Here is a 72,089-nt window from a genome sequence, read left to right on the forward strand (position 1 = left end):
ACTTTTAATTCGATTACTATATGCCATCTGTGGCATTTCACGTCAATTCATTATAAATAAATTCAATTCGTTATAAATAAAAAAATTTTCGGAAAAATCGAAATATCTCTACGTCAGTACCTGCTCAACCCTGCTTTTTTTATGAAGAACTGTGCAAATTTTCAAAAGGATCGGTTGAAAACTTTTTGAGTGACGTTCCTCACCGATTTGAAAAATCTTGACGTATAATGTTGTATCTTTGAACTGCGATTCCTCGAAATGACATTTGTCAAATCGGTGAGGAACGTCACTCAAAAAGTATTCAACCGATCCTTTTAAAAATTTGCACAGTTTTTTATAAACCCTTTGAGCAGGTACTGACGTCGAGATATTACGATTTTTCCGGAAATTTTTTTGTTTATAACAACTTTTCCGAAAAAAAAAATCGATTTTTCATGTCTGGACGCAATTTTAACGTTTTTTTCAACTTCAAAATTACGTCAAAATTCGAAAAATCACTTTAATTGAAAAAACTCTACGTCAGTACCTGATAAAACTCATAAACTAATGAGGTAATTTTGCATTTTTCGTTTCAGATGATTCTGTGAAAAGTTACGTTCCTCACCATAATTTTCACGACTTTTCCGTAGATTTGCTCTCAAAGGTCCAAAAATGAAAATTTTTTAATGAAATTTTTACAAAATACTCTCGAAGTCAGAAATAAATTTTTTTTTTTACTAGTAAAAAAAAATTGGAAAAATTAAAAAAAAATCGATAAATCAGCACCATACTCCCCCTTAAGTAATTATATATTTATATTTATAGTATTAAGCTGAAAAAGTGAAAAAAAATTTTTTTTCAGAAGACATAAGAACAGGCATAAGAGCCTTTTTCAAGACCCCATTTGAAAGTACTTTGTCCAGTTAAATACTTACAAACACTTAAATTAACGTGTATCAGCCTATGAGCCTTCAGCGATGAGCATTGAGGATATCTAAGCTGTTTGCCGAAAGATTCTAAGTGNCCACAGATGCTATCGCCTTCAATTAAAAAATTTGAAAAAATTCAAGGGAATGTATTTTGACCTGAAAAACGAGAAAAAAATTTTTCCAGATTTTTTAAAGCTTCATATCGCCTTAAAAAAATTATTTTCGTAAAAAAAGGGCGTTTTTAGGCTAAAAACCGCCAGCGCTCTGTCTGAAAAAATCTGAAAAAATTTAAGGTTATGTATTTTGATGTCAAAAATAAGTGGAAAAAAAGATCGGGCTTTGTATTGCATCGTAGCGCCGTATATGAATTTTCAAAATTTTCAATAATTTTTTCTGAAGGCCTGAAGCACTCAAAAAATCAGAAAAAATTCAAGATTGTTTGGATTGTTGAAAAGTATTTTTGTGAATTTTTTCAGATTCTTTAATTGCTTCAGGCCTTCAGAATAGATAGAAAATGGACGTTTATACCGGAAGTGGGGGGTAGGAGGGGGGAAGGGGTCTAAAATTTTGGTTTTGGGTCTTATTTACCATGTACTATAACATACCAAAAGCGCGTCAAGATCGGTGACATACGAGCGCAGGTTTATTTAAAAAATTCTAAGCCTTACCCATATACATATAGAAATTTACACAATATTTCCTCACACAGCTTCTGAATATTCATTGACGTTGGAAGATTTATCTGATCGGCTAAAGTCAATGAATAAAACGATGGATAAACTGACGAAATATTATGATCTCACTAACATGAACCTTGATCGAGTCTGGGACAAGCAACACCACCTGCAACAGGACCAGGAATACATTGTGGAGACCATTGCACCAATCGAAGATAATTGACATACCTTAACCGACTCTATCGAGAACATCGAAGCATCCAATAACCAGTCGCAATCGAGTTTGAGTAAAAGATCAAATTTGGAATCAACTATTAGCGAGATTAAAAATAGAACGCGTATAACAAGAAATTATTGCCTAGACAATAAAATGATTTTTTCCGACTGGCTAGAATTTCTGAAAGCCGAACTCGAGTATATAAGCGACTTACTACAATATATCGGAACCAAAAATTCAGAAATAGAGTCAGCTGAACGACTCAACAGCATAATAAAAGATGTATACAATAACGTCATACGAAACCCTATAGAACCAGGACGCAGATTTAGCCGAATCGCCGTTTCAACCGGCTAGACTGCGAGATGTTTCAATCGTCCGTGTGCTGCTGCATAATGACTGAAAGTGTACAAGGTTTCGAATTTTATGAATTCTCGATGCTTATTCAACAATTATGGGGGTCCCCTGGATTCGATAAATGCAATATAGTCGTACGACACCCTACAGCACCGGGACGCAGATTTAGCCGAATTAACGTCAAGTCTGTCTAGACTACGAGATGTTTGAAATGGCCTAGTGCCATCGATAAAAACTGGAAATCGACTTGACTTTCCATTTCATCAATTCTCGATAATTGATCAATAATTTGAAGGGCCCACCAGGTTCGATAAATACAATATCGTCGTACGCCACCCTACAGCACCAGGACGCAGATTTAGCCGAATTGACGTCCCGTCTGTCTAGACTATAAGATGCTCCAAATGGCCTAGTGCCATTGAAAAAAACTGAAAATCAACTTGATTTTCCATTTTATTAATTCTTGATGATTGATCAACAATTCTAAAGGCCCACCAGGTTCGATAAGTACAATATCGTCGTACGACACCTTACAGCACCGGGACGCAGATTTAGCGGAATTAACGTCCTGTCTGTCTAGACTACGAGATGCTCCAAATGGCCTAAAGCCGTTGAAAAAAACTGAAAATCAACTTGATTTTCCATTTTATCAATTCTCGATAATTGATCAATAATTTTAAGGGCCCACCTGGTTCGATAAATACAATATAGTCGTACGACACCCTACAGCACCGGGACGCAGATTTAGCCGAATTGACGTCCCGTCTGTCTTGACTACGAGATGTTCCAAATGGCCGAGTGCCGCTGAAAAAAACTGAAAATCAACTTGATTTTCCATTTTATTAATTCTTGATGATTGATCAACAATTCTAAAGGCCCACCAGGTTCGATAAGTACAATATCGTAGTACGACACCCTACAGCACCGGGACGCAGATTTAGCGGAATTAACGTCCCGTCTGTCTAGACTACGAGATGCTCCAAATGGCCTAAAGCCGTTGAAAAAAACTGAAAATCAACTTGATTTTTCATTTTATCAATTTTCGATGATTGATCAACAATTCTGAAGGCCCACCAGGTTCGATAAATGCAATATCGTCGCACGACACCCTACAGAAGCGGGACGCAGATTTAGCCGGATCGCCGTCCCGTCCGGCTAGATTGCGAGTTGTATCACTATATTTATATTTTTTTTTTCTCAGCCTTCTGGCTAAGATGAAAATGTAAAGTGTAAAGTTGTTCATTTTCGATTTATACGCAGACACGTACATACAAATTGTTGAACGGCCTTTGTCTGCTTTTGTGAACATAATGTCTGGGTTTGCCTTGATGTACTTTTGCGACTGATGCATTTTTGTTAAAAAAGAAGAACGGCAGCTCTGCTGTAACTACTGTACCTTATTGACTGTTTGATGTCACTATATATCTGATGTCATTCTTCACATTGTTGTCAAGAGGCATACTGCATATCTGAGATTCAACATTTTTTATGGTTATTTCTATGTTGTTCTTGTTCCACTCCCCAGGAGCATTAAATTTCGGGCCCAATGATAATACGTCACGTACGTCCTATGGAACGACTTTGACTATTAAATTTATGAACCAATCGTCCTTATCACCTGAAGGTTATTTCCATACTATTGACAAAATCATTGTCGTCACAGCACACTCGCAACGCGGCGAGTTTTCTGTCAAGATGGCTACAAGAGTCAAGGTAAATGCGCTCACACTTCTTATTTATTTCGTCATAATAAATATGTATCATGTCATAGTCTAAAAGAGATCGGTTCAAGGATCTCCTCAACAAATTCATTTATTTGAGGAGTTTCAGGATTTGCATGTAGGTATCCGAGATCCACAGTTTTAAAATCCCTTTCCAATACCTCAGCGAGAGCCGCTGAAACAAGTCACCGCAAACACGACTATGACACTGGTAAGTTTTTACTACACTATCTTGTTGAAGTTGTAACTTTCTAAAATTTGTTTTCTGCAAATATAAAAAACTTGTATTTGATGTCAGATTTGTCCCAATAAAATTTTAGAAAAATTGCGGCCTTCTATGACACTTTTTTAGAGGCCCAAAGTTGGTCATTTTAGCGTTTTTTCTAAATTCATGAAAAATCACAAATATTTAAATAATTCCTAGATTAAAGTAGAATGATTCAAAAGTAAAAGTGACCATGAGCTTTTTTGTTGTAAATTGTCCAAATTTTCAGAATACTACGCAATAACAACTACACGCTACTAGACTTAATTTACGACTATTTCACACACACACATCGACATACCATATGCACGCTCTTCACACACACGACCGACCAAGGATGATTATTAATTGCAAAGAAACTAAACGCATTAGAAGTCTTCGACGCGATCTTGCTATGATATGCCGCTGTCGACTCGTTGATGCAGACGCGAGGTTATGTCCGAGTCGATGAGGATCGGATCTCGCCACTTCTCACTTATCGGTGCAGCCTCACCGATGGATCGTGGATCGGCGCCGTTTCGCGATGGCGACCTAACCTCGCTCACTGTCTGGCGGGTCGGCGTCGCTTCTCGCTCAGCGACGGGCTTCATGTGGCACTCGCACTGTCTTTCCTCTCGCACGATGCCACCTCGTCACCGTGACGGTGTTGTTCGTGCACGACATGGCACACACAGCACTTCGTAATGCGCGACTCGCACCGGTTGTCATCGAGCTTGACACGCTCTTAGCCTCTCGTCACTGCTCACTATCTCCGCGTACCTCGCCTCGGACACGCTTGTTACGCACAAGTGCACTCGGTCGCTTCGCTTCTCTACGGCTTGCATATCGCCTCGGACTCACTAGCTGTTTTCTCACGTCTCACAAACTCTGCCACGTTGCGGTGCGTACTCGTTCGAGCTGTGTCACGTAATATTAGCCGCTTCACGTGTCGTCTTCTTCGCCTTCGTCTTCCTCCTCGTTGCTCGTTGCGCTGCTGCTGCTGCTACTGTTGCGACTTGCCGCCGCGCCGCTCGCTCGGCCGGTAACAGGCACGTGCCTACACTGCCGCGGCGCGTGGAGGTTAGAAGCGCTTAGCTCCTCCTTCACCCTATACAGTCGGTCGCAACTCACACGTGCATACACGCTGCATTTACTCTACACTACGCGCGATTATCGCCAGTGACATCGTCACAAGTTTTGTAATGGGTCTTACAGTGTAACGTAATGTAGACAACAATATGTGTCGAAAAACGTGCAAAAAAAGTCAAAAATAGGCCCAAAATGCCTAAAATCTCCAAAAACACCCATTTTCAGACCAAGTCGATCTTTTTCGAGTACTTGCACACCCCTATAAGCTAGTGTTTATGTTGCACCTTGGTTCGATTGGCGACGGGCTGCTTCTAAAATCATACCCTGACCGAAATATTTCCCATTAAAAATGTTTTATAAAGTCGCAAAAAGTCTTACAAATGTTCAGATTTCGTACACCTGATTAATGATTTTAAGGGGGGGGGGGTATGTGATGACTAGTTTGACCATCTATTTATTATTAACAAAATATGCCAGCTGACTGAAAGCTAATGACTCGACTCTATGTCTCTTGGGTGGGGCGTGGTGGAGAAATGAATAACACAGGGACTTGGATTCACACACACAAGACTGTTTATTTAACCTTAATCCTAGTTACATAAATGTTGCTTACTATGTACCGGTGTTCTTATCTTCGGCGGCGACGTTCGGTGCGGCGACTGAAGGCGTCGGTGTGGTGGCTGTTGTAGGGCGGGCCCGTGACAGTCTGGCCTCGGCTGGTGCGGCGTCGGTGAGGGTGATCGGCGTCGGCGAGATCGGCGTCGAGGAGATCGGCGTCGACGAGGTCGGCACAGCGTCGGTGGATGTAGCTGAACAAGCTCGCGCACTGCTCGAGTAACTAAGTCGGTGCTCGTTACTTTGTATTAACCGGATTCGAATTACTCGCGAATTCGTCTAAGTGCTTGATACGGAATCGTGTAAAAATCGACTAAGTCCCGATTAGACCAAGGTGTAGCGCGATTGAACGTAGCTCCGCCCTGGTTCGCGTTCGATCACGGAGTGCGTGGTGAGGCCGTGCTGTGGCCCGGTATTTATATCGGACTCCGTGTCCGGTCTGGTCCTGTGAACGACTTGCACATGTTTGTTGAGGGGGTGTTTAGTTCCTGCTACCGTTTTTTCCTCGTCCGGTCCTTCTTGGTGATCTACATTCTGTCGCAAAAAATGTAAAGTTTATAAGTTGCCTCTTGGAATTAGGCCGGTTCGGGTCTCTCATTGACGAATCGACGAGATGCGAAGCTCGCTCGGGCCGTCGATCATAAACTACATCTTTTAACGGCCCCTGCCTCCGGTCTTGTTCGCCGATTCGGCCTGTCACCATCTTCACGCCGGCTTCGACCACATGTGCTGCGCTGCGCGATCTTTATTGCTGCACGTGTGAACCCTTGCTGTCGTCGAATTATTCTCGTGAATTCGCGGCTCTATATCCGCTCGTGTACATCCGCAGGTGCTAGTTTAACTCGCAATCGTGCGTGTGATTTCGCCGCTCTTTCGGCCTTGGCGCTCGCGTGCGTATTCCGTCGTTGGCGTGTGCCTCGCGCTATGATGTGCCGACATTGCTGTGTCCGTGTAAGCAGCATTTCTATGTGTGTGTGGGCGGCCGCTCGCGCCTCCACGCGTGTTCTGCTTTTGTATAAGCGTTGCGGCGCGTATGGGCCGCTCGTGTCTTCACGCACACACTGCGGGCGCGTCGGTGAGTTGTGTGCACGCACTTGCTGCTTGTATGCTTGTATGCGCGGGTCGTTCGGTTATTATTATCTTATTCCTGGACATACCTCCGTCCAGCCATTACAGGTATAGTATTTTTCGCAAAAATTTTCGATACTTTTTTTATTGTCGTATTCGATTCTATATACATTCAAGAGTATTCAGTTAAAATTTTAAGCCAATCGGAGCAAAATTACCCAAGATATTGCCATTTTAACGCACGTGCAAAAAGGAAGAAGGACTGGACCTCTAAATCTTTAAACGCGTTTCCTGAACAATAGCATTTTCAAAGACGGTGTACATCATATCTCAAAAACTTATTGACCGATCTTTTTGAAATTTTACACCGTTATTTATTAACTATTTTACTAGGTAGTGACGTCGAGATATTTTCATTTTTGCGAAAATTTTCATTTTTTTCAACAATTTTCCAAAAAAAAAAGTGCACTTTTTCGATTTTTTCCCATTTTTTCAACTTCAAAATCACGCCAAATTTTCAAAAATGAAAATATTTTTAAAAACTTGACGTCAGTACCTTCAGAATCCTCTAAACTAATAAAAAAATGTCATTAGGCTTGTTTCTGATGATTCTGCGAGGAGTTATCGTGTACACCGCATTTTTCGACGTGTTTTCTTCAAACCGATGCCCCAGGCTCATTTTTCAATATTTTTCAACAAAAATTTAGCTGAGCACTCTTGAAGTGATGCTTTTTAGTGTACAAATCGATATTGCTACATTTTCATTACTAGATTTCAAAAAATAAATCTTAAAAATGAGCAAAAATAACTAAAAATTAACTATACCCCCCCCCTTAAAGAGTTAATGAGGTTTCTAAAAATTCATTAAACTTTTAAAGAATTGTAAGAGTTTTTAAGAATTAGAACGGCGATGAATTTCCGTAAGGGTAATTTTTCAAAAGTCGAATTCATAATGTACGTGACGTCTGCTTGCTTCATCCTTACCCTCCTTAAGGGCTCAAAGTGGGCTTAAGGGGGGGGGGGTATGGTCCTGCAGACCTCGAAAAATTTTGATTTTTTTTATTGTTTTATTTAATTGTTTATACTGTCAAGAGTATTCTGTGAAAATTTCAGCCCAATCTGAGCAAAATTGACGAAAATATTGAACTTTTAATTCGATTACTATATGCCATCTGTGGCATTTCACGTCAATTCATTATAAATAAATTCAATTCGTTATAAATAAAAAAATTTTCGGAAAAATCGAAATATCTCTACGTCAGTACCTGCTCAACCCTGCTTTTTTTATGAAGAACTGTGCAAATTTTCAAAAGGATCGGTTGAAAACTTTTTGAGTGACGTTCCTCACCGATTTGAAAAATCTTGACGTATAATGTTGTATCTTTGAACTGCGATTCCTCGAAATGACATTTGTCAAATCGGTGAGGAACGTCACTCAAAAAGTATTCAACCGATCCTTTTAAAAATTTGCACAGTTTTTTATAAACCCTTTGAGCAGGTACTGACGTCGAGATATTACGATTTTTCCGGAAATTTTTTTGTTTATAACAACTTTTCCGAAAAAAAAAATCGATTTTTCATGTCTGGACGCAATTTTAACGTTTTTTTCAACTTCAAAATTACGTCAAAATTCGAAAAATCACTTTAATTGAAAAAACTCTACGTCAGTACCTGATAAAACTCATAAACTAATGAGGTAATTTTGCATTTTTCGTTTCAGATGATTCTGTGAAAAGTTACGTTCCTCACCATAATTTTCACGACTTTTCCGTAGATTTGCTCTCAAAGGTCCAAAAATGAAAATTTTTTAATGAAATTTTTACAAAATACTCTCGAAGTCAGAAATAAATTTTTTTTTTTACTAGTAAAAAAAAATTGGAAAAATTAAAAAAAAATCGATAAATCAGCACCATACTCCCCCTTAAGTAATTATATATTTATATTTATAGTATTAAGCTGAAAAAGTGAAAAAAAATTTTTTTTCAGAAGACATAAGAACAGGCATAAGAGCCTTTTTCAAGACCCCATTTGAAAGTACTTTGTCCAGTTAAATACTTACAAACACTTAAATTAACGTGTATCAGCCTATGAGCCTTCAGCGATGAGCATTGAGGATATCTAAGCTGTTTGCCGAAAGATTCTAAGTGATTGCATGACACGACTAAGTTGTATGTCATTTCATTTTCTTTGATGGATCATTATTCATCAACGCAACCTCAAGCTAAGCATAAGTTCAATTTTGACTACTTCCACATACAATTTAATAAAATATTTTATTCATTAATGATTATTTTTGATAAATTTTAATAAAATATTTTATTAAATTGTATGTGGAAGTAGTCAAAATTGAACTTATGCTTAGCTTGAGGTTGCGTTGATGAATAATGATCCATCAAAGAAAATGAAATGACATACAACTTAGTCGTGTCATGCAATCACTTAGAATCTTTCGGCAAACAGCTTAGATATCCTCAATGCTCATCGCTGAAGGGTCATAGGCTGATACAAGTTAATTTAAGTGTGTGACGGAGCACAAGCCGTCAGTAAGCGAGTCGAGCACTCGCAGAAAATGCGTCGCGCCGAGACTGCCGCACGCGCGTATGTGTGAGTGAGTGCGTGTGTGTCTCCCTTCTCTCGCGCGTTTTCAGGTAGGTGATAAGCAGTGGCCCATCGGACTGATGATGTGAAGCCAGGAGCGTGGCCCAGTATCAACACGTGCGAGAAGGACAGAAAAGAGCCGAGCAGACACCGGGCGAATTCCTTTCGCTACGAGAGAGGCAGATTAGAATACGCTGGCGAGTGAGAAGGCCACACGAAAAGCCGAGTGATAGAAAGACGCAGGAAAACGCGAGCCAGTGCGTGAAGCTGAAATTGCTGAAGTGATTGCGGAAGTTGTCGTTGTGACGCGGGTGAGCAGGTGCCCGTTAGTACCCGTGTGGAATTGGATACACGAGTCAGATAGGAGCCCAGGTGGGCAGGGCGCCTTGGAGCAGACTCGGCCGATCGGGCAGCCAGAATCGCAAGAGTGAGGTGCGCAGAGCCCGAAAGAGGACGGGAAGGCTGAGCGAAGACAACACACGTTGAGGTACGACGAAGCCCGGACGCGGGGAGCAGTAGTAGTTGGGCCAAGAAGACTACACCCAGAGCATCGACGAGAGGTCATCAGGGCAGCAGCGAGGCGCCGAAGAACTTGGGGTAATTGTAAGGTATTTCTAAGCCGTTGGTCGGCGCGGCTGCCGGGCCGCCCGTGCGTGTGTGTGAGCAAGTGTGTTAGTGTAAGTGAGGCCACGCGAGTGTCGTAGCGACGACACTGGGCCGATAGTAACGTGCGAGCAAGTCTCGGCCCTCGTGGGCGATCGGAAAGTGCCCAACGCGTGCGTAAGCGGCTACGGGGCCGTATCGTAAGCCAAAGATTGTAATTCGCGTATTATTTGTTATCGTTTGCCCTCGTGGGCCTTAAATAAAGATAAATCAATTAATCGTAAAGGAACGCGTGTCAATTCATTTCGCTTGACCTATTCGAGAATTTCAGGTATCAGAAGCCTAAGCGAAGGAAGGTGAGTGAACGGGCTCACGGCTCGCCCGTGCTGGTGACGGGCCCAATATCCCCTCTGGGACTCGAGTCAGGTAAAGCGGGCCCCCATTAATAAAGTGCACGGCAGTCGAGCTGAATTACCCACCCGGGGTAGGCTGTCCGTCGCAAGTGTTTGTAAATATTCAACTGGACAAAGTACTTTCAAATGGGGTCTTGAAAAAGGCTCTTATATGCCTGTTTTCTCAAAAATTTTTTTTTCACTTTTTCAGCTTAATACAATAAATAGAAATTAATTACTTAAGCCCCCTTTGAGCCCTTAATCATCGATAACATTACATCGTTACAAAATTTAAAAGTGTGGTTATTACTAGAATCAACACTTTTAAACACTCTAAACTACATTTTTTGCTTCATTTAAAAGTCAAAATCAGTAATTTTAGTCTAGATTTTAGAAGAAGCAACACAATACCTGATCAAGAGGATTTTTATAGTTTTTTATTACATTCATCGGAAGAAAGTATTTTTCAGAAGTCAATGCAAAGTCTAAGTAAAAATTTGAATATAATGTTAATTTAGGAAGTTTTTATTAACTCGGTAATTTGCAAAGATTACACTTATTATAAGGAACCTAAATAGAAAATGCATTGACATTTAAAGTACAATTATATTAAAATCAAATTTTTATTTTTATTTCAAAATATTTTTTGAAATAAATAATACAACTACAAACTTCATATTGATTAATTTTTACATTTTTTATATTCAACTTTTAATTAACCAACAAAATTAAATTTTTTTCAATTCTATGTCTATATAAGCACATAAAGTACGTTGATATATTCATTATTTTATTAACATATAATTAAAAAGCGATAATTTTTTAAAACAATCGATTTTTACAACATAATAATATTAATCTTAACATGATATGTTTTTTCTTTTTTGTGACTTTTTATGATATCATTATTTAACCCTCCCATCACCATTCGTAATTATGCTCATGAAATGGGTTTGTACACTGCTGTTGACCTTCCAATTGTATAACCATGGATGGAACTCTTTTTATGTCCATTTCCATGTTAACAACTTCATTGAATGTCTGCAAAACATAATATATAGTTTTTTTAATGAATGTTTGACAAAATAATCGAAAATTTTATGAATGATCATATAATTCGAAACTCATAAAATAATTCAATCAAGTGGGGCTCATTACAAGAAAATCGAAAGGCTTTGTAGATGGCAGCTATATATATTCTGACTCAAACTATCCTTGACCAATCCTTTGAAATTTTTTTCTGCTCATTGCTTATACAGGGTGCGGCAAAAGTATGGATACACCTGGAAATTTCGCAAAATGAGCGTAGGAAAAAATCAAAAATCCAGTCCGAAGTATTTTTTGACGAGGAATCCAATGGTGACCTTGAATTTGACCTTGAATATAACGTTCAAGCTCCAGCTACCCAAAAATCGATTTTTCAAACGGAAACCCCCATTTTTTATTGCAGATACTTAAGCTTAATATTAGGTTAAATCGGGGTTTTATTTCAAGGGTCAGGAGTCCAAAATTTGCTCTGGCTATTCCCAATTACGATTGCTATACCAAATTTTCAAAAATTGGTATTTTTCACTTCACCCTGTTACACATACAGTGTGCGGTAAAAGTGTGGATACACCTGGAAATTTCGCGGAATAAGCGTAGGAAAAAAATCAAAAACCCAGTCCAACGTATTTTTTGACGAGGAATCCAATGATGACCTTGAATTTGACCTTGAACGTAACGTTCAAGCTCCAGCGACCCAAAAATCGGTTTTTCAAATTTTTTTACTTTTAAAAAGATTCTATTTTTAAATTCCCAAAGTAGATACCTCAAACTATTTTTCACAAAAAGCTAAAAAAGAAGTTGTGGGTAAATACAATTTTTTGAGGGATAAAATGGTGTTCAAAAGATGATATTTAAAAATGGGTATATAAATCTAAATCGCAGACGTTGACAAATGATTTTTTCTTCTGCAACCTGAACGTTAAAGCCCGCCTTTTTATCTGTTTTCGTTTTTCTTAATTCAAAATCGAACTTTGAGCCAAATAAATTAATCATACCGTTTGTAAGATACATAAATAATCAGTTTTGATTGTTGTAATTACTCAGTAAGCTCTCGTATTACTGATGTAACGACGATTTTTGAACATCTTTTTGATACTTTGTCATTAAGAACACTTTGAAGATACAGAATCTTATTTTAATCGAAAAATAAAGAAATAAACGTCCTAAGCTAAAATTTCAGTAGTTTTTTGAGCAATTCTTAAAAAAAATGCATTTTTAGTGGTACAATTACGACAACACTTATTTTCACTTGACGCGGTTAACGACGATTGGGAATGTTTGTGGCAGGTCCCACAATGAAAGACCTTTTAGGGCAACACGCTGTAAAGTGCTGACTTCTGACCACTAAACCGTATGATGACACACAGAACCTAAAAATTACTTTCACGCGTTGAAATCTGTTAGGGCTGTATGCCTCAACAAGATAAGTCGATAGAATCGATCGAGAGCCAAACACGATCATCAAATCGCGCTACGCTAATTTATAATTTGCCGTCTCTTGTGAACTAAAAGTCCGATCTACATAAAAATTTTCTACAGTGTTCTTGAAAGTGCTTACAAAATAATAGTATATTTATAAAAATTATTAACATTTATTAGACAACAGAAAAAAATTATTAAAAATTAGACGTTTTAATTAATGTTCAAATTTGTTCCATTCAATAGAGGAAAGTCTGTTATGAATTTTCAAAAATACAAATTTTTATACCGTGACATTATTCAAAAAGGTCTTAGAAAGGTGTGTGTAAATTTTTTAATAGATCCGTGTATTTAAACGAATTTAACAAAAGAGAAACGAAGGCCGCTTGACATTTGGATTGAGTACATAAAATTACTTGCTTACATGCAACTCAATGGCTTTGCCATTAACTTTTGTTTAAAAAAACGGATTGATTTAAATATTTTCACACACCTTCTTATAGTACTTTACGATACAAGTCCCAGAAGTAACACTTTTTGGCATGAGTATCGTACTAGTACTTTACGATACAAGTGCCATAAGTAACACTTTCTGCCCGGTGTAATTTAGGACCCGAGCGTAGCGAGGGTCCTAATAGCTGGGTCGAAAAGTGTCCCCATGGCACGAGTATCGTACAACATTTTATAGCATTGCGTGGCATAAGTTCACATTTATGACACGCTTTTCTGTGGCATAAGTTCACATTTATGACACGCTTTTCTGTGGCATAAGTTCACATTTATGACACGCTTTTCTGTGGCATAAGTCGCCGATTCTGGCACCGCTGTGTTCGCATCACACTCGCATACGCTTGTGCTCTAAACCTCACTTTGCGGTACCAGAAAGTGTGACTCATGGCTCGGAAAAGGGGGCATAAAAGATGAGTTCAGCAATTGTGCTGCACAGTACTACCTGAGCGCATTTCAGGTCAGAGATAATTAAATATTATGTCAATAGATTAAGGGCTCAAAGGGGTCTTAAAATTGAAAAAATTTTCAAGTAGAATTTTTTGTCACCTTTCCATTAAATTTTTTAAAACCTCAACATTTTGACCATCCACTGAGATACAGCTGTTTCCGTGAGTTTTTTTCGTATACTTTACGTTTTAAATGTTTTCTTATTTTGCGTTTTCTGGCATTTTACGTTTTTACAAATTGCCGATTGAGTTACAACAACAGGATCGCGCACACTTCTTCAAAACATGAATGGTTACGGTTGCACCTCGGGTGAGGTGATCGAACTCATAGGTCACTTTCAATCAGTAGATTCATGATGGAGGTCACAAAATAAAGCGTAAACTGAAAAAAAAATTGTGCTTAAGTGTTTTTACTGGGTGACTTAAGGGTCGGATCGGCTCGCCCGAGGTTGCGACCGTGAATATTGATATTCTGAAGAAGTAGTAGAATTATTCTCAGTGTATGATGAGAAAGTTGGTTCTGTGTGAGGAGGTCGACAGGGACACCTAGGGTAGGCTTTACGAACCGTGATGTTGTGACTAACGGGCCTGAGAGCGAAACCACCTTGCTTCCCGTCATTGGTGTGACGTGCGATAACCGCCCTCTTTCCGGCGGTAACCGATGAGCCCATCCCACCACCAGTAGTCCTGGACGGAGAAATAACACCTACAGTCTCCCGTGCAGAAAAATCAAGGAGCACACAGCACTGAAGATCGCTATCGCTACTCACGTGGACATCTTTCTTCGGGTGTTCACGGCGTGCATGAGGAGCGGCGTTTTCCCGAGGTGCTGGAAGCGACAGAGGCTCGTCTTGTTGCTGCAGTCGCGAAACCGCTCGACGAGCTGAGATCATTTCGGCCAATCTGCATTCTGGACGCGGTGGGCAAGATACTGGAGAAGATCATCTGTGATCGCCTGCAGGTCTTCACGAAGAGCCCGTTCGGCCTCTCGGATAGACAGTTTGGCTTTCGGATATACATGACGTATGACACAATCCTGCTCCTCAACTTACAGCTCAGTGCAAACATCGTAGGCTTTGCGGTCGACATCGCACTGGTTGCGGTGGCTTAATGCCTATAGCAGATCGAAAATCACCTGAACGCTGCTGTTGTACAGATTCGGGAGGCGCTCCTGCAGCTTGGCTTGACCACCGCCGAGCCTGCCTGCGCATCATCAGTGGATGCACGCATCTATCACGACGTCACCTACGTCTTAGCCAGCATACCACCGCTGGCACTACTCGCGGACGAGCGAGCCAGGCTTTACCATCGCTGCCACGAAGATGTGGGTCAAGACGACGAGCGCCAGGAGCCGCTCCGAAGATTGCAGATCCAATGGGACCAGTCAACAAAGGGGAGATGGACGCACTGACTTATCCTGGATATCAAGGGATGGGAGGAGCGGCGACACGATGAGACTACATACTATCTCACGCAGTTATTGATCGGGCACAGCTACTTCAGACATCGTAGCCAGTGCTACGACAACAACGCCAGCACACGGTGCTCGGTTTGCCCCGACGTAATCCTAAACGTGAAGGATGTGTTTTTTTACTGCTCGCGTTTCGAGTGTGAAAGAGAAGAGCTGCAGATAAAACTGAGCAAACGGATCGAGCCGGATAATATCGTCCAGCTCATGTTGGAAGATCAGACACATTGGAAATTAGTCTTCACTTTTACGAAGAGAGTGGTAATAAGACTGAAACAACAGGCAGGTGAACAACAAGACGATGATAAAAATCAAATGAAAAAAAGGCAGTAGAAATGCGACTGGGGTTCACAACAAAGTAATGTTTCCTGTGTCAACTCTCAGTTGATACGTTGACCCCTGGTCCTCTAACGATGTTGTATTTTATTTACGATTTGTAAAATATATATAAAAATCATTATGCAAAATAAAAGACTTGATTATAAATCACCAGTCACAAATTCTGTCTAGTTTACATATGTGTAATCAAAATTTACGAGACACAAAAATTGACAAAAGTCGATTTTGAACCCATCATTGAGCTCCCTCGATGAGGAAGCAATTTTAATTAAAAAAATTGAAAAAACATTAAAATTTTTCTTTTACTATTTATGGTCCTACAAAGTATGATTAACTTTTATATACTTAAAAATCAAATTACCTGGAAACTTTTTTGTATGAATCCATCCAACTCATTTGAAATGTCCATATTTTTGTAACTCAATCCATCTTTACTCAAAAATGGATTGTTTGGATTTGGCAAACCTGAAAATAAAATATCGAATAAGACGCTTAAATTTAAGGCATCATAAATTAGTTATTTATGTATCCTATTATTGTTTACCATTGTTTACCTATCATTTATATTGAGTGACTGAGACTTCTTAAGGGCTAACAGGGAGTTTAATTATTTTTCATTTTTCAATTACAGTACTAGGCTGTAAAAGTAAAAAAAAATTGTTTTTTCAAGAACACACATGATAACCCTCTTCAATGCCCTATTTGAAAGTATTTCGTCCAGTTAGATACTTAGAAACACTTAAGTACAATAATAATGAGTGTATTGACACACAACACAAGCTTTAAACACATCTAAGCTGTTTGCTGTAAGATTCCAAGTATTTGCATGACACGACTAAAATGTATGTAGTTTCATTTTGTTCGATAGCTAATTTTAGTCCAGTGAAACCTTACATGAAATTGCATTTTGTTGGGGAGAGATGAAACCTAGTCTACTTTATGTTTTTGGGTGCGCTGAATTTATTGCCGATGTTATTTTGTACCTAAAACATCAGCGTCAGGGTGAAAATCGAGGGTGAAAGAGTTTTTCGCTGATATCTCGCGAACGAAGCAAGATACAGAAAAACTGTTTGCACCAATCGAGTCCTCGTAAAATTTTACATCGAAATACACTTTTAACTTTTCAAATGTCAGTGCAAAAATGTTTACAATATCAAAAAATTAGTTTACAGCGGTCAGCGGTAGTGGGGGCCGGCGGCGCCGCGCGAGTATATCATCTATATATGTCGCTTCCCCTTCGGCGGCCGCTGTAAACTAATTTTTCAATTGTAAACATTTTTGCACTGACATTTGAAAAGTTAAAAGTGTATTTAGATGTAAAATTTCACGAGGAATCGATTGGTGCAAACAGTTTTTCTGTATCTTGCTTCGTTCGCGAGATATCAGCGAAAAACTCTTTCACCCTCGATTTTCACCCTGACGCTGATGTTTTAGGTACAAAATAACATCGGCAATGAATTCAGCGCACCCAAGAACATAAAGTAGACTAGGTTTCATCTCTCCCCAACAAAATGCAATTTCATGTAAGTTTTCACTGGACTAATTGGCCATGGTCGCAACCAAAAGCTAGACATAAGATGAACTGTAGCTACTTGTTCACATAGCAAAGGGAAATTAATTTATGCAAAATGTTGAAAAATGATAACTAACGTATGCACGAATGAATAATTTCGCGTATTTTTCCTCGTAGCCTAGGTTTCAGGCCAAGAAGAAGATGGGCGGAGCAGACCGAGAACGCAACACCGACGCCAAGACAACAAACCGCACCTCGAGATTCTACAAGCCTAGGCCGAGAAGAAGCACGCAGGCCGCACAAAAGCAGTAGCGGAGTCACGTGACTACTGCGCAATCTACTGCGCCGTAGACAATGCCACGCGAGGCAGATTACCACGAGCCGAGCAAGAGTGTGCACGTGCGGAAAACAAACCAGTGAAAAGTAATTGTTCTTTTTGTTTAACAACGCAGAGTAGTTCGCGGTTGTGCCAGTTCGGTGCAGAGAATTCGCCGACGAGGAAAAAGTCCGCTGGAGTGCGGTCGTCGTGCGAGAAGCACAGTGTGTGTACACCAAAGACGACCACAAGAAAGTGAGGCTAGTTTCTGCCTCGAGAAACGCGGCGCCGATCCGAACGACTCTCTCGCTTTCAGCACTATCTTCTTGTGAGTCTGATGAGACTATTTCACCTTCTGTTGCCATCATGTGAGTATTGTTTTCGCTTCTGGTGCTAATCTCAGGGTTTTGTCCTGAGATCAAGATGTTAGGGCCATCTTGTGAGTGTCGTTCTCGCTTCCGGCTACGCTTTGTGAGTGTGGTACTCGCTGCCTATCGCCATCTTGCGAGTGTGGTTTGTTCACCGTCCGACTCCGTCTTATGAGTTCTGACTTTGGGTCCGTCTGGCGGGCACGCCCTCCGTGGCCCAGGTCTTTTATTTACAGTGGAATCCGAACCACTTCAGGCCCGAGATCGACCCCACTAGGCGAAAAAGTCACAAGAGACAGTTCCGTGTGATGGGGATCGAACCCGAGCCCTAGACGACACTCTCAGATTCAGCAGGCAAGAGGCCTGGGCCCCTTATCAACTGAGCCATCGAGGCGTCATTTGTGTGTGTGTGTGTATTTTTTTTTTTTTTTTTTTGGATGTATAAATATATTTTATTTAGTAAAAAGAGAAAAGAGTAGTTTACATTAAGTAGCAATGTAACATATTGGTGTAGGCTGTACATAGGTTATGTAGATACATCCACATCAATTTCCCTTTGTTCCATCCCCGCGGAAACCGCCGTTAGGAATTACTTCACGGGGGTGGAGGGATTGGCATTACGTGCTTCATGAGGGCTTGGATGGGGTGGCGTCTTTTTCCAGCCGCATCGTCCGGTCATCCTCTTCTGTGCATTTCTTCGTCACTCAGTCTTATTACGACTGAGTGGGCGAAGGAAGCAACCGCGAGCATGAGCCTGGTGGTGTTATCCGGCGTCATGACCTCATAGAGCAAAGCCTGTAGACTCTCTCTTTCTTCGCTGAACCTCGGGCAGTGATGCTCCGCGTTCTCGATGGATGAGGGGAAAACTGTGCATTGCGCGCTTTGATTATGATCGTAGCTTCGGCTATGGTGTTTAAAGAAGCCATGCTAGGTCAAGAGTTGCGTGAGGTGGTATTTTAACTCTCCGTGCCTCCTCTCGATCCACACTCTGATATTTAGGATCAGTCGGTGCGTCCATCGGGCCTTCGTTGACCGGTCCCATGCTTCCTGCCACTTGCTTAGCGTTGCTGAACTTCCTCGTCCTTTGCGTCCTCTCGGCGGCGGCCGTAGAGCCGCGCTCGCTCGTCCGCGAGAAGGGCCAATGGTGGTATGCCGGTAAGGACATATGTCGCTTCAGGCGCCATCATGCACTCCAGCAGAGCCTTGGCTCTCGCATCCGGCGCCCTCTTGTGAGTGTGGTTCTCGCTTCCGACTTCATCATGGGAGTGTTGTGCTCCATCTATTGCCAGCCCTTTGAGTCCTTGCCTCGGGCTCCTACTTATGGTTATCCTATCGCTTCCAGCTCGCACAGTGATCGGGGTTTTTTTACCGCTTCGGAGGCTGATGACTTAGCCCGGGTCTTCTTTTTGAGTGGTACCCGCTCCACCTCGGGCACGGGCTCGACCACACCAGGCGAAAAAACGAACCTCGCAAATTCGCCAAGTGGGGATCGAACCCACGCCCTACGGCACACCTTGTATCAGCAGGCAAGAACTATACCCACTGAGCCAAGGAGGCCGATATGATGTGTGTGTGTGCGAGTGCAAGAGTGGTAGCGTGAGTGAGGCCACGCGAGTGTGGCAGCAGCGACACTGGGTCGATAGTAACGTAAGAGCAAGTCTCGGCCCCCGTGGGCTATCGGAAATTGCCCAACGCGTGCTTAAGTCTCTATGGGACCGTATCGTAAGCTAAAGATTGTAACTCGCGTCACCGTGAGTATTTGCTATAGTTTGGCCTCGTGGGCTTTACATAAAGATAATTCGAGTAATACTAAATAAACACGTGTTAATTCATTCCATCCGACCCATTCGAGAATTTCAGGTATCAGAAGCCCAAGCGACAGAAGGTGAGTGAACGGGCCTATGGCTCACCCGTACTGGTGACGGGCTCAATATCCCCTCTGGGACTCGAGTCAGGTAAAGCGGGCCCCCATAAATATAAGTGGACGGCAGTTGAGCTGAATTACACACCCGGGGTAGGCTGTCCGTCGCAATATGCTACATGGCTTCTCATAAAAGATGTCAAACTTTTAGTGAAGCAATACATCGATTAAGTTTTCATCTACTTTGAAACGATAGATTGTTCTAAATCTGATTAAATAGGAAAATATGATGAATCTACCAAACGTTATCGAAACATCACTAAGTAAACATAAATAAAGTTAAAATCTCTTTGTACAGAAGAATAATTCAAGTTTTTATAAAATAAAAATGGTTTACATTGAAATTAAAAATTGAAACGATCAAAAAAATGTCTAGGAAAAGTGAAGATGTAGGGGTTGATTTTCACAAGATTGTGCTTTTTAAATAAAAATTTGTATGTTAACTTCTCTCTGCTTTGTCTGAATAAATCAACTAATTATTTGAAATAAAGCGTTTGATCCCATTGTGATAACGATAAGCGGTTTTTACTGCAGTCATTTTAACTAATTTATTTTACCTTCTGATTTTCCGGGAACATCCAATGCATGACCTAATGAAGCTTGATATGTAGCTCCATAACTTCCATCCTGATTTGATAATTCATGTAATCTACTTGAACTGAGTGCTCTAGGAATAGCATTACTTGGGACACCATGGGGAGCTAAGTGAGTGACTTCAGCTACTTGATGGGGGTCTTCCGTTTGGGGTAAATTAGCTATGAACCCAGCGTCTTGACGATAAAAATTAATGAAGATAAAAACTGCCAATACCACCATGCATAATAATCCATAAGCCCGAAACGTCGCTGTAGTTCCTGAAATAAAAATGTTACATTACTCTTTCTTTTTAATTGAAATATTTTTAAATATTTTAAGAGATTTATGTTGTACAATAGCATAACAGATTGTTATTATTTTACGAATTTGTTTTACAAATCTTATGCATAAACTTAAGAAGATTGGTACTAAAAGGATTTGTAAATTTTCAAAAGTAAAGGAAGAAAAATAAATGAATAGGCTAGATCAAGATTGCAACGAAAAAAATTCATCTTGAGATTGCGCTTTTTGATAGAAGCTTTAGAAACTCACTCGAAAAAACTTTTAATTCGCCTGAAAAAATAAATAAATTTATAATTTTGATAGGAAATTTTCTCAGTTTTGTCATGGTACAGTGAGACTTTTTTGATCAATTTTATTTTCACAAGAAAAAATCAAAAGTAAACTATTAAGTTCATTTTGTCCATTTTACTTTTTTTGAGATATTTAGCTCTGGATTTTTGATGAAAATTTTTTCATAATAATTGATTGTTTCAAAAATTCCGATATTACCGGCGAAAAGCTGAAAAAAATGATCGAAATTATTGGTTATTTTTTTAGTTGGATTTTAATACTTCCCGCGAGTTAGATATGAAGTCAGTAGCTGTATTTACGAGTTAAATTGATTATTTATCATCTAAATCACAAAAGAAGCAAAAAAATATCTATCTTCAAATTTCATGCGTTTTTCTCGTCTCTAGCAAAAACAAAGTTTCACCTTTTTTGTCGACGAAACTGCATTTTATTTGTAGATTCGACTATCCACTTCGAGCTGATAGTAGCGATTAGAGCGGCAATTTTACGAACTTCATGAACGAACGATTAGACTGAAATCAGTCTAATTACAAAGTTTGTTCACGGACTTGGTAAAATTGACACATCGATCGCTCATATCGGCTGGAGGTGGATATAAAGTCCCCAAAAATGGTCTATCCCCTCATGGGTGTTCATGAATATTCAATTTTTGTACTCACTACATATTTGCGGGTTAACTATAAACTAAACTCGCATACTAAACACGTCTAAAGAAGTCTTACTCTAACAATATGTCAACGATGTTTCTATAAGTGAGATAAACTTAAAATAAACTACATACCATAGACAGCAACGAAAATTCCTCCTATCACTGCTCCACAACCTCTTCCAAGCCCGTGATGAAGTCCTTGTAATACACCTTGTGCACTTGATCTTAGAGGAGGAGGAGTATTATGGGCGATGTAACTACAACAAGCTGCCCATACAGCTGCATGAGTTATGCCTTGAACAAACTCAAATGGTAAAACCCACCAAGGATTTTTTAACCAAGAAATGTACAAAAACCGGAAAATATTACCACACAATCCTAAACAAAGAACCTATAAATAAAAATGATAAAAACTATTATGATGCTATACTTTATGAATATATTATAAATAAAAAATGTATAATTATTAACACATACTTTAACATGACCTAGTTGACGTATAAGCTTAAAACTGAAGAAATAAGCAAAAATTTCAGATACATGATTTATTACTGAAGCAACGCCAAAGAGAGTTGGAGTTCCACCATAATCTTGTAGATGCCAAAATAAAAATGTGAATATAAGACCGATTCCAAATCCCATGAACCAGGCAACAAACAGAAAAGATGCGCATTTCAAATTTTTAAACTGCTTCAAAATTGTTAACCATTCTGGTATCTCGCGAGTTGTTTGTGCAAAGATCTTGGTCTGAAAAAATAAGTTTATCATTAGTAATCATTTGACTCGTGTTTATTCAGCAGTACATTCTTTATAGATTGGAATATTTTAATAACATTTCTTCTCCTAATTTTTCACTTTTCACCTAAATTTCTTTCTATGTTCAATTAAACATATTTTTTCATGGGTAAATCTAGCTATTTTTTCTGAAAGGCTGTATATAAGACTGTCCGCTATTTTTCGAATTGCTGAAATGTTTGCTTGTACTCCTTGAAAGCTCATCTTTTAAGTTATAATAAAAGAAAAATACTATCTGATCTCGATAGGTGTACTCAAAATAGTGTCACATCAAATGAACATAGAAAAATTTAAAAAAAGATGCATTTGAGTTAAATACTTTATTTACTTATTAAATACATCGCTACTCCTTGAGTCAAACGATCATCTATCATGAGATACCAATACTTACAACAGTCGCGTGCTGGCGCTCGCTGAGTACACACGCATGTACGAGGAGACCTAACCTCGGCATAATCTTTCCGCCTTGCGCTGATAAATACGAAGCATTATCGAAGCCCTTAGTTCACGTATAACTGCACAGTGTTAAAGTGCCTATAATTACATAATTTTAAGTGCATTTAATACGCAGCATAATTATGTGCCAAATAGATGTTCAACGCAAAATACTTCAAAATAGTTCTGACCAAGCGTAACGTAACTATGTCTAATAAAAGAAAAGTGTCGCCGGATGGAACACCGGGCACACAGATACCTACAATCAAGAAACCTAACATAGTTAAATCAACATCCTTCAAGCCTAACTTGAGCAATATAACCCCGAGATATAGAACCATCACCAAAAAGGAAATCAATGAAATAATTGGCAACGTGGCTGCAGGAGCTCCAACAATACCAAATAGTAATAGTGTGTCTAACATCATATCTTCACAAAAAGAAAGCGAGGCCAATATAAACAGTGCAAAAAACAGTGTAAAAATGGGTCATAATCAGGTAATTAACAAAAATAAGCTTAAAAATAAAAAAGATGCATCGGAACAGAAAATGGTGGACATCAAGCCAAGCAACGGAGCAAATCCTTTGTCGCCAAAAGTCGTTAATGGCGTCAACTCACAAAAACCAGAAATTAGTACAAATAAATCCCCTACACAGCAGAGCCATCTAGCCAATAAAGTACAAAGTAATTTCGTTACCGACACAGATCAAACTGCTCTTATAGACCAAGAGATGGAGTCACTTGGCGATGAAGGTGGCAGCATAAGCGATTATTCGTTTTGCAGCAGTGCAGACAGTAAATCGGCCGGTGCGGCAGCACAAAAGCAACCACCAATTTACGTGAAGAAATGCTCAGCTCTACAACTAATCAAACTTTATAAAGATAATAATCTTGTAATCAATTTTAACATCAAAAACACTGCTAAGGATAGCTGTAAATTAACAACAGCAAAAATTGAAATATACCAAAGTACAATTAATACTTTAAAACATCTAAACGTAGAGTTCATCACGTTCACACACAAGAGCCAAAAACCCAGATCAATATTATTAAAAGGTCTACACGAAGAAACTTCCTGTGATCAAGTACACAATGAGCTAAGCAAACTCCAACCTGCAGAGGTGACAATTAGCAAAATATCAGTATTCTCGGGTAAGCCCAACAGTGGAATAACATTCTTAGTGCAGACTACTCCAGATAGCGACATCAAATCACTAACCAATATAAAAAGCTTGAATTACCAAGTCATCAGATGAAACCGACTAAGAAAAAGAGAACCACCGCAATGCAGAAGATGCCAAGTTCCAGGCCATGTAGCCATCAATTGTAACATGGCATACAGGTGCGTTAAATGTACCGAAACGCATGAACCAGGTCAATGCACAGTAAATAAAGAAAACAACGAGTCTGTTAGCTGTGTTTTATGTGGCAAAACAGGTCACCCTGCTTCTTACAGAGGCTGCGAAGTAAGATCAGGAGAAATGAAAAAAATCATGAACAGAAATAAAACAAGGTTTAAACCACTAATTAAAAACACATCCAAGGCAACCTATGCAGAAGCTCTTACGCAATTTCCCACTCAGAATCAACAAGTTCAACAACATGTCAGAACAGCAACAACAAAACAACAATGGAATAGACCAGGTGAATCCAACCAACCAACGGCCATATGCAACCAAGACAGCGTTGCACCCAATACAAACAACACAACTGGTAACAATCATGTTAATTATATCTTAAGTAACCCTCCAATTGATACGCTAATCAACAATGATAATTTGACATCCATTAGCATAAACAGACTAAATGTACTAGAGAAAAACTTTGATTTAATGTTTAATAAAGTGGATGAAGTACTATCCAATATGAAAAAAGAAATTTGCTCTACAATTAAAAGTGAGGTTAATGAATTAAATATCACTGTGCACAATAACGTCCAGAAAATTGATGCCATTGCAAAGTACCTAAAAATAAAATGGGATTAAAACCAATCTACTATGACAATAATAGCGCAGCTAGTCTTTTAGTAAATAACCTTAGTATAATTTCTGTAAATGTTAACTCAATACTTTCACTGTACAGAAGAAATAATCTGGACTTATTTCTAAAAAAACATAAGCCTGATATTATGGCGCTATCTGAGACTAAACTAAGTAACAAATACAAAGTCAATTTCTCTAATTATAATATGTTTAGAAACGATCGAAATTGTAAAGGAGGTGGTACTGCTATTTTATTAAATAAGAACTTCAAATGTACACACATTGCATTCAACCACAAATTCAAAGTACTAGAATGTACCGTGGTTAAAATTGAATTAAATGATAACTCCAATCTATTTATAATTGCAGCATATGTATCTCCTTCAAACAAAGATAATCTGAATGAGGATTTGATATACTTGTGCACTAATCTGAAGTTCATGGACAAGAAAAATAAATTTATTTTATTGGGGGACTTGAACGCCAAACATCAAAATTGGAAAAACCCAGATTCAAATATAAGAGGTCGACAGTTGAACAGTTGGGTTAATGATAACAATAATGTATTTAATTTCGAGTTATTACATTCGGCCATACCCACGTTATACAAAGCGAATAGCTACATAGATATAGCGTTAATCAGCTCACTAATTGTCCCTAGTGATAAAATATTATCTACCCTTGACTATGAAAGCGATCATAGAGCTATCTCCTTAAAACTAAAATTGAATTATCATATTATTCTTCAACCAGAGGCTACTCCTAGTTTGCTATATAAAAAAACAAATCTGAGAAAATTTCAAAATTATTTGGAAGAGAAAATCATTTCTATATATTCCCAATAACAGAAATCTTTCAAATGCAGAGTTAGATACATTCATTAGTTTACTTCAACAAATCATACATTCTGCAATTATGAAATCAACCCCTACATACACCTTAAACGATAGATTTGCTACCACTGCAAACGAAACTCCATAAACTGGCCCACAACAGCAACCCTGATAAAAAAGCAGAATACAACAACCTAAAGCTGGAAATGAAAAGAGTAAAGAACAAACTTTTTCTAATGTTCAGCAACGAATCAAAACACCAGGAGTCAGCCAGCTTCTTCCCTAAAATTAACCTCATATGGAGGAAAAAAAACTGCAATGAAATTAAAAACTTAATTATAAGAGAAGAAAATAAAAACCTAGTCACTAAATGCGGTATAGACCCCAACTCACTAGTCTCAAACGAAAAAAATGAGTATCTAATTTCAGACAATAATCAAATTGCACATATAATTGGGGAATTCTTCCATTTAATGAACACCAAAGTAAAAGATGACGGCTCCCCATTAGAAAAAATTATAAATGAAAGAATGGTGCCTATAATGTCAGAGTTAAACTCACTCCCTACGGTAACAACATTTAGTAACAACAACACAGCAGATATACCAAACCCCGACCCTAGTAATAATTCAAATATAATTTTTACTAATACTAAACTAATATCAAAGTTAATTAGCACTCTCAAAAAGAAGTCTTCATTCTAATGGGATAATTTTCCAAATATAATGATAAAAAAATTAGATAAAAAATATATAAGACTTTACACCATCATTTTTAATAATTGCATAAACAATGGATACTATCCCAAAGACTGGAAGATAGCTAAACTAATTGTGCTGATGAAGAAACACGATAAACCGTTGGATCTGGATAATCTCAGGCCCATTAGTTTATTGTCGGTTATCAGCAAGGTGTTTGAGAGAACTATCAAAACAAATTTAAACAAATTCTGCGAAAACAACAATATAATACCTGACCATCAGTTTGGGTTTCGTAACCAGCACTCAACAGTACATGCAATTCATAAGCTTATAGGGGATATAAATTGGAATTTTATGAGTAATTAAATGACAGGTGCCATTTTAGTAGACTTAAAGAAAGCATTTGACTCAGTATAGCATAGTGGGCTGATATACAAATTAAAAAAAAGTAACATGGACCCTCACTTACTGAAACTAACTTACAACATGATCAATGAAAAAAAGTTTAAACTAGCTAATAATAACAGTCAAGTTACAGGTAACAAAGAATATGTTATCACACGGGGGTTACAATAGGGTACCGTTAACTCACCCCTCTTATTTAATATACAGGGTGCGGCAAAAGTATGGAGACACCTGAAAATTTCGCATAATAAGCGTAGAAAAAAAATCTAAAACCTTATATCCGACGTATTTTTTGATGAGAAATCCAATGGTGACCTTGAATTTGACCTTGAACATAACCTTCAAGCTCCAGCGACCCAAAAATCGATTTTTCAAATGTAACCCCCATTTTTTATTGCAGATTTGAAAAGAGCACAAAATTTCACGTCAAAATGTATGTTTTGTTTTTTTGTTCAAGGTCATTTTAAGGGCGTTACAGATGCAAATAAAACCCCAATTTAACCTAAAATGAAGTTCAAGTAAGGGCTTTCTTTCTCATTGTACCGACTCATAAATGACCTAAAAAAAACAAAATACATATTTTCACGTAAAATTTTCCGCTCTTTTCAATGGTGACCTTTAATTTGACCTTGAACATAACCTATACGTTACGGTGAACCAAAAATCGATTATTTGCACGGTGACCCCCATTTTTTATGACAGATTTGAAAAGAGCGAAAAATTTCACGTTCGATTATGTATTTTGTTTTTTTTTTAAAGGTCATTTAGGAGGCGGTACAATGAGAAAAAAAGCCCTTACTGGAACTTCATTTTAGGTTAAATTGGGGTTTTATTTGCATCTGTAACGCTCTTAAAATGACCTTGAACAAAAAAACAAAACATACATTTTGACGTGAAATTTTGTGCTCTTTTCAAATCTGCAATAAAAAATGGGGGTTACATTTGTAAAATCGATTTTTGGGTCGCTGGAGCTTGAAGGTTATGTTCAAGGTCAAATTCAAGGTCACCATTAGATTCCTCGTCGAAAAATACGTCGGTTATGGGGTTTTTGATTTTTTTTCTACGCTTATTATGTAAAGTTTTCAGGTGTCTCCATACTTTTGCCGCACCCTGTATACACAGCAAACGTGCTGAAACTCTAGGATCTAAATGCAAGTGAAATATATGGTCTGGCCTTTGCAGATGACTTAATTTTATATACATCCAATAGCGACTTAAGATCAATTCAACTCAGGTTACAAGACATATTCAGAAAAATTGTCTTGTTTTACAAACAATGGAAGCTGGAGGTCAGCACACCCAAATGTGAAACAATATTATTTAGAAAACCACTTATTAACGAATCTTACCACACTAGAAAACATTGGAAAGAATTTAAAATCCTAAATCCAGTTAATAACATAGTAGTGCCCCACAAGAGAAAAGTCAAATATCTTGGCATTTTGCTAGACGACCTCTTGAAATTCAATTACCACCGTAAAACCCAAATTGACAAAGCTTGAGCGGTCTTTAAAAAATTGCATGGGCTTTTTTATTCCCCTCACCTTGACCAAAGAGCGAAAGTAATATCCTACCTATGTTTAATAAGACCTATCTTAACTTATGGATGCCCAATATGGTTCAACTTGTCGGCCTCTGCTATGGAGAATCTCCGTTTTCTAGAAAGAAAAATTATCCGTGCTTGTCTGAACAAGTATAGATCAGCTGAGAGCAATTACAAAAAAAGAATCTGTAACACTAAATTACTTGAAATGGCGAGTATACCCAGAATCGATACCTTCACTGCGTTACTACTACAGCTGCTATTAATAAAAGATCTACTGGGAATGCTAAAGAAAAATAAGAAAACTTGATGAAGTGGTCAAATGATTATGATCGACCGACTCTTGTGTTGCCTGCTCCTGCAAGCACCTTGACTGCCCGGTGAGAGGAGGTCGCACAAACTGTACTACTAAGATGACATAATTTTTCATCTGTGTGAGATTTCGGACGTACAATCGCCACCTAAAACACTTCTATCAAAAGAAGTTTTACTTGTACCGAACTAAGCTACCGTGCCACTGCCAAGGTTGCAAAACTTGATAAGGCTATTGCTACTCTGAACACGTAGTGTGTCAGTGTATCAGTACTGTTCCCTGTTGAAAATAAAGACGTATTTTAAAGAGGTCTTTCAAAGACATATTTTAAAGACGTATTTTAAAGACTTCTTTGACTGTGTCTTGAATTAGAACAAAATAGACGTCATTTTAATCAATAATGACAGCATTTTGAAAAATTCATTGACCACGTAGTGAATGCAATGGCGTTTATATTATCATCTAACATTCTTTTCTCGAATAAAAACAACGTTTTAGATTGCCATGATACCTTTTTAGTATCCAATGATTTCCAAAAAAACGTCATTTTCAAAAGGTTAAATAATTGAAAAAAATTAAAAAACAAACGAAATTCTTCGTAATTTTGTTCGAACAATTCCGAGGACGTTCAATGACAATTTATGACGTGATTAAAAGTCGTACTTATATCACTGAGATGGGGGCTCGAACCGGTGATCAGTCGGTTACAAGTCCAGCTCCTTACCACTTGAGCTAAGCATCAATATTACCCCGATCAGAAAAAGCCTGACTGAAGCCTGATCTGATCATCCGGCCCGTATCAAGTTAGCGATCCGGCCCGTAGAGCGGGGGTAATCATGTTCTCATCCGGCCCGGATCTTGCCCGGAGGATAGTGTGAACATAACCTCCACTATGCGATTGAATCCTATGAATGTAGCTAGCATGATTATATTATTTTTTAACACCGTGCACATGTTGACAGTGTCAGTTGGCAATGAACCACGAGCACAACTTAATTTGATTTATATATTTCGTCTAATTTGATTAATATAGTCCGTCTGTAATTTCTGTAATAGTAAGAATAGACGAAAAGTTGAATATACATCGTTTGAAAAATGATTAAAAGCGATAGTCTTGACGAAAGTTTCAATGATGTTTTGATGAAAATGATGTCGTTGAAGTCTGTGTAGATAAAATACGCGCATCTGTGATTGCTAATGCTTTGAAAGAATTATTCATCATACAACATTCAATATATTGTTGAAAGTTACTCATAATATTCATACTATATTATAAGTATGAATTAAAAAACAATTCGATTGCGAGTATATACTTGCATCCGATCGCTCAAAACATGCAGACTTTTGAGCAACTAATGGCGCTACAATCATGTCGCGAAGGGTTATGTTTACACTATACTCCGGGCAAGGTCCGGGCCGGATAAGATAGTGATTACACCCGTAAAATTCCCCTGATTTTACCCTGATCCGGGCGCTTATTTGAAGATCCGGGCCGGATCTTGGCCTGAGAGGCTGTTTCTGTTCGGGACATCCATACGTAACAATAAGGTACTAATGAAATATGTGTTATGTGTGTTTTTTTTTTAATTTAGTTATCTTATTATACGTAAAGTAACACGAAATATAATAACTAGTTGAAAATCTTACTTTCGTAAGTCAACGTTAAATGGTTTTTTCAAACTCATGTATACACTGATGCTTGTACAAAATACACATGCTATATAAATTGACAGTCAACTGAGATTATCTAGAATTGGCAAATGAAAATAAATACGTATTTATTTTCAATGGGGTTGAGAATCGCCAATGAGAGATACTTTGTTGTATTAAAAAGATGAAGTCCTGCTCAGATTCGAAGATAATTGACATCCCTTACACTTTGGTTTGCACCTGTGATACCAAAGTCCATAATCTGTGTTCTAGGGCGGAGCGAAAAAAACTCTTTTGTCGCCGATCGCTTTCTAATAGCAATAGAACGTTAGTATAACTCAAAAAAAGAGAAAAGCCGTGAGGTAGGCGTATACAAATAATATCTTCAGTTAAAAACAATATAATCATGCTTCAGTAATAAATCACAGCAAAATCTCTCAGCGTCGGGTTGACCGATTGGACTGAAAGTTTCAGGGCTTGTTTAACATGTTAACAGGAGTTTCTCTGTAAAATTTTAGCCCTCTAGGTGCCTTAGAAAAAAAGATATAGTCATAGGAAGGTTGAAAAACGACGTTACATTAATTTTTTTTTGTGCTATTTCTATCTTTGTACACCTGTACGTTGCGTTATTTTGCTACTATTGAGACGAACGAGTAACCAATTTTTTCGTCTTTTAAAGACGTTTTCAACCATATAAGTTTGTATAGGGTTTTTTAAATGTTTATTGAAGTTACAATATAAAACGTCTAAACTTTTGTGTCGCGATCAAAACTACATTTGTTATTACTTTTTCGGTTTGTTAAAAGTTACACATTCTAGACAAACTTGAACCCCAATGATAGTTATATGGTCTTAAAGAGCATAAAATTACCTTTAATTTGGTGTATGTAAAAAGTTTCCAAGTCCTCTAGAACTGAAGATACAGCTGTTTGAAGTTTTACTGAAAATTCAAGATTCAATTCTGTGATGATCTTACCATATCCGGTCTATGATAAATTCACAGATTTAGTACTTGAATTTTTAGTAAAACTTCAAACAGCTGTATCTTCAGTTCTAGAGGACTTGGAAACTTTTTACATACACCAAATTAAAGGTAATTTTATGCTCTTTAAGACCATATAACTATCATTGGGGTTCAAGTTTGTCTAGCATGTGTAACTTTTAACAAACCGAAAAAATAATAACAAATGTAGTTTTGATCGCGACACAAAAGTTTAGACGTTTTATATTGTAACTTCCTGGCCAGAGCACTGCCAACAATAAATAAAAAAAGAACACGGCTAAAAAGATTCCGATTGATCGAGACAAACAATGTATAACATATAAAACTACCAAGAATGTAATATCTGTTCTTTTTATGGAATTTAATTTTCAACTTTTATAGACTTCGCGTGAAATCATTGGATTTTCACGGAAGAGGATATTTGTAATTTCACAATGATATAAACAACTAAATTGCATAGCAAATGAACTCACTGTCCTATAAGGACAGATTGTATCATAATCTCTTGAAAAAAAAAAAAATATTGTAACTTCAATAAACATTTAAAAAACCCTATACAAACTTATATGGTTGAAAAAGTCTTAAAAAGACGAAAAAATTGGTTACTCGTTCGTCTCAATAGCAGCAAAATTACGCAACGTACAGGTGTACAAAGATAGAAATAGCACAAAAAAAAATTAATGTAGCGTCGTTTTTCAACCTTCCTATGACTATATCTTTGTTTTTAAGGCACCTAGAGGGCTAAAATTTTACAGAGAAACTCCTGTTAACATGTTAAACAAGCCCTGAAACTTTCAGCCCAATCGGTCAACCCGACGCCCGCGCTGAAGCATGATTATATTGTTTTTACAAAATTCAAACTTCAAGCTTCATGCGTTAACTGAAGATATCATTTGTATGCGCCGACCTCGCGGCTTTTCACTTTTTTTGAGTTATACTAACGTTCTATTGCTATTAGAAAGCGATCGGCGACAAAAAGGTTTTTTCGCTCCGCCCTACTGTGTACTACTGTGGTGAGATTGTTTGGAGCCAAAGATACCATCAATCTGGTGGACATTTCGCTTCGCTGGCATAACTCGCCTGCTGCTTGTCATGCCGTGGGTGGAAGGCCCGTTACCGCAGCGGCCTTGACCCCCAACTACACACACCCTTGTTGTGCGCTACATGGAGACCGTCGCGTTGGTAGTAGCTAAATAAAATTGTTCTGCAGGAAAAGTGACATCTCTGGGTATGCAGCAATAAACCGTCAGCACCTAAATAAAATCACGGAGGCGTACAACAACTACTCTGGTCATACAACGAGTTGATGGCAGCTGAATAAAATTTTTGTCGAGGGCAAAGCGACTATTCTTTGCATATGGTATCAATTTGCAATCGGGGGTATCTATGATATCGGGTTGAATAGATCGTTGAAAGGAAGACGTAGATGAGGTAAAACAATAAAGTACTTTTGTCAATAAAGTATGATTGTCCGTTTATTAAACAATTCATAATGGGTTTCGTTGGTAAAGGAATAGGTATTGGAACAACGTCATAAAAGTCCGAATTGGACGAGAGTAGCTAGCTCTACTCAGGAGCGATATTAACGAGATGTGACCTCTTCAGAGTTGAAAAGAGAACTTGACCAAAGGCTGAGTAGAGGTCTTAGATTGCTCGTAGCCCGGTCTAGAGAGAAAGTGAGCAAGTGCTGGTTTTGCTCTTCAGGGCCTCTGTATTTTGTAAGGAAGTAGACGGCCAGTACAGGTTCCGGCGGTACTTCTTCCTTTTATCCATATCCTAAACCCTTGCCGAGAGAGAGAGATCCGAGTATCGCGAGCCCGATATGAAACTTGGATCGGCGCCGTTCACAAGAGCGCCGAATTCGCAGCGAGAGAGTCGCGAGAGACGCGACTCGTGTGTATGATCCGCGCGCCTGCTGAGGACAAGCAGACGAAAAGCTGTCATAGAAGGGAGCCCTAATTAGTTGACGGGCCAACGACTGCGAGGCTGTGCGAGCACTCTGTGCTGGTCCGCGCTCAGCGACGCTACTGCTGTAGTCCTTTGTCAAGTTCGGTTGTGTTGTGTGCGTGCGAGCTACCTGCTGCGAATCCATCAATGCCTGGCTTTCCTCTCGTCTGCCCTCGCTTATTTGCAGCTCGATTTGGCCTGTATCACCTGCCCAAGAATCTTCGTCATCAAATGTAAGTCGCCTACACCTATCTCGCGTGCATGCGCCATATCTTCTGTTATTGTATAAGCTCGATCTCTCTCGAACGTCGTCCTCGTCTAGCCCAAACTCATCTCGTATCGTCGTAGCCCAATCTCGTATCTGCCGTGTCTAGCCGCGGTGGCCTGATTTCGTGTACCTATTGTATCGGGAGAATATCCTATGTCTAACGCGTGTCCAAAAGCATTATTTATAATCCGTCGATTCATTTTAATGTATGATATATTCAAGCGTCACATTCGTGACTGGCGCCCTTTCTTACAATAAATCAAGCCTAATTATTATTGTTATTTCTACATGATCGAGTGGATTCTTTCGACACCCCGACTTTTCTCCTTTTACAGCACATGAGGATCTCGCTGGACTCTTTACCCGCATCCCGAGGGTAAACGGTTACAATTTATATCCAAAAATACCGTCGGCGGCTTTGCTAAAGTGTGATGGAGAAAGTAAGAGAGACTGAAGAATTTGAATGTTTAAATGAAAGAGGCTGGAAAACAGCGCTGGCGCAACGATGATGTAAAAATTAGTAACTATATAGTTCAATATAATTTATGATGTTGCGAATAGCTGTGATTTAATTTCAATAATGATGAGAAACTCCTTCGAATGGCGACGGAGACATTGCTAATAATGTTCTAGTTACTTATAGTAACTCATTATTTCCATGGAAAATTGCTTCAGCTTTCCGATGGCGAGTTCAGATTTCCCAAAATTTTCCGTTTTACCCAGAAAAATCGCTGGACAAATTTTAAAATCGATTATCTAGAAAACTTCATTTTACGATTTTTCTAAACAGTCTACATCGAAAGATCAGGAAGTTTTCCATCGATATTGACAATTTTTAGCAAGGCGTTTTTTGATTTTAGCGAGATATAGCAAGAGAAAGAAGAAAAAACGTGGTTTCAACGCGCGCTGCGTCGGCCGGGCATGCAAAAACCGCAAAAAGTCACGTTTTTTCTCCTTTTTCTCGATATATCTTGCTAAAATCAAAAAACTTCTCTCTGAAAATTTCCTAATCTTACGATCTAGACTATTTAGAAAAATCTTAAAAATTCTTCGCCTCGAGTGCCAACTTCCACGCATTGGCACGCGAAAGTACGCGGTTTCACCACCATTTTCGATGTCAAAAGTTGTACTTTTAGCCACTGCGAAAACTCTTCCTACTGCTCCTGACTTTCGTTCGTTGATAATTCGTGACTAAGCAACCATCGTTTAATTTATTTTCGAGCTGCAAAATGAACGTGGAATAGCATGGAGAGAACAACGATGTTTGCGCAGGGTTAGGGTTCTTACTATATTTCCAGCGAACGCACCCAACTTTTCCGTGGTCCAGATGCGATTGGTCCGAGATTCGTTTTATCTGATTTTTTTTGATGGCACATGAAAAAATCTGATATGTCACTGTGATTATTGTAGAATGATGTAATAATTGAAGTGTAGTTCGGAAACTTGTGTAGGAAATTAAAATTGTATTAAATTTTCACTTAGCGAGTTACAATAATATAATAAATACACTTTTGATTTTTGTAAATGTGTATAAATGAAATGTGTCAAAATTACATGTCGCTAAATCGGTTAATTTTTTCATTAGACTCATTCGATACTTTCTTAAAAATGAAAGAAATATTTAAAAACCCGTAAATATGTACAAAATACATAACCAAATATAACAAAAATTTATATAATATACGATTGTTTCAATGCCTCGTGTCGCAAATGTCGGGGTGGGAATTGCCAGCACCGCTAATCAATAAATAATCGTTCGCAATGTACGCCAAATAACGTGCTTTCAACCAGGGTCTAAGAAATTATATTATATCAATAGAATATGATCAAATCTTGTAAATAATGTCTCAGACGTATTATTTCATCAGATTGTTTTTTTTTTTTTTAATAATAATTTTATATTCAGACTGTGATTCAAACGATTTCGTACAAAGGACAATTAATCTTAATAAAAAAAATTGAATTTATTGACTTCTATGATATAGATGAAGCTCGCCTTCTACTCGTGCTATAATCCCTCGTTTTGTTAAAAAAAAAACCATATGTGCACCCGTTGAGAAATATACTATTTTTGATTCTCTTTGAAAAGCAAATATTCAGATCATCTTTGGTCTAACATTGGAATTAGGTATTTTTTAAAGTTACCTTATATCCATACACATCAAATTAAATAATGAAACATTTTGAACAAGAATAAGTTAAAATGGATTTTTTCTATTTGTTTAAGCAAAGCATAAGGTTGAATATTTAAATAGTTGATCTTTTCTTATAACATAGAAAAGAATGATTTATTTTTTTTTTTTAATTATTTTAAAAAATTTTTTCAAACCTTTTCTTCAAATGGCTGAGTTCTTGTATCCGATTCTTTTCCATCAAAATCCTGTAAATGGGGTAAATTAAGTTGCTGGGATAGATCATTCTGTAATTGTTCTTCTCTGGATGGTTCTTTTAAATTTGTTACAACTTCCTAAATAATTAAATTTTTTATCATACGGTTGTTGACATTCAAATTTTTGCAAACTTCTAGTATCTCAGAAGTGTAAAAAATATTTTACTCACAACTTGTGGTACTGCAGGGTCATATTTAAAATTGATTTGCGTAGCTGTTATCAGAGCAGCTCCCATTAAGACGCTGAATATTGCGAAACATATAGTGTAATTTCTTTCCTTCAAATCAGGTACACAAGGATGCTCTGGAAACGAGGTACTATGATCTAATGCAATACCAACGAAAAACATTGCAAGACCCCAGCCTAAACTACCAAACATACGTTGGTGACCATATCTGAAAATCAAAATGAACTAATTTTTTTCCTTTTTTTTCATTAATATTCATAATTTTCGAATATAACAATAAGTATTTTTTAAATAAAATGTCAATTGAAAATTGTTTCCATTATTATTTTTCCATGACTCATTTGGGAATTACTTGGTTATGAAATAACTAGATAATCACTTGTTCTTTTAAATATACTTCACACAATAACCTCTAGATTTACGTTAATAATTGTATAGTTATGCCTTTTTAACTATAATTAAAACTTTAATTCTAACTAATATCAAAACCAAATTATGGAAAACTATAAGAATGAAAAATGTTCGCTGCATTATTCAGATCGACCAAAGGGTAAATTCTTCTAGTTTTTTTTTAGTAGACCCAAGATATAAGTTTAATTTCAATTAAATTCAACAAACTTTGATGTAAGTTTTTTCTCTTTGGCTTGAACTTCGTGTTTGAAAGTGTGTTTATAAAAAAATTGTATTCCAACTGAAGATTTCACCTATGAATGATGCCAAATGTCCATTTAGTGCTGTCACCGACGGAAATTTTTCTCATTAGAAAGTTTTATAAAGTCTAAAATAGTATTAAAAAGTCTTACAAATGTTCGGATTTCGTACACCCGATCAATGATTTCAAAGAGTTAAAGAGAGTTTTTAAAAATTCATTAAAACCTGTAGAGACTCAATTTTTTTGCAAAAATTTTAAGTTTTTTTTTCATTTTTTTTATTTACCATACGTTGTTTATATGGTTGCTCGTATAGTTTTTTCACCAAGACTTTTGGTGAGCGTGGATACCCACAAAAAAGTCTTTAAAAATATTGAAAACTTTTATCAATACTTAATAACTCTTAATAACTCATTATAACAATTATTATAACTTATAAACAATTGCCTTACCCGTCTGAACATTTCGGAAACCAAATATCAGCTTTCACATACATTTTTAAAATTTATTTCTATCATTTAAAACTCTTATAAAGTGTTATTAACTATTAAAAATCATGGTACGAAATCCGAACAATTATAAGAATTTTTAAGACTTATTCAGACTTTTAAGGAGTTTTTAAGAATTAGAGTGGCCATGAATTTCCGTAGGGGGTAGAATGCGCTATCTTGAACAGAACCTGAAGATTACCTCTTTGATAGCGCCTTGTTAGATGTACTTCGACGAGCCCAGAATACAGGTAAGTACGTGAGGTGATTGTAAAGGAAATCTTATTTAAAAAATATGAGTCTTACACAATTGTTTTAAATATTAAACACTTGAAAGGATTCATACAAACTTACTAATTTAAATTAGAGAATCAAAAATACGGCAGTAAAATTGTTGGAAAAGATATTACTTTATGTCCGAAATAGATTCAAGGGAGGCGTACTATTTAATATGACTTTATAACAATTACAGTAAGTATTAAAGATTCACGTTAGAAAATGTATTATACGAAATCCTATTTCCGTATGGAATCAACTACGTACTTTGTATATGTACTAAATTACAGAATTGATTGTTTTATGTCCCATCAAGTTACAAAATATACATCGACGTTTTATCAAATGAAAGCCAAGGTGAAAAATATGACAAAAGATCTTACATAAGTTCCTATACGAGATCACACATATGATCGTATCTTATAAAGTTGCTACAATCCGGCTCTGCTGCGACACTGCTTCTTTTGCAACTGCTTCTGCTGTTTCTTCAATATTTTCACGAAAATCACTTGCTACGGTCGATGCCACGCAGATTAGCGTGCGCCGTACGCAGCAACGCTCTGTCTCTCGTTTGTAACCGACAATTACCAAATTATTCACGCCAATAACAGCATAACAGCGATCTCAAAAGTGTCTCCAAATATTTTAATTAGTTACACATTTAGTTCTTTATTTCACATTAATTTTTAACTGGTTTAGAATATATATTCTAGTGTGAATAGTTTGGTAGTTGTCGGTGACTGACCAGAGATAGAGCGCTGTCATCTGCGAGGCGTCGACCGTAGCAAGTGATTTTCGTGAAAATATTGAAGAAACAGCAGAAGCAGTTGCAACAGAAGCAGTGTCGCAGCAGAGCTGGATTGTAGCAACTTTATAAGATAAGTGATTTGTAACGTAGTTAATCAAAAAAATAACCTTATTATTCTAATACTAATATAATACATACATAAATACACATACATGAATTCACCAAGAAAGTGGTAATTTGTCATAAAATTCATGTTTCAGGTGCTACACTCGTTCTTAGGTTATTTTTCATCTTCGACTATCATCAGATCAAATGTGTTTTTTAAGTGTATTTTGTGAAAACAAGCTGTAAGTTGATTCGTAAAAAACCTAGAGTTTTCTTAGTCAATTAGATGTAGAAAATGTTTAATAATAAACCTATCTATGTTAGGTCGCACTTAAAAATGTAATCATTTTTGAAACTTGAAAATAAAATAATTCCTCGATTAAAAATCTGATCATTTGTTATTATTTAATATACATTTCCATACTTTATTACTTAATGAACCATCTTAAAGTAATTCTTGGTGCACCTCCTCCGTAAGGTATGAAAATTATTAGGATTCTGAAATATCAAAGTATATAAGTTCTCACATACGATCTGACACAAGAACATATATAAAATCTTGTGTCGATTATCGTAGGCTAGATCTTGCACAATATCTTGGGTACGATCATATGTGTGATCTCGTATAGGAACTTATTTAAGATCTTTTGTCATATTTTTCACCTGGGAGGTTTAGCAGATTAGGTGTATACATCATAGTATTCAAGCCTCGTTTTCCGCCGCTTGTTAATATATCCATGCAGCTCGACTTGATGCTTGTAGGGCTTTTTCACAGTCGTCAGTGACGGTCAAAAATCGACCAGCTGATTTGCCTGGAGGCAAAACAAAGCGACCGCCCATATACTTTACATGTTAAAGTTGTTTGGTAAAAGTAGTTGTAATTAGTTTACCGTGCAGTAAAAAAATATTTTGAGAAAGCGGAAATCCTTGTGTATCGAAATATCGAAGCGGTTTTTAGTTAAAGTGTTTATTTTGTAAATAAAAAATTATTGAAATTTCGGCTTTTTGTCTGTGATATTGTCAATAAACTCTAATAAATAGTAATTAAAAGTGGTTTTTTGGGTTGCAATATAAACTCTCAAGCGGGGAAATTTTTATTCTTTTAAATTACCAATGAAAAACTAAGAAACAATCGTAATTTCGAAAAATTATGAAAATGATCTCGCAATCGTCTTCTAACCCAAGTTGGTGGAAAGATAATATTCTTAATTACGATTGTTTCTTAGTTTTTCATCGGTTATTTCAAAGAATAAAATTTCCCTGCTTGAGAGTTTGTATTGCAACCTCAAAAACCACTTACAATAACTATTTCATTAGAGTTTATTGACAATATCACAGACAAAAAAGCCGAAATTTCAATATTTTTTTATTTAAAAACTAAAGATTTTAACTAACAACCGCTTCGATATTTCGATAAACCAGGATTTCTGTTTTCTCCGGATATTTTTTGTTTTGCCTCCAGGCAAATCAGCTGGTCGATTTGTGACCGTCACTGACGACTGTGAAAAAGCCCTATTGTTGAAAATCCAAAAAAATGTTCTCGCCAAAATTCCAATAAATTTTCCTGACAAATTTCGAAAATTTTCCCGCCCAAATCCAAAAAATTTAGCGGGATAAAATTGTTAAAATTTGGTGGGGAAAAATTTGAATTTGGGCGGGAAAATTATTTAAATTTTAGCGGGAAAAAATTGTTCTAAATTTAGCGAGAAAAATTTTTAGAAGTTTGGCGCGAAAATTTTTGATGCCTAAAACTACGAAACAACTCGCTTCGAAAGCTAGCAGAAAAATCAAGCCTTTTTGGACGTTAACGGGTTAAATGAGAATTGCGATTGTTTTGCATCGTGGAATGGAGATCCGGAAGTAGCAGTTATAGATGCGTTTATGATCGATTGGAAAAATAAATTGTTTTGTTCTTTTCAACCCTTTCCGCTTATAATAAAAGTTTTAACTAAAATTAGAAGAGAGAAGAGGTCGTTATTGACCAAATTAGCAAGGACAAGCTTGATTCCGTTCTATGTTTTTTATCAAAAATTCAGAAGAAAGAATCTTGAAGGTAAGTTTTTCTATGTTTCTTTTTCTCATCCAGTAACCCAATGTAATAGGTACTGATGAACATAAAAGTTTAGTCAAAGAAATGTTATTATCAATATTTGTGGATGGTCTTGGTACCCTCAAAGAATGGGATTTGGAAATTTGAATTGAATTGACATAAAATTTTACTTATAGTTTAATTTTAATATGGAAAATATAAAATTGCTTAAAATTACCTATCTGTATCTTCACCAAGTAGTGTTATAACAGCCGAATCAGCTAAAGTTATGGCAGGTGCAGAAAAAAATTCCCCCACTATAACTAGCAGTAATAAGAGGAAAAAAGTTTTTTGTATGTCCTGAAATAAAGATAACAATTAGATCCTAAATCAGTGTTCAAATTTGAAAGAAATAGTATATTACAGGCAGCAATATACTATTTTATGTATTTTTATATAAAATATGAAAAGTGATAAGCAAATAAGAAATCGCTCGAAAAATTAAATTGAATAATTTCTTACTAATTTTGTTATTTGAAAATATAAAATGAGAAAATTATTCATTTTGTATGAAATAATAAGCACATACTGGTAGTTTGTAGACGATTGAACTGAATATCGGTTTCACCCATCCTTTGTGCACTTTTTCATCATAATTTGCTGCATAGCGAACTGACATAGGACTTTGCCCATTCGAATAAAATTGTAGTTTAATGCTCCTTGTTTTTCTGTGAACTAAATTCTCTTCTAAAATATTTTCTTTATTCTTCAATGGGTCTATTTTCATGAAAGTAGGCAACAAAGATGTCGTTCTCTTACTATTTTTGTTTGAACCTTTTGTATCTTTTGAAGTTTCATCATCAAACAATGACTGTTGATCATGTGTCTTATGGAAATTATCTTCTTTCTAAAATGAATATAAATAATATAAATAAGTTTTATGGATTTATAATTTTATTGAAAACTATGAAATTCATTAAATAAAAATTATTTACTTTTACTTTTGTTTTGTAAAATTGTTACAATAAAAAAGATTATGTTTCATTTTAAAAATGCAATAAGTAGTGCTTAAAGTCTTCAGGGTATCGGAGTCTACATTTTTTTCTCGTTTTATACGTGAAATTATTTTTATCATCTTTTTTTAGGTAGCTTTGATGGTAGAAATGGAACCGCTCGTTACGAGAAGGAAACGCCCGTGGTAGCTAGTATCGACGATCGACTGTTTAACATTTAATAGTCGCCTTTTGGTCACAAATGCATTTTTCCACATTTAAAGAGATTTAGGGCTGTCATTCGAAATGCAGCCACGGTTTAAAAAAAACATTTATTTGCTTTGAAACTTTATATTATGAATATTAATATCAAAATACAACTTTTCACCGTAAAATTGCAAAATTTAAAGTTTTGGCTTTCGATTGGCATAATAAAAAATACATTTTGTCACTCTCATTATAATAAAATTCTTTCAAGAAAGTAAATTTTTACGGTCGCATTGAGGTAGTGTCATCTGCTCATAATACAAGTAGAGTGAAGGTAGCGGAAAGGGATCGGTGAAAACTCTAAATTATGGGACGGGTACAAATGAGTAGAAACCAATTAACTACACTCGTATTGACTATCTGAGTCAGAGTAAACAGTCACTTTAATGTTTTTGTAATTGGAAGGCGATCTACGGCAAAATATGAGTCATTTCACGTCAAGTCTCCAGCAGTGCGCGCAAACGGCCGTATTAAGTCAAACTGCTCAATTTCTAACTCGCTGTAAAAGTACCTAAATGCACCTAGAAGAAAAAAGAAACCCTCCATTTCGATGCGAAATTACAGCAGCTTTCCAATGGTAAGATCAGATTTACAAAAATTTTCCATTTTCCTCTTGAAAATGGCCGGAAAACCTTCAAAGTCGAATATCTGAAAAACGGAATTTTTAAGATCTTTCTAACTTTTTCAAATTGATCCATCATCCGCAAGATCAGGGAGGTTCAGCATTGTTGAGAATTCTCTTGAGCAGATGGCATAGCAACTCGTTGGAAGTTGAAGAACGATTAAGGATCATCCTGGGTAATCCTAATACGTTTCCGAACAGTAACTTTCATAGCTTTCATAGTGTTATTGAAAAATCGGTCTGGTCGAGTTATGTTACTGGACAAGTATAAGTGCGACGGTAAGGTGGAGTCTTACATCCTTGTCTTGTCTGATTTTTCATTACTTTTACTGGCTACTCTTTTTACTGCATCGTCCAGTCATCTTTTTCTGGATATCTCGTTGGCCCTCTTCTTAAGTTTATTGTTTAAACAAATCGTTTAATAAAATTGTTAACCTATTAGCGCCCAGACGGACACTATTTTTAACTGAACTGCAGGCAAATATCTTTACCATTCCGAATTTTACTAAAAATTAACGAGTGCATGTTTCTAACGGAAAATTTATTGCCCTTTTCGAATATGGCTTCACAATTGATCTTAAAATTATTGTTCAAAAGCTATAAACAATTAAACAAAAAAAAACACGAATTGAAAAAAAAAATCGTTTTCAACTCGAATTTTAAAACAGAAATAGGCTTGATACATAGGTCCCGAGCACATTAAAGGTGTCCATGGGATGTAAACTGAAAAGCCCAATATCCATAATATCGAAATTGAATATTTTTCATAACAAAATGACGCTTCGTAGAAAAAAGACCGTATATGAGCTAAACCAATTTTTTTACATGACAAGGATGCATCTAGGAAAAAAAAGTTATCTAGAAAAAGTTCTTAGAATTGTTCAAAGAACAACCCTGAATTTTTTCAGAATTTTTCGAGAAAATTTTTAAATTTTCTGAAAATGAAACTCAAAAAATCCAAAATTATTCGAAAAATTCTGAAAAAATTCAGGAGTGTTCTTTAAACAATTTCAAGAACTTTTTCTCCGTAACTTTTTTCCCCTAGATGTATCCTTGTCATGGAAAAAATTAGTTAAACTTTTTCTTACTTTTAGCTTAAATTGCTATGGTATATAAATGGTAAAGATATTTGCCTGAAGTTCAGTTAGAAAAAGTGTCCGTCTGGGCGCTAATGGGTTAAAGGGCCGGAGGTCGGGACAGCACCTTGTTCACTGCCAGGATAAGAGTGGTGACAGCTCGTCACAACAGTCAAGGCTCTAGAGGAGATGTTGCTCTGGGTCCCCTCAAACGTGACTTGACTGTCCTGGTCTGTCTGACACATCTCGGTCACAAAGGGAGGCCCAGCAGTGATGCTTGCGAGTTGGGTGATGATATTCGAAGCGTCAACATTTCTTATTGTTGTCGGAAAATCAGACAAGACAAGGATTTAAGGCTCCACCTTACCGTCGCACTTACACGTGTCCAGTAACGTAACTCGACTAGACCGATTTTTCAATAACACTATGAAAGCTATGAAAGATACTGTTCGGAAACGTATTAGGGGTACCCAGGATGACCCTAATCATTCTTCAACTTCCAACAAGTTGCTATGGCGTCTGCTCAAGAGAATTCTTAAGAAGGCCGAACCTCCCTGATCTTTCGGATGATGGATCAATTTGAAAAAGTTTCGGATACTACGAAGAGCACAGATCAAATTTCGCGAAGTGCGATAGCTACCCTTGAATACAACTGACTCTTCTTCTGCTGAAATCAACTTAATTGTCAAGAGCATTGGTTTAACCCATTAATGCACAAAAGTGCAATTTTGTGCATGAATTTACCACTGTAAAAAGATCATCGATAAAGTTAAAAACTTTTCTTGAAAATTTAAACCGAGGAGTTTTTAGGTGCGCTCTTTTAGAATCCGGTGTTATTTTTGCGATAAACAAACATTATCATCGTTTATTTTGCAATTAAAAAAACGTGATTTTATGACTAATAATTTTTTGCCAATTTATACGTTCGAATATTAAAATTTAAGTTTCTTAAATAAATAAGTTCAGTAAAAACCGGTCTCCGCTTTTTCTGCACCCGTACTCTATTTGCAGCAAGCACCAACCATTTGAACAGAAAAGATATATCTTATGGTAAAAATGTAAAATTAAAGCCAGATTTATTTACAGCATATATTCGTAAAAAGTACCTTTTGTTCTGGATCCATTTTCATTGTGTTACGTTGCTTTTCATTATCTTGTCCATCATAACTTTGAATTTTTTCAGAGGAGTTATTAATTTCAAAATTTCCTATTAAATTATATCTAAATGATGAATTTTTCATCAATTCATCTCTCATGTTGTTCTGATTCGGTAAATACTTTTCAGTTTCCATCTCCTTCTCTGATAAAGAAAACTCTGATCTTTTTTGAATTGATCTTTTTGAAATTTTCTGATCTGCATCCGGTATGGATATTAAATATGTATGATTTTTATAAATCATACACGACGTTGCTGGAGGTTGAACAAATCCAAGTGGTAAAGTGAAAATAACCCAGCACGAAAGGGAAGCAAGGAGAATGAGTTTTCCTCTTTTCCATCTGCAATTATATTTAAAATACATAATTAAAATAAAAAAAAAATATTTTGCTTAAACTAGTATACAGTTTAACTTTTGGAAATTCTAACTTTCTCATTCATAGAAATTCTCTCACATAAAAATTGGCGTGACAAGAACTCTAGCTTGGTCATTTCAAATTGTAAAATATACGCGCTGACTATTTTCAAAATGTACTGCCAAATAAGTAACTATTGGATAACGCTCATGAATAAAAAATGTGAAAATACACCAAAAAGCTTCATTATTCATCATTCAGCACGGTTATATGCCTAATTCCGAAAACGGTTATGTAACTACTTTTTTTGACATTCTTGCAAATTTTTTAAACCGATTTCACTGAATTGCAGTATTCAACATTGATTTGAGTTTTCATGGATTTTTATGAACCTAACCCAGTTGTTGCAGGGTGCACAGTGACACATAAGGGACATACGCTGTACCGTACGTTACTGTAAGCGGTTGAAAGTGACGCACCAGTTCCTTGCTGATGGAGCTCCAGAGAATGCGCTGCCAATCGACGCCGAGCTTGTTGGCCTTGATCTGATGGAACATCATGCAAATGCCTGAGCAAAAGACGACCTTATAAGTCCGCCACCTCAGCAAGACGATTTAGATATCGCGCTGTAACTTCAGACCTTGACAGAGCACAACATTCAAGCTTGATGTGATCTTGAGGCATCAAAAACTACTTGTAGCGCTGCTCTGTTGCCAAATAACGTGGAGTGGAATGTAGTTGGCTAGAGAGACAGCCACGGACGTTTGGAGTCATCCGTCACATGTGGGTTAATCGCTTGTAGGCCTCTATGAAGTCGCAGTGGCGAACTCAGGGTTCCTCTCTATTCGACGGTGCAAACTCGTCAAAGATGCGTGTGCTAAAGCTTCGTTTGTTGTCTCAAAGGTAGTCATGCATTATGGAAAGCCGAAACTTGATGACCGTGGTCCATAAGCTTCCAGAATCGTTGGAAGAGCTGTTGATGCCACTTGGAAATCTTTTCCACTGTCAGGGAAAACAAGCCAATGGCTTGCTCTCCAGTGCCGTCAACGGGTTGTCGACCGGAGTTCTTCGCCAGCAAGCCACAGTGGTGGAGAAGTCTGTCTTCCAGCAACGATATCAGTTCATCCGCTCCCACACGCAATTCTTTTGATCCAGGCTGGTTAAAATAGGGATTAACAAGCTTCCGGTCAACCCATGGTGCCATCGTCACGCGCATTGCTTCGCTGGGAGCGTTCTGATTTCCAGATGTCGTACACACGCTGCTTTCAATGCGATCGGCTGGGGCCAGTTCGGAAGATTAAATTGGATGCTTGCAGTCTGTAGGGCTTGGCTGACGAGGCCACTTCCAAGCGCTTTGATGTCGATCGATGCGCTTTCAACAATTGCGATTTGTGCGGAAACGATGATAATCTCAAGGGTCCAAAAGCGTGTGCACAGCAAACTGGCGGTTACCAGGACAATAACGTTCAGAATAGGCAATACTGCGAATCAGAATGAGTGGTGAGATAGTTCTTCATTTCGATTTACCAAATCGATCTCCTGTTTATCGTCAAAAATGGTATTGAGCAAAGGTCGTCGCTTTTTTGGAGACAAAATGCCAAGTGTTTATCACCAGCCAGCTCTGATAGGCAGAGCAGCAGATCCAGACTCTGCAGGAAAGCTTGCTGGTAGATGCAAAGAAGTGGGGGCTGCCGTACCAGGTCATGGAGTTTGACTATGAGAAGTGCAGTAAAACCTCCCTTTAGCGGACACTGATAGTTCCGAGGAATTTGTCCGCTATCGAGAGGGGGCCGCTTTTCAGAGGTAGCCAGAAAATTAACATAAAACTAACGATATGAAATTAAAAATACTATTATTATGCATTCATTACTTCATAATGAATTACAAATGAGGGTAAATAATCAATAACGTATGAAATTGCGGTTATTTTTTCGTTTTTGATGATTTTTTCAAAATTTTTATGAATTCATCTGAATATTTGATCGTGCGGTGTCCGTTAAAATGATTTTAATGTACGAAAAAAGTGTCCGTTAACAGAGATGTCCGCTATTAAGAGGTGGTTGTGGCCGCTTTCAAGAGGTGCTAGTCCCAAAAGAAACAATGTATTTCTGCCAAAATCGCAAAATTTGTCCTCTATTGGTAGGTAGCCGCTTTTAAGAGGGTTAACCCATCAAGGGGTAACACCACGCTAGGATTTTGGAAAATTGCTAAAATTTATAAATTTTTTGTGAGGGCCACGATGAATACTTGAATTTAAGACTTTGAGGACTAATAATACATGCAATATACTATACTACTATACTATACTACTATAAGAAAAAAATTTCGTTATTAGTTTTAGTCACAAAATGGCGAATATGTATGGGACATACTAAAAATGTGGAAAATAATAAATGTTGCACAATGAATTTTGTACATCATTTTAAATTGAAAGTACATACTTAAATATGAATTTAGCAATTTAAATCCTATTAAAAAATTGATAAACAAGTGTTGATAAGCAAAATTTCACGTCAACTCTCCGAGTGCTGCACGAGCGGCAAAGCGGAAAAAGGGCAAAATTTTGGGAAATCTGAGCTCGCCATCGGAAAGCTCAGGCAATTTCCCATCGAAATAATGCGTTCCTTTTTTCTTCTAGGTGCATTTAGGTACTTTTACAGCGAGTTACAAATTTATCGATTCGACTAAATGACGCCGTGCCGTGCGGACTCGGAGAGTGACGTGAAAAGTGGTTTATAAACACTTGTTTATCAATTTTTTAATAGGATTTAAATTGCTAAATTCATATTTAAGTATGTACTTTCAATTAAAAATGATAAATATACAAAATTCATTGTGCAACATTTATTATTTTTCACATTTATAGTATTTCCCATTTTATTTGGTCAAATTTGCTCTAATACGCTAGTACAGAATTTCACCGCTACGCAGCGTGACGGTATCGTTCAGTCCTCAATAAAGATGACCTCATATTTGAGTTTGATCATAACCTCAAAAATACATTAAACGAATAATCGATTTATTAAATGGGAACCCTCATTATTATTCATCGCAGGTTTTGAAAGAGTAAAAAAAATATTATGTTCAAATTTGCCGTTATTCCAAAGGTGTATTAGTTACAAATAAAGCTTGAATTTAACATAAATTAGAAATAAAATAAAATAACATTTTCTAATTGAATAGATAATTATACTGTTTATTTTGATTTTGATTTTTATTTTAATTTACGTTCATTTTTAGTTAATTAATGATGCTTTATAATACACATGAGTTCTAAAAGTAGAGGACATTGCGTTTGAGACTAAAGATGAGTCGAGCAGCATGAGATGAGTAGAACAACTAAATGTTTTTATATATCTAAGTAATCAAAGAACTTTCATAAATGACGTATTGAAAAAAGTTGTTAGATATAAAAAATTATTTCCCCTCTTTTCAGGCCCCTTTGAAGTCTAAAACGAACAATTTTTTCTCTCGACAGTCAAGTTTCAACCAGCAAACATCTGAATTCAAAACTAGCACTCTATCGAGTGAACCGTGTATCTATTGCACTTTTAGGCGTACGTAAATTATAATTGTGAAAACCTCAAAGATCATCAATATTTATTTTTCCAGACATTTTGCTTACAATCGAATTTCTTTAAAACAAAATCAAAACTTAGGTGCTATAACGAGAAAACTAATCAGTTATGATCTATGTGATTTTCCCTGCTACCTTTCACTTAATACTAACTAACATGAAAAAAACAAATACATTTTGTGAATTTTTTTTAACTCTTATAAACAACTTTTGAATTTAGTAATGATTATTCACTAACTTTCATAAGATTTTATAAGAGTCCGAAATCTGGCTGTTCATAAATTTTCATGAATTTATTTAAGAGAAACCAATTTAGTTAGGAATATAATTTATGTTGGATTTGTATATTTAACTTACCTGTCAGCCCAAGAACCCCAAAATGGTGCGCTCAAAAATTCTATAAATGGTCTTATTCCTATGAGAAGACCACATTGTCCAGCGTTCATACCCATTTGTTTAAAATAAACTCCCATTAATGGAAAAAGAGATCCAAAGGCAGAATAGAAGAAAAAGTAAAAAGTTTTTACTGTCAAAAGTTCTTGATCAACAGCCCCAAAAAGATACTCAATGAAGTCATTTTTTCCCCGTATTTTGTGCGTTGCTTCTTTGGGTTGAGGATAAAGGTTAATATCTACGTTGCCCTCAGCATGTGGGTCCACCATAGGTCGTGCAGCAGATGAAGTAGGTAAATTATAGTTGTTAGCGTTATTTTCATCCATATTTTGGCTTTCAGCCATGCTTCCTGACTCGTAATATTGCATTTTATGATTGTACGATTATCACTTATTTAAACTTGATGTAGTAGACAATGTTTACAATAATTTTCAACTGTTCCGAATGCTTTTCTTTTACTTGGATTGTTTATTAAATCATTTTATTTGAGCAAAATAAAAAAATAGTCAATGTTCAACATGGTTGTATGTATCTATGTGCTCTTTTTATCAATCAATATACGCGATATACGCTTGCGCAGGTGCAACTATTATTTAGTATCATTCAAAGCTTAGGGGTATTTTTCTTTTTGTGTTATACGAAATTTCCTTAGAATAATATTAGTTTTAAATATAAATTTAAATGAAATGTCATTCAAAATGAATCGCAATTTTTAATAACGCGCTATAAGAGATTTATCATACTTTTTCAATAAGTTTATCAAAATAAACCTTCCTTATACAACTAATAGAAATGTATTAAATTCTAAACAAATCATTCATTCAACTATTCAATAACTTTTTGTTATGAGCTCCCACTAAAAAAAATTTAGTCTAACATACTTTGATAATTAAAACTGCTAAAATTGAATATTATTTCTATATTTATGAAATCTTTAATTATCATTTCCTTTAAGAAAATTAGTTCTTATAAGAGTGATAACTAGGAGTTGAACTATATTTTACTGCATTTGTAAAAATTTTTATTTTTATAAATTTTTTGTATATTTTGATACTAAAAAATGATCATAGTTAAATTCAATATACCCTAATTTTTCAGACCCTAAAAATTTATTAAGATACTATTGAAATAATGCTTGATATACTAAATCATTAAGCAAATAAAATTTTGAGGAATTTTGTAAAAATATATAACGATTGTACAAAATTAAAATAATTTTACACAATTACTATATGATATATAATATTGTAATATTGCACAAATTAATATTAAATAATCTTCAAATTTTCTTATGTAATATAAAGCTACGCATTATCGCTGCCACTGTTTAACCCCAGCTCATCCATAAGTCCCTTTGTGTACTCCTCTGTATTTTACAGGCACGTGCGTCTGGTCCCTCCGTATGTCCCTCCACATGCTACTCGGCAAAACGGGGCCAGGGGTTGGCGATAAAGTGAGAAAGCGAAAATTTACTGAAGAAAATTGAAGTAACATTTTTGCATTTAAGTTTAAGTTAAAATAGGCATGAAGAGAGCAAAGAGAAGGTAAAATTAACTGTTTAAAAGGAATTAAAGAATATAAAAAACAAAAAAAATGAAATTTGTATTGCATGCATTTACATTGGATACAGCTAAAATTTTAACAGAAGCTTTAAAATAATATTTTTCAGTGAGCAACATATCCGTTTTTCGATTAATTAATTTGTAGAATTTTTATGAAAATTTTCGAACGGAATTTTTGGGCAAAAATCAAACTTTTATAGGAAAGCTGCCATTTCCACAATTTTAACTTTTTGGCTAAAATCCTATGTGGTTATTTTTTAGTAGTTCAAGACATTTATCATTAGTCCTCAAAGTCCCTTATTGAATGACCTATCGAGCTCCGCAAAAAATTTCTGAATTTTGACATTTTTAAAAAATCTTAGAGTGGCGTTACCCTTTGCACGTGGACCATACGCGTGACGCTCGAGTTACACGTGTGACATGCGGGCAGCCAACAATGCAAAAATGGCCGACATGAAAATGTACGCGTCGAGCCGATAACATGAACTATGATAGCGGGCTATGAAGAAAACGAAAAAAAAATTGAAATCGGAAGAAATAAAGGAAAAATTGAATAAAAAAATGACAAAACAAAAAACCTAAGAAATCTGGGTAACTTAATGGGACATATACACTAGGGTGGTCCTTATTTCCCGAAGTGCTGGGATCCTAGCTCCCACCCGTCGAAAAGTTAGTTTAGGACTAAAAATAAAGAAACCCGTCGTCATAACTTCCAATAGTAGTCGCTAAACCCTCCCCGTTTTCGAAAAATTGTTTATTCACCATATAACCAAGATATACTCAATATTGTACTATTAGAACGTTATCAGAATATTCTAAGTTTATTTCAATAATTTAATTGGTTTTATATCAAAGAAACTTTACCCTTATACTATTTGAGATTCTTTAAAAAATTCATTCACACGAATATAACGTAAAAATTTAATAAAGAGGCGAAAAATAAGCATTTTCTCGAGTTTATTCGGTCTTTTCAGCAAATATCGGATTTCTTTATCTAAACCGAACTATATAATATCAAATTAAACTTTAAGACTTTTCTTTTTTTTAAGATGCCTCTAAGTGCTTTCTAGACTTAGATCTAACAGTTTCAATGAAAAAAAAAACGAAATTTGTTCAATTTAAAAGTTTTTTATTTAAATTAATTGGTCATTTAAAAAAGTTATCAATTTCTTTACAAGACATACGCTATAAAATTTTTAGCGACTCATTAGAGACTTTAAATATTAATACTAACGCTTAAAATGTCTAAATAAAAAGTAATTTTTTAAAATAATTAATAAAAATCTTGGAAAAAATGATTCTCTATTTCTTTATAAAATATATGGAAGAAGAGTGTTTTGAATTTAAAATTAAAGTAGCTAATCTCTTTGTGAGTGGACAAGGTTAAAAACGTTAGATTAAAAACGTTAGATGTAGGTCCCAATTTGGGGTTGCCAGGTATGGCGATTTTAAGATGCTGAAGGCGATTTTTTTTCAAGTTGGTGACTGGCAATTTCTGGGCGATTCTAGGTATGAATTAGCGATTTCAGGCGATTTTTCACCTTAGCAAACAATAACGAGAGACGATTGAAAAGATTTAATTTACGCGCATATTATACTCTACAGTAACCGCTAGTGTAGTGTCTAGAGTAAATTTTATGATCATAGGTTCGCAACAAGCAGAACTGTGTAAAAAGTAGGCCACGCAGCATTTGAGACGGTCACAGTATGCTCTTTAACATAAGCTGACTGTTTTAAACGCTGCGTGGCCTGTCTTTTTTTGGCCTTCGTTCGGTCTTCGTTCGGTAACAAGTGAACGAAGTCAGAAAGAGACAAATATATACACCGTCATTGCCGCGTAGCTACAGCGCCAATCGTGATACAGTGGCCGCGCTGCAGAAAGTATAGTGACTACACTTTTTAGCGCAACTGCTGTGCAAAGAAGTGTAGAGGAGAAGCGCCTAATGCGGCGCACGTTCATTTAGCATAGTTTGAGATATTTCAGCTAACTAAAATTTATGTAGTATATTCTATACATGTCAATCATTTAATTTTTGCAAAAAAAATTATTGCTTTACATCTTCAATAATAAATGACAAGCAATATAAAAAATTCGGCTGTTTTCATTTAATAATTACGAGATTCAATTAGTAGAGATTCATTTGATAATTCATTCATTTAATAATTACTTTTAAACTTGAGAATATAGAGAGTTCACTGCTCAAACGCGATTTACAGTACATATGGAGATGAAGTATTTGTACTCTACTTTAACATGACGCTTTAATATCGACGATTCATCAATTAGTTATTGAGTAATTTGCAATATGAGAGAGCATTGTTTTTATCCTATTGCGGCGCATCATCAGGGCCAATTATGGCGCACGTTCAGCTTGAACGTGCTGATGCTCAGTCATTATTTGATAAGTTGACCAATTTTTGTGATCTTATAAAATTAAATTTATAACAAATGGTTGGCATCGGTACTGATAAAGGATCCAATATGTGTGCCAAAAGGAAATCTTTGTTTGCTTTGTTGAAAGCTAAGTACCCGAAGATACAGCTAATCAGATGTAAATGTCACGCACTGAATAATGCCGCTTCAGGTGCAGCTGATGTCTTTCCAGCAGCATTTGAATTTTTGTGCCGTGAAGTATACAACTGGTTTTGTAATAGTAGCGTCCGTCGCATTGACTACAAATTAACGTGGGAAACATTGAATGTGAGCCATGAAAATAATGCCAACGATGAAAAAAAATATCACAATTTTGTAAAATTAGCATCCACGCGTTGGTTGTCAAGATACAATGTTGTTAAAATTATTTTAGGAAACTATTTTGAGCTTAATACTAACTTTACGACAGTGTGTAAATCGGAAAAATGTTATACTGCTCATCAACTGGACTCAGGGTCCAGTTTCTGTAATATTACTCAGAAAATTAAGAATCGTTTCATAACGTTCTAATAGTACAATATTGAGTATAATATGGTGAAATGAAGACGACGCTACTGGAAACTTACAACTCCACTACAAATCTCCAGAAAATACTATCCAGGCGTCAAGTCAACTCTATAATTGAAAAATAATGAGAAAACCATGAATTTGGGCCGAAAAATATTACGATTTGGCTTAATTCGATCCATGCGCATGCGCGGGCCTTATTTATCGGAAATGTAATATTTTGAATTTTGAAGATTGTGCTTTTTTCGTGATAACTTTGTCAATTTTCATCCAATCTGCAAGAAATTTAGCCTAAATACGAACAACTACACTAAAAATCTGTAACGAATACTATCCAAGCCTAAAGTTAACCATTACTAATGAAAAATTGAGAAAACCTTCAATTTGCGTCATGAAAGATAAGGGAGGTGGAAAAATCGTAGCATAATTCTTTAGTATCAGAGCAAAAGCCAAAAAACAAATAAATTTATAATATCAACCATTTAGCTGGTAAAAGATGATGGAGGTGGTAAAATCGTAGCATAATTCTTTCATATCAGAGCAAAAGCCAAAAAAAAATTTTATTCATGTTACCATCTATTAGCGTGATGAAAGATGAAGGAGGTACAAAAATTCTTGCAAAATTCTAACACTAACTAGACCCAGGCTCAAATTAACTATAAATAGTATAAAAATAAAAAAAACCTTCAAATTTCGCACGAAAATATTACCATTTGGCTTAATTCGGTCCATCCGCATGCGCAGGCCTAATAACCGGAAATGGAATATTTTGAATTTTGAAAATTATGCTTTTATGTCATAATTTTGATAATTTTCATCCGATCTGCAGAAAATGTAGCCTGAATATGAACCACTACGATAGACGTCTGTAACGAATACTACACAGGCCTGAAGTTAACTATAACTGGTAAAAAATTAAGAAAACCTTCAATTTGCGTGATGAAAGATGAGGAGGAGGTAAAATCTTAGCATAATTTTTAGGTATCAAAGCAAAAGCCGAAACACAAGTTTATTCATGTTACAATAAATTAGCGTGATGAAAGATTAGGAAAATGGAAAAATTCTTGCAACATTCTAACACTAACTAGACCCAAGCTCAAAGTAAACTATAACTAATAAACAAATTGAGAAAACCTTCAATTTCCACCTAAAAAACGATTTGGCCTAAATCGGTCAATGCGCCTGCGCGGGCCTTATAAACCGAAAATGGAATATTTTGAATTTGGAAAATTGTGTTATTTCGTCATAACTTTGTCCATTTTCATCTAATCTGCACGAAATTAGGCCTTAATACGAACAACTGCACTAGCGAATGCGACCTAGGCCTAACGATAACTGTTAGTCGTCGAAACAGAAAAAACCTCCAATTTCTGCCTAAAAATATTGCGATTTGGCCTAATTCGGTCAATGCGCATGCGTGGGCCTTATAAACCGGAAATGGAATATTTTGAATTGGGAAAATTGTGTAATTTCGTCATAACTTTGTCAATTTTCATTTGATCGGCACGAAATTTAGCCTGAATACGAACAGCTGCACTGAATATCTGTAACGAATGCGACCTAGGCCTAAATATTGGAAAAATTTTTTATCCTGCAAACAGTAATCAAACATTTCGATCCTGTTTTCCGGAAAAACCACCCGATGAAATTGGCTAAAATTTGTCGCAGTTGTTCACAGCAACAATACGGAGGGCTCCACAGAGCCGTTTTTCAAAAATCAGCCTGGAAAAAAAGTTACGATATACATTTTCTGTGCTTGGTCGGTAAAAATTGTGGCCAAGGCATCACCTTAAAATAGCTCTCGGCCGCTAGTTGGTTTTCGTAAGGCAATAGCGCTTCGTGCTTTTGCATGGCTTTCTCCCAATAGTTTTCGAGCAACTGCAGGCGGGCCTCAAAATGCTGCAGTGTGTGATTCTCCACGTTTCAATTGGGAAGCGAGTAGCGTATGTGCTGCTTCCAGATCCATTTTCGCGCTCAAAGAAAGTAAACAGACTTTCTCTCAAGAGTTTGCGTATGAATCGGATTAACTTCTGCCTCGATGCGAGAGGACCGTTACGCTGTCAACAAATAATTGCCGCTATTTTTGGGTAAATAATCTTGCTTTTACCAATGTAGTGAAAAAACTACACTCTGCTACCAATGTTACCGTACTAGGCAGTGGAGTTGAACTTTAAGAGATAATAAATTCGTGCACTCCGCTTAACAAAAAACAACAATCAACATTTATTGAACTAAGAACTTTTTTGACTTTGATTGGCCAGGGCGAAAAGGCTCTGCCAACGACTTTGCTGAATGACTGTTAGCAACTGAACAAAAATTTAGCGTATGGTAATAAAAGCCGCGACAATTTCGCGCGTATTTGTCCCACCAAGCTCTCATCTCACACAAGCGCCAAGTCCGCAACCGTTACAATTTGAACAGATTAATTAGTTATATCTACTTGAGTACTGATTTAAATCAGTTCCAGCTTCTGCAGTTACGCTACCAGAAAATAATTTACTTGGGCGCTTCAGTTGACCTCACTTAACTCATTTCCCTTTGCAGTGTAACGCACTTAGAATATATAAATTTTATTATTTTACTATCATTTGTCAATCGTTCATGTATCTCTTTTACAGTTACCTACGATGTGTAAATTATGCACATCACCGATGCAGCGGCACCGCGCTGATTCGGCTAAATAATCATGAAGAGGTTGCTGAGCTCCAGGAGCATGGCCCGTCTTGTTTGTCCAGCGTCGACGCCATACAGATCGGCCTGTCGTCTTAGATTAACGAGGGTATATCAAGAGGTGCCACAGGTCAATGCCATCATCAAAAGAATCGCAGTTCTGGCATTTTTGCCGGCCGACCGCATTAACGCCAAATATCAAGAAATGATTTTGCAGACTCCTAATGAAATTTTAGTTCAGTTAGCTGTATTTTTTCGGTACTACAGTACTTTTTGGCTTCGACGGGTTGGACCGGAAAATTACAGCGTGTTCGGCATCGAGAACCGCACCAATAACGCTATAGAAAGCTACCACGGCCAATTACTTAGAACGATGAATAATCCGTTACCTTTATAGACATGGAGAAGATAAAACAAATTGTCCTAAATGTATGGAATGACATTGAGTCGATGGAGAACAACCAATGTGTTCGGCAGCCGAAGGCTACTACAATCTACAAAAATCGTCAGCTTCACCGGGGTAAGGATAAAATTTGGGTCGATATAACTTTATTTTTTTTACTTTAAATGAACATTCTTTTCCAGCTTGGCGAATGTTTTACCTGGGGGACATTACGTCGTCACAATTGCTACCAATTTAATTGGCAATAACTTCAGCCTCAGACTTCGATACGTAACTCAAGAGGACATAATCCAAGTCGTTGAACTTGAACAACGTTTCATCGATGCTCTGCCTGCCAATATCGGCCCCGATCCCGAATATGACTTCACCATCCATGATGAATTCCGTCCCAATGAGCGAAGGAGGATCCAATTCAATTTATTAAGAGAGCTCAATGCAGATTACAATGACGATGTGGCCAGAGATCATCTAAACGCACAAGCGTTGGAACTCGGTACGTTTAGATACTAATTTATTTATAAATACGATGAACACGGCGCAACTGTATGTCTATATATTGCTGTAGGTGAGGCACCGGGTCGACTCTCGATCTCCTTGCTCGTTGCTCGCTGGATCGCTGCTGAGTCGTCCGCCCGTCTTGCGCTGCTACAGAAACTCCTGGGTCTCGGCTAGGAGGGGATGGTGAATGGGAGGGAGGTGAAATAATTAGATGAGATTCCCTTTTCAAAGAACTCTGTTTATTAAGCCACCTCTCTTTCGCCTCTCTCGAGGCTTCCGAAGATACGAGTCTTTCTCGGGTCTATATAACGCCCAGACTTAACAATCTCACTTGCGTGAACCGCACTTTTACTCCGTGCCACCTAGCGGCGACACGGCTCATTACAATACATACAACAATCCTCCCTCTCTCGAAGACGATGTCGTCGCGGTTACAAACTTATTTATAATTCTAGTTTTACTTAATTTCGACTTAATACTACTTCACAATATATCTTTTATTTATTTCCTTATTTAATTTTAATTTTTTCTTCGGTGCCTTCTCATCTCTTGTCTTTTTTACTTCTACGACGAAGATGCCGGGTTAATCCTGTATGTAGTATCTCCTGGGGCCCTCCCCCTGTAGTTTGAGGCTACTCCAAGCCTTTCCGACCGTGGAGAGAGGTTGGCTTGGACGTAGTCTCGTCGATGCTCTGGCTTCTTCGGCTGCTGCACTGGTGGTACACCTTACCACCTTGGACTTCCTTCGAGACGACTAGGATGGTTGGAGACATCGGCACACTTTGCTGTCCTCCGAGAGCGTAGGTCTTATTTCGTGCCGGCAGATAGCTCGTTGATCATTCATGGTCCTTCGACGTTTCAGCAGTGAGGTGCAGCTCACGCGTCTCCTGCGGTCTTCGGACTCGTCCAGAGCTACTTCGCTCACGAGACCTTCCAGACTCCATTCCGACACGTCCAGAACTGCCCCTCTTCATGCTCGTCTGTGACAGGGGATCACGAGCCCTCTGCCGCCATGTCACCTGCCGTGGCAACTTGGTGACAGTCTCCCCTCCTGATGTTGTGTCGTCTCTCTGGTAACTCCTCGTCACTCATGTAGCCGCTATTGCCGTTCGGCAGAGAGTGCCGAAGATGGACCCTCTTCTCGCCAGCTTCCTTCTGGAGCTTTCTTCTGCGGGCAGTCCTTGGCGAAGTGCTTTCCCGCGCAGCTCCAACACTTCGGCAGAGGCTTCTCACTTCTTTCCGCCCTCTTGCCCGCCTCGTTCATCCTCTCGGCCCTCTCCTCCTCTTCGTCTCGCTCTGCGTCGACGGCTTGCGCGAAAAGTGCCGCGTAGTCCTCGACGTGTTGCAGCTTCACAATTCTCCTGATGCTCGGGCGCAGTAGGCTTATTATCATGCTGATTTTGTCGGCCTCCGAGTCGTTCGGTCGCAGTCGTTGGAACAAGCGGTATTTGTTTTCCAGGAACGTGCCGACGCTCTCGGTGACTCCTTGTTTGTCGCCGTACAGTTTGGCGAGCAGCGCTGTGCGCGTACTCGGGGAGTCCCAGCGGTTCCGAAGAAGTTCCTTAAATTTTTCGTATTCCACTTCCATTACCCTGTAGCAGCTCCACCAGCTCTTCGCTTCCCCGGTCAGTCCTTCCTGCAACGTTGGCACTTGATCTGCCGCCGCGATGTTGTAGGTGGCTACGTAGTCGTCGCACCGCCGAAGATACTTGAATGGATCCTCCTGGTCAGACCCGCCGTACGTTGGTACCGCGGGTCTCGCGTTGAGCAGTGCTCTTGCGAATTCTTCCCAATTTCCAAGTGGATTCATCGGGCGAGCTGGTGTAGACTCTCTTCGTTGTCTGGTCGGTTCCACTGGTGCTGGTAGTTCAGCGTGCGCTTGGTTATCCGGTTCGTTTAGCTGCTCCGCTATCTCCTGGCCGTCCTGCACGACTGCCGCTGCGCCGGCTTGTTGTTCCCTGCTCTCGTTTTGCTGTGGCTCATCCATGAGCCGATCTCTTCGACGATTTTCTGCTCGCCGCTGTCTCTCCGATATGGGCGCCACTGGATTTGACACTTCCAGAAGTGATTCCTCCTCCGTGCTTTCCGCTTCTCTACGGCGCTTGCGAGAGGGTCTTGTCGGCATTGACTCTTTCTTCTCTCCGTGGGTAAGTCCACACTTAGTGCTGTGCAATCCTCCGTTTCTTTGTCTTGAGAGTCGATTGCAGCCACACGTTGGGCCCGCCACTTGCTGTAGGTGAGGCACCGGGTCGACTCTCGATCTCCTTGCTCGTTGCTCGCTGGATCGCTGCTGAGTCGTCCGCCCGTCTTGCGCTGCTACAGAAACTCCTGGGTCTCGGCTAGGAGGGGATGGTGAATGGGAGGGAGGTGAAATAATTAGATGAGATTCCCTTTTCAAAGAACTCTGTTTATTAAGCCACCTCTCTTTCGCCTCTCTCGAGGCTTCCGAAGATACGAGTCTTTCTCGGGTCTATATAACGCCCAGACTTATCAATCTCACTTGCGTGAACCGCACTTTTACTCCGTGCCACCTAGCGGCGACACGGCTCATTACAATACATACAACAATATATACCTAGCCACTATATGAAAAATGTGTCAACGTTGGCGATAACGGTAAAGTTTGATGAAACATACAGTTAATTTTGCTTCATGTTTTTTCAGTTGTCAACCAAGAACGCATAAGAATCAATCAAAGGCAAAATTCACACACGATTTTTCTAATAATAATAGTATAAATTTTTTAGATTTAACTGTTACAATTGATAACAATAATATTATAACAAATTGGTTCATAAAGGCATCGTGTTTGTGTTTGTAAGTAACTCGACGAGTCGGACTTGGGTGTTACGTTAAATCAAATCTCGTACTCGTGATTAGATTATTAACAATAAACAGAACTTTATTGAAACTAATATAAATAAGTATATGTCTGCGACTAGTTGGGCTCCACAGCGGTGAGCCGAGACTAAGACGTGAGCTTGCGAGGGCGACTCTAAGCAGAGGTAATAGTTGCTAATTAGCTGTGAGTTTGCTAATAACTAAACTGATGTGAACAAAAGCAACGACACATACGCCAAAGAAAACGGGAGTCGCCCCACCAAGCTCTCCCCTCACTCTCGCCTCACGTCCTCAACCATTACACGTGAACATACCACCCGCATTGATGTGATCCAGCATCAACAAATAGAATTTACAATCAAACAATGCAACAAAAGTACATGAACAATTATAAGATCAGATCATGTCGATAAATGAAAAAAAAAAATACGATTAAAATACATTTAACATCACAAAATCACACAATGCACAATAATTAAACCGTTACAATGTTTAATTCGACGTTTCGACCGAATCTTGACTCAATGGTTTTCTTGAACAAAACTTGCGAACATAATCTTCAACTTCAAGATCCCTAGGCAGTTCAATTAGTTTGGCAACGGGACGCGTGTAACGCGAATCCGCTGTTCTGATCGTTGCCACTCTCACTAAGCCGTCTTTACCAGGATGAACAGCTGACTCAACTCGCGCCAAAGGCCAGGTCGATGGGGGACACTGGTCATCCTTCATCAAAACCATATCGCCTGGCTTCAGACATGAGCGGGGTGTTGTCCAACGGTGTCGTTGTTGCATCTGCGTAAGCACCTCTTTGTGCCACCGATGCCAGAATGCGTCACGCATGCCACGCAACAGTCGCCAACGGCTACGAAAATTCAATGAAGGGGTTGGTTCGGTATACGGTTCCGGATAATCCAATACAGATGTACCAAGCCACAAATGACCAGGAGTGAGCGCCGCATATTCGTCAGGCTTGTCAGTCTTCGGACAAAGCGGTCTCGAGTTCAGGCATGCCTCGATGCGCGCTGCGACAGTCGACAGCTCCTCAAACGTCAGTCTCGAGTCGCCAATAACTCGACGAAAATGGTGCTTGAAACTTCGTTCAGCCGCTTCCCGAGTCCACCAAAATGCGGCGCCCGTGGTGGAATGAAGGACCAGGCCGTGCCCTGCCTGGTCAAATGCGGTCTCACTCGATCGGCGAGTGCTGAACTTTCGTCGAACAGCTCTTTGAGTTCTCGTGCAGCGCCCTTGAACGCGGTACCGTTGTCCGAGAAGATGATTGAAGGTCGTTCTTTACCAGCAACGAATCGCGCATAGGCAGCCAGGAATGCATTAGCGGTAAGATCCGATACGATTTCGATATGCACAGCACGGGTAACGAGGCAGATGAAAATCGCGACGTAGCCCTTTGACGTGCTCGCCTTCTTCGCTCGCGAGAAAAGCACTGGCAGCGGTCCAGCGTAGTCCAGCCCAATCGATTTAAAAGCTCATGCAGGTGTCACTCGAACGGCTGGGAGCGGCGCCATTTGTTGTTCCACTGGGACAGCTCGATAGCGGGTGCTTTTGATCCACGCACGGTGTACGCTCTGAACTATGCGTTCTCCCCGCGTGATCCAAAATTGACGCGCAAGCTGCGACCGCATGAGCTGCACCCCACCGTGCATCGTCTCCTCTCAATGCTCGTATTCAATCAATCGTCTCACAATGATGCACTCTCCAGGCAAAATAATTGGATGCGTTTCGTCGTATGAGAGTTGCGCATTCTGCAAGCGTCCACCGACACGCAACAACTCATCTCTGCTGAACATAGGGGCCAGTCGAGCCAAATGACTGCGCTTACTTATTGGTTTCTTGTTTTTTATAGCTTTTATTTCTTCTTTAAAGTGATGCGCTTGTATCACCTTGAAGCAGCACCATCTTGCTTTTCTCCAAATGTCAGCATCCAAGAGCTTCGAACTGTCAGCGGCTAGCCCATTGGCTCGAAAATGCCAACCATAAAAATGGTAAATCACACTAATGATTCGATGGAAGTTTGAATATTTGCACAGATCGGGCAAGCACTCCGTCACGGCGGTCGCGTCGACCACAGCAGGTCCAGCTTTCTCACAACCAGTCGTCATCGCCAGCACGACCTGTGCATTTGAAGCTTGAGTTGTCATTGACGGCCATGTTTCCTCGCCACACGAAATCCACGCTGGTCCGGCCCACCACAAAGAGAACGCCGCCAACTCTCGCGGCGTAAGACCCCGGGTAGCACAATCCGTGGGATTATCCTCGGTTCTCACATGTCGCCAGCAAGCATCGGGGAGGGTCGTCTGAATTTCACTGACGCGATTCGCGACGAACGTCGGCCATCTTGACGGGTGTCCCTTGATCCACTCGACGACTACACTGGAATCGGTCCAACAAAATATGCGTGCGGGTGGGTGTCTCAACTTGTCGAGGAAGTTTCGAGCCCGGCGTGTCAACAGAGTCGCTGCACACAACTCCAGACGTGGTATAGTTTGAACCTTTATCGGAGCCAATTTGGTTTTGGCTACCAAAAAAGGAGCTGATCCTCCAGGCGTCACGGCATACAGCGTAGCCGCGTACGCTCGCTTCGATGAATCGGCAAACGCATGCAAATGCCAATCCCTCATCTCCGACGTTCCGATCCACCGATTCACACGAATGCAAGAGTCGTCAGGCAGTGCCGCGCAAAACTCCGCCCAACGCTGCTCCAAAGGTGACGAGACGGAAGCATCCCAATCTGTACCATCTAGACAGACATCCCGCAAGAGTACCTTTGCGGTGACGAGCACCGGGGCGAGCCACCCCATCGGGTCGAACGTCCTTGAAAGCTCCGACAAAATCGATCGACGCGTGACTGCCGATGGCATCGTCCGTGGTGCCAAATGGAAAGTGATGCAATCCCGCGCGGGAATCCACTTCAATTCAAGAGTTGAGACAGCCTCGTCCATCTTCATTGCGACCGACTCAGGGAAAGACGTCACCAGGTCCTGAATGATGCTGCAGTCATTCGCTGCCCACTTCGCAAGCTTCATTCCAGCCGCCACCAGCAAGCCGATGAGCTGGTCCCGCGCACACATAGTGCTGCTAGTGAAATCTTCAATTTCCGCCTAAAAATATTGTGATTTGACCTAATTTCGTCAATGCGCATGCGCAAGCCTTATAAACCGGAAATGGAATATTTTTAATCTGGAAAATTGTGGTATTTCGTTATAACTTTGTCAATTTCCATCTGATCTGCACGAAATTTAGCCTGAATACGAACAACTACACTAAAAATCTATAACATATGCTATGCAATCATGAAACCGCCTGGAGCTAGTACAAAAATTTGAAAAACCTTCAATTTCCGCCTAAAAATATTGCGATTTTACCTAATTTGGTCAATGCGCATGCGTGGAAGGGCCTATGCGCATGCCTGAGCCTTATAAACTGGAAATGGAATATTTTGAATTTGGAAAATTGTTTCATCATGTGAGTGTGGTTCTCGCTTCCAGCGCTACCCATTGAGTCCTTGTGAGTTATTCATACTCTTTTATGTTGTCGTCTTGTTAGTGTGGTCCTCGCTTCAGGCGCCATCATCCGGTCTTCAACGAGCCTTGGCTCCCGCATGCGGCGCTCTCTTGTGAGTGTGGTTTCCGCTTCTGACTTCATCGTGGAAGTGGTCTGCTCCTCGTCTATCGCCAGCCTTATGAGTCCTCGCCTATACCGCCTACTTATGGTTATCCTCTTCGTTTCTAGCTCTGACAGTGACGGGGGTTTTGTACCGCTTCGGAGGCTGATGATGTAGCCCGGGTCTTCTTTTTGAGTGGTACCCGCTCCACCTCGGGCACGGGCTCGACCACACCAGGCGAAAAAACGAACCTCGAAAATTCGTCTGGTGGGGATCGAACCCACGCCCTACGGCGTACTTTGTATCAGCAGGCAAGAACTATTTTTTTTTTTTATAGTATTATGTTTATTTGTATATTATTTGAATTACATAGTTTTAAACATATTACAAACGTAACTATAGACTAATATATATACATGGAATGGTCTCGTAAGACTCTCGCCACGTGAATGTGCTTTGTAGTAATTATAGGATTAAGTTTAAAATACATGTTTGTTAATGTGTAGGTTGAGTTTCAGCCTCTTAGAAAAGTTACAAAAACTAAGAATTTGCCACAGTGATGATATAATTGTTTCTACTTAAATTATTTAACAGTCTTAAACTATAACATTAGCAATTAGGAGTGGTAATTAAACTTAACAAAAGAAAATAATACATTATAAAGGGGTTTTTTGGGCGTCTTGAAATAATTATAATAAACTGTTTGTTAGGTTAAATAATAAATGAAAAGTTAATAATGTATTCAATATACAAATTTATCTGCCAGTTCGTTGGTTTGTGATATTAAGGGCGCCACCGTGTGATTCTCGGCGCACGGACCGTAAAAATATAAGAGTAATAGTTTCTCGTCATTCGAACATTCTTGCATTCATATTATTCCATATGCATACTTGCAATTCATTCATCCGTACTTTTACATACCGGCCGAGACTCTCTTAGGGAGTAAGTTCGTTCGACGCGTTTTGCAATTATTAATATTCTTATGACTACCTTACTATCTTCTTTCTTCGTCGACATGTAGATTGGGGACGTTTCGTCTTCTTCTGGTGTTGATTGGGGGACCTCGTCTTTCTTAGCATTTTCCTTTTTCACACACACTCGCCATGATTCTATTTTTACGTAGGGATTATCACGTCTGCACTGTACAGAGGCAACGATAGGAGTGACTCCTTTTGTCTGCTGTTTCGGCTCGCGACTCTCGCACATCGGGAAGGACTGCGTGCGCATCTTTAAGGCCGCGTATTATCGATTATGTATCAGTATCGGCTGCTGTGCTTGGCATTGTGTGTGTAGTCTATTCGGTGTGTATGTGTGTGTGTGTGTGTGTGTGTGTGTCTATTCGTGTCTTCTTGTGTTGCGATTTTCTTTCTTCTGCTTAAATTGTATGAATTCGCGAGGTTGAGTACGCGATTGTAACGTCATACGAAGTATTGCGCTACAACATATATATATACAGTTGATCTTATTTATAATAATTAAAATTATTTAGAATATTCGTATCGAATTTGGTAGTATCTCTATTGTATACATATTGGTTATCGTTAAGATCACAGATAGGTATTTTTTTATTTAGATTATTCCTGCCAATGTGGTACAGTACATGTCTATTGTATTTTTCAGTGATCATTTTATTTTTATCTAGATATAGAAATGCTTCTGGGGGCACATGCCTGTTGCATAAGGTGTTATTCAAATATACATCGTTATGATAATAAGGGCCGAAGATCAGGCTGTTAGATCTGCTTTTGAGTGCATTTTTTATATAATTTCTCGTGAGGTTAACAATGAATGAGTCTATTCTCGGTATTTTTGCGGCTAAGAGTAATTCGCGATTACTGATTTTGCGTGTAAAGTTGCTATTTACAGATCTATATTTCTTAAGGCAGGCGCGTAAGATTTTACGTTCGAATAACCTGAATTTTTCCATTACAGAAGCAGATAAGTTAAACCAAATAGGGCAACCATATGTCAGTATCGGTCTAATTAGGCAAAGGTAGCAGATTACTTTAGCTCTGCTGTCTAAGAAAGGCGAGTAAAAATGTTTGTGCAGCTTCATAAATGTCGACCTTGCTTTGTCTAGTTGAGTTTTTGTGTGTGTGTTAAATTTGAGAAGATCATCAATGATGATGCCTAAGTATCTTACTTGTCTTTTATGAGGGATGAAAGTGTTTGTGACTGGGTCGATCAGAACAAATTCTTTCCAGTTTTTCTGAGTATAAGAGCTTTCCTCTATAAGTGGTTTTCGTATGAGAACTGTTTCGCATTTCATGGCATTAACTTTCAGCTTCCAAGAGTTATAAAATCTACAAACTTCGTCGAAGATGTGCTGAAGTCTACTTTGAATTATTCTTAAGTTGCTGTCAGCAGTGTATAATATTAGGTCGTCACCGAAGGCCAAGGCCGAAATATCGCCTTTGTTAATGTTGAACAGTTCGAGCAGACTAGCCGTGAAAATATTGAAGAGGATTGAGGAATTAACTGTACCCTGTTGCAGTCCTCTCGTTACTGTAAAGGTTTTGTTGGTATTTGTTTTGTCTTTACAAGCTAATTGGAATTTTCTGTTGTGTATCATGCTCACTACTATTTTGAGTAGGTGAGGGTTCATATTATATTTGTTGAGTTTATAGGTCAGTCCATCCAGCCAGACTGAATCAAATGCCTTTTGAAGGTCGACTAGTATAGCTCCAGTCATTTGATTCTTGTTATAGTTCCAATTAATATCTGACACAAGCTTGTGGATTGCGTGGATGGTGGAGTGGCCTTCTTTAAAGCCAAATTGAGCTTCAGGGATGATATTATTATCTTCACAGAAAACAGTGATATGGTTTTTTAACGATCTTTCAAAAACCTTACTAATCACAGGAAGTAGACTAATTGGCCTGAGGTTGTCGAGTTCTAGTGGTTGATCCGGTTTTTTATCGCAGTGATTGAGGTTGAGCTGGAGGACTCTCATCATCGGCGGGTTTGGGTGACCTTCCGTGCCAGAGGGCAGCTCGAGCTTGTGGACGCATGACGGTGGTCTTCAGCTTCTCGTTCCTGGCAGAGAACGCACGCTGGTTGGCCTTTGCAATCCTTGGCTTGATGGCCCTTCTGGCCGCATCGATAGCAGAGCTCCGTGCGGTCGGGCCCCTTGCAGCGAGCGGCCGTATGGCCAGGACTCCAGCAGCCGTAGCAGCGCGCGGCCTTCTTTCGACCACGGATGCGACAGTTCACCCAGCCGATCCTTATGTGGCCCAGCTTCAGCGCTGTGGCCGCCAGGTCGTCCGGTAGCGCGACCACAGCCACCTGCGTTCCCGAGTATGCCCTCCGCAGGGACTTCACGGGGTCGCGTTTGGACACTGGTGTGTGTGTTTTTTTTTTTTTTTTTTTTTTTTTTTTTTTTTTTTTTTTTTTTTTTTTTTTTTTTTTTTTTTTTTTTTTTTTTTTTTTTTTTTTTTTTTTTTTTTTTTTTTTTTTTTTTTTTTTTTTTTTTTTTTTTTTTTTTTTTTTTTTTTTTTTTTTTTTTTTTTTTTTTTTTTTTTTTTTTTTTTTTTTTTTTTTTTTTTTTTTTTTTTTTTTTTTTTTTTTTTTTTTTTTTTTTTTTTTTTTTTTTTTTTTTTTTTTTTTTTTTTTTTTTTTTTTTTTTTTTTTTTTTTTTTTTTTTTTTTTTTTTTTTTTTTTTTTTTTTTTTTTTTTTTTTTTTTTTTTTTTTTTTTTTTTTTTTTTTTTTTTTTTTTTTTTTTTTTTTTTTTTTTTTTTTTTTTTTTTTTTTTTTTTTTTTTTTTTTTTTTTTTTTTTTTTTTTTTTTTTTTTTTTTTTTTTTTTTTTTTTTTTTTTTTTTTTTTTTTTTTTTTTTTTTTTTTTTTTTTTTTTTTTTTTTTTTTTTTTTTTTTTTTTTTTTTTTTTTTTTTTTTTTTTTTTTTTTTTTTTTTTTTTTTTTTTTTTTTTTTTTTTTTTTTTTTTTTTTTTTTTTTTTTTTTTTTTTTTTTTTTTTTTTTTTTTTTTTTTTTTTTTTTTTTTTTTTTTTTTTTTTTTTTTTTTTTTTTTTTTTTTTTTTTTTTTTTTTTTTTTTTTTTTTTTTTTTTTTTTTTTTTTTTTNGAGGGAAATCCTTTTACGGATTCAACGTGCGACTCTTGTGTGTCGCACGGATATGTCGGACTCGAGTAGTGTACTGTTGTTTGTGTACAGATGTTGTGTGGGCGTGTAATGTGCCTCTCTACTAATACCGACTAAAACCCATCCTTATCTACTGCCCCTTTTCTTCCCCGCGGGACCACCTTTAGGCATTACTTCGCGGGGGAGGCTCGAGCTGTGTGCTCACTTCTGAGGAGTTATCTTCGTTTCTTCATCGTCTTTTTCTCACCGCATCTTCCGGTCATCTTCTTCTTGCCCTCTCTTCACTCCTCAGTCTTGTCATGACCGAGTGAGCGAAGGAGGACACTGCTAGCCAGTTGGATTCAGCCTCGAGCATGAATCCCACCAGCATCTCAGGCTCCATGGGACCCCGAAAGAGGCGGTGGAGCACCTCTCTTTCCTCCGTGAAACGAGGGCAGCGGAAAGCGACGTGTTCGACGTCTTCCACCGCCGCAGGACATACCGGGCACAGGTCACCTGTGTCGTTGCCAGTCCGACACAGGTATGACCTGAAGCAGCCGTGACCGGTCAGGAGTTGCGTGAGGTGGTAATTCACCTCTCCGTGCCTCCTCTCGATCCACGGAATGATGTTCGGGATGAGTCGGTATGTCCACCGACCCTTCCTCGAGCGGGTCCATTGGGCCTGCCATTCCTCGATCGTCTTGGCCCGTTCTTCACTCTCGACGCTTTCGAGGCGACGTAAGTACAGTCTCGAGCGTTCGTCGATGAGTAGTGCGAGCGGTGGTATGCTCGCAAGAACGTATGTGGCCTCGTGTGAAATGCTGCAAAAACCGCAGATCACTCGCAGGCAGGCACGACGATGAATCGAGGCCGCCTGGCGAGCGTAGCTCTGCTTCTTCGCAGCATCACTCCATGCCGGGGCACCGTATAAGAGGATCGAGTCGACCACGCTGGCGTAGAGCCTGCGTCGACTGCTCCTTGGGCCTCCAATGTTGGGCATGAGACCCAGCAGGGCGCCTGCAACCCGGTTTGCCTTGTCGCTGACGATGCGAAGATGCTCCTCGAATCGCAGCCTGGCGTCAATGTGCACGCCTAGGTACCGGATGCAGGGAGCCGACGTGATGTAATGATCGCTGGCTCTGACGGTGATGGTCTCCGTCACTTTCCTACTGGTGACCAGGAGAACCTCGGTTTTCTGGTCAGCGGTCTGTAGCCCCAGTTCAGTTAGGGCTGCTCGCACTAGACGTATGGTCTCGTTTGAGTAATACTCGACGAGGTCTAAATGCTTGGCCACCACCGTGATCGCAATGTCGTCTGCAAATCCGACGATTTTTGCTGTCCCCGGTAGCTCGAGCCTCAAGATCCTGTCGTACATGACGTTCCAAAGAATGGGGCCAAGTACGGATCCCTGTGGCACGCCAGCCGTAACTTCGTAAGTCTCTGCCCCATCGTCCGTGGTGAACTCCAACACTCTGCCGCGGAAGTAGTTCGAAACCATCTGCTGCAGATAAGCCGGGACCTCCATTTGGTTCAGGGCTGCGAGAATTTTGTCCCACCGCGCTGAGTTGAAGGCGTTCCTCACGTCCAGGGTGATGATGGCGCAGTACTTCTTGGTACCCCGATGCCATCGTTTGCCACTGATGGCTGATCGTGCAGTGCTGAGAACGGTCTGTATGGCATCAACAGTTGATCGTCTCTTACGGAAGCCGAACTGCGAGTCTGCTAGGCCAGCAGGCCCTTCAGTGTGGGCCTCCAGGCGACCAACCATGATCCTTTCGAGGATTTTACCCGCTGTGTCTAGCATACACAGCGGACGGTACGACGATGGTTCGGCGGCAGGCTTGCCTGGTTTTAGCATCAGGACGAGCCTTTGCCGTTTCCAACGCGCGGGGAAGCACCCCTCCCTGAGGCACGCCGTAAAGACGCGGCGAAAGCTATCAAAGCAAGCCTCGACCGCCGCCTTGAGGGCAGTGTTAGGGATTCCATCTGGACCAGGGGCTGCCCCGATCCTCACACGCCGATACGCCCATCGGAGCTCCTCCACGCCGACCTCGGGGATCAGGTGCTCCTCCAGTACCGGTGGGGCACCGACTAGCCGAGGAATATCCGACGGGAACAGCGTAGACACCGCACGCCGCACCAAGTCAGGCGCGGTAGGGGGCGACGTCTTGGGTGCCTTGAGACGGGACATGACCGTTCTGTATGGTTTACCCCATACATCGCGGTCCGCCTCGTCGCAGAGCTGCCTCCAACAGAGGCGCTTGCTCGCCCTTATCGCATTGCGTAGTCGCCCCCGTGCGTTTGCGAACTCCTCGCGACGAATGACTTCGTCAGGACGGCCGCGTGCCCGCTGAGCGTACCTTCGCGCACGGATGCAGGCTCGTCTGCACTCCGCAATGTCGTCGTTCCACCAGTAAACAGGCTCGCGGCGCCGGCGATCACGCCCCCGAGACATGGAGGCGTCGCATGCACGCACGATTGTGGACATGAGTTCGTCCACCATGTTCTCTGCGGAACCCGACCGAATCTCCATCCCAGACACGATCTCAGCAAAGCTATCCCCGTCGAGAGTTCGTGCGCTCCACCTACGGTTGCCTGCCGGAGCACGGCCAACACCTTGATTTTCCTCGAGGAGAATCTCGTACACAATTGCTTTATGATCGCTGCTTGTGTAGACATCACTCACCCGCCAGGATTTGACTCTGTTATAGAGCGGGACACTGGCAAAGGTAAGGTCAATTACAGATTCTCCATTTTCTCCAACAAACGTCGGCTCGGAACCGGTGTTCAGCAGGAGGACATCCAAGGTAGCGAGGGCATCTAGCAGCGCCCTGCCCCTTGGCTTCGTCTCCCTACTGCCCCACTCCGTTGCCCAAGCATTGAAGTCGCCAGCCACGAGGACTGGTGTTTTTCCTCTGGCCTCTTCAACAATGCTGTTCAACAGGCCAATGAATTCCTCGTGGGAGAGTCTAGGAGGCGCATAGATACTGAAGATATAAATTCCAGCAATCTGCGCCCAGGTGTAAAAATGACTCTGCCCAGAGGAGCACCGTTGCACAGGCACCCCCCCACGCACCCAGATTGCCGCTTGATTGTCGGCATCAGAAATCCAGGTGTTCGGTGGTGTGAGGGGCCTGTGTTGGTCGGACAGGATTGCCACATCAACCTTCAACTCCCTCACAGTCTGTAAGACCAGGTCTTGAGCGGACTCGCAGTGATTGAGGTTGAGTTGGAGGACGCGAATCCTTTGTTCCGTCATTTTGTACCTCGCACGAACTCCTGAGCGAGCGGGCAGCCGCTGCTCAACGAAGCATGGGTCCTCGCCTCGTCACCGTGACAGAAGAGGCAGAAGGGCTCATTTTGGCATAACTTAGCCATGTGCCCATCCTTGCCACACCGACGGCAACATTTGCTGCGATCTGGACCTGAGCATCGGGCTGCCAGGTGCCCCGGTGCCCAGCACCGGTAGCATCGAAGGACCTCGGTCTTTTCACGAATGCGACAGTTGACCCACCCAATCCGGACCCGAGCTAGCTTGATAGCTTTCGCAGCCAACTGGGCCGGCAGGGTGACAACGGTGGTCTGGGTCCCAGCGAAAGCCCTTCGCAACGACCTGACCGCGTCGGGGCCCAAATTAGCGGCATCTAGATGGGTCCGCAGGGCCTCGCAAACCTCTTCCTTCGTTGTGACCTCGTCCAGATCTTTGATCTCAATCGCTGTCACTGGAGAACGAGTGGTCGCCGCACCCAGCTCACCGATGGCGTCGTTCAACCTCTGGCCCAGCTCGCTGGGGTTGACGCACGCCTTGGTGAGCTGCAGTAGTAGGTCTCCGTTCGTGCTGCGTCGGACCTTGTTGACACTGCCAACTGAGTCCTGCAGCGACGGCTCCGATCGTAGAAGCTTCAGGATTTCCGAGTATGACTTCGGATCCTTCGCCTTTACGACCACTACGTCAGGGCGAGGTCGCCTATGCGCTTTCGCTTTGGGCTTCGGTTCTGGAGCCTTAGCCTTTGGGGTGGCCTTCTTCTTGCCCTTCTTCTTCTTCTTCCTCTGGACCTGCTGCCAGTCGTCATCGACTGGCTTAGATGCCTTTGCGGCATCTTTCTGATCCTTCTTCATTGTCCTGGGGGCGGGTGTTGGCGGGTTGTTGCCTTTATCACCTGGGGCCCGGGACATCCGTAACTTTCCCTTCGTGCGAAAACCAGGAGATGTTTGCACCTCTTTCTCCATCGTATTCTGGCAAGGGAGATGCTCCAGCCCATCCAGCGCCGTTAGGCAACTCGAATGTATTTTTGCTGCCTTTGTCAGCATCTGCTTCAGGATCTTATGGATGTTGTTTTTGGGCTCGGCGAATTCGATCATTTCTTTGATCTTATCGCCTAGCCGCTCCAGGTGCTCCATCAGGCTCAACGTCCTTTCAGTCCTTTCGGACTCCACTTCGGATTGGACATCCGACACCGATGCAGATGGGGCTCCAGACCCAGTTTTCCTGTGCCTGAGACCCTCACCGCCCTCCATAGCGTCGTCATGCTCTTGTAGGCGCTCCATCGTCAGCTCGACCTGCGAGCTCGCTTTTGGTTTAACGTTGATATAATTATCCATGCTTCGATTTTTGGTGTTCACCCAGGTATGTGCCC

The 72,089-nt window shown here is 39.0% G+C and overlaps 1 protein-coding gene across 2 annotated transcripts; it reads right to left on the reverse strand.

Moving 5' to 3' along the window:
• Window positions 1–11,336: 11,336 nt before the first annotated feature.
• Window positions 11,337–49,384, reverse strand: LOC106656756 (major facilitator superfamily domain-containing protein 6). 2 transcript variants are annotated; one of them, XM_014377892.2, is made up of 12 exons: window positions 48,808–49,384; window positions 44,468–44,858; window positions 41,224–41,311; window positions 40,994–41,139; window positions 40,643–40,764; window positions 36,091–36,316; window positions 35,861–35,998; window positions 22,133–22,402; window positions 21,788–22,046; window positions 20,394–20,690; window positions 16,080–16,183; window positions 11,337–11,530 (listed from the first exon to the last, which is right to left on the reverse strand). In XM_014377892.2, exons 1-12 carry the CDS (start codon window positions 49,209–49,211, stop codon window positions 11,411–11,413), a joined length of 2,565 nt encoding a protein of 854 aa, XP_014233378.1. In that variant the 5' UTR covers window positions 49,212–49,384; the 3' UTR covers window positions 11,337–11,410. The 2 variants fall into 2 exon arrangements, with proteins under 2 accessions (XP_014233378.1, XP_014233375.1); XM_014377889.2 differs by having other exon boundaries at window positions 40,994–41,311.
• Between the last annotated feature and the right edge of the window lie 22,705 nt (window positions 49,385–72,089).

This window comes from Trichogramma pretiosum, unplaced genomic scaffold, assembly GCF_000599845.2.
Source record: "Trichogramma pretiosum strain Unisexual culture from Peru unplaced genomic scaffold, Tpre_2.0 scaffold123, whole genome shotgun sequence".
In the NCBI taxonomy this organism is placed as follows: Eukaryota; Metazoa; Arthropoda; class Insecta; order Hymenoptera; family Trichogrammatidae; genus Trichogramma; species Trichogramma pretiosum.

Coding starts and splice junctions, on each gene's coding strand:
- LOC106656756 (XM_014377889.2), bottom strand. CDS start 49,211: ATGCAATATTACGAGTCAGGAAGCATGGCTGAAAGCCAAAATATGGAT. Junction 36,317..40,642: donor CTTGGTGAAGATACAGATAG/GTAATTTTAAGC, acceptor TTTGATTTTCAG/ATATGGTCACCAACGTATGT. Junction 35,999..36,090: donor ACCCTGCAGTACCACAAGTT/GTGAGTAAAATA, acceptor TTAATTATTTAG/GAAGTTGTAACAAATTTAAA.